Source organism: Stegostoma tigrinum, chromosome 16, assembly GCF_030684315.1.
Source record: "Stegostoma tigrinum isolate sSteTig4 chromosome 16, sSteTig4.hap1, whole genome shotgun sequence".
In the NCBI taxonomy this organism is placed as follows: Eukaryota; Metazoa; Chordata; class Chondrichthyes; order Orectolobiformes; family Stegostomatidae; genus Stegostoma; species Stegostoma tigrinum.
This window is the reverse complement of record NC_081369.1, coordinates 54,022,733-54,094,821: the sequence shown is the minus strand read 5'-3', so window position 1 is coordinate 54,094,821 and position 72,089 is coordinate 54,022,733. Positions and strand designations below refer to the sequence as shown.

At 39.9% G+C, this 72,089-nt stretch overlaps 2 protein-coding genes across 4 annotated transcripts in view; one reads left to right on the top strand and one right to left on the bottom strand.

Annotated features, from left to right (window-relative positions):
- The window catches only part of wwox (WW domain containing oxidoreductase), a 1,033,547-nt gene extending 1,005,226 nt beyond the window's left edge, over nt 1–28,321 (bottom strand). For all 3 annotated transcript variants that reach the window (XM_048546270.2, XM_048546271.2, XM_048546272.2), the window contains exons 1-4: nt 28,167–28,321; nt 23,206–23,270; nt 19,294–19,351; nt 18,376–18,554 (exon numbers count right to left, since the gene is read on the bottom strand). In XM_048546270.2, the coding sequence (XP_048402227.1) occupies nt 18,376–18,554; nt 19,294–19,351; nt 23,206–23,270; nt 28,167–28,273 (409 nt within the window). In that variant the 5' untranslated portion in view covers nt 28,274–28,321. The remainder of the gene's footprint in view (nt 1–18,375; nt 18,555–19,293; nt 19,352–23,205; nt 23,271–28,166) is intronic.
- A 9,795-nt stretch (nt 28,322–38,116) lies between these two features.
- LOC125459622 (dynein light chain roadblock-type 2) lies at nt 38,117–57,937 on the top strand. The gene is made up of 4 exons (XM_048546223.2): nt 38,117–38,250; nt 46,617–46,692; nt 52,099–52,266; nt 57,810–57,937. The coding sequence occupies exons 1-4, from the start codon at nt 38,248–38,250 to the stop codon at nt 57,851–57,853; spliced, it is 291 nt and encodes a 96-aa protein (XP_048402180.1). The 5' UTR covers nt 38,117–38,247; the 3' UTR covers nt 57,854–57,937.
- Nucleotides 57,938–72,089: the final 14,152 nt, after the last annotated feature.

The following is a 72,089-nucleotide window of genomic DNA, read 5'->3' as shown; positions in this document are numbered from 1 at the left end:
ACTAAAGTAGTGAATGAGAAATGTATTCAGATTCTAGAAATGCCCAGAAGACATTAAAGTCTGTCATAAGAGGCAATTAGCTAAAGTTGAAGCCCATGGAACTGAAGTCAATTTATTAGCCTGGTTTAAAAAAAACTGCCTAACAAGGCCGAAGACAAGGAGTACAGATAATGAGATGTTCTACTGGTAGAATGTGACTGGTGGTGTGCCACAAGAATCTGCGTTGAAACCTCAACTGTTCAGTATTTTATCACCGTATTTATGTTAGCCAATTGTATTGAGGGGTATGGAGCAAAAGGCAGCCGTGAATTGGTTTTTGGTTAATCATGGTATACAGGCATCATACAGGCAACTCAAATCATAGGAGTAGTTTCCAAGTTTGACAATGACACAAAAAATGGATTCAGCTGTAATCAGTGTAAATTGAAGCATAAAGTACATGGAGAGATAATAGATTGTGAAGGAACAGCCACATTTAGCTCAATGCAGACAAGTGAAAGATCATTCACTTTGGATGCAAAAAAGGAGAACAAGGCACTTTCAAAGCAAAACTAAAGCAGCAATTGAAGTCTAAATAAATAAATAATCCCAATTTCATGCGTAGTTGCAGGAAATAATCTAAAAGGCTCATGGAACGTTGACCTTGGTATGTAAGGCACTAGAATACAAAGTGGGTGCCCATACAAAATTCTGGTTCCATCACACTATAGACCATTATCAGTACTTCTACGCAGCACATATTAAGAACGATACATTGGCCTTGGAGGAAATGCAGCACTTCAAAAGTACTCATGCCTGGAACCTAAGGGTTAAATTACGAGACACCATGAGTTAAATTCAGGTGATGTTCCTTGACATTCAGAAGGTAACAGTTAGGGTAGATACTGAGAAACCATTTTCGCTACACAAGTAGCCTAGGACTTGGGACATTGTTTAGCAGTGAAATTTAAAAAAAACTTCTACACAGAAGGTAGAAGTTTAGCAATCTACTGTTAGTACCAAACTCTTAATGGATCAATTATTAATTGTCAAACTAAGATTGACGGATTTTTGTTAGCCAATTGTATTGAGGGGTATGGAGCAAAAGGCAGCCGTGAATTGGTTTTTGGTTAATCATGGTACACAGGCATCATACAGGCAAGACCAACATTATTGTTCATCTTTAGCAATCCTTGCAGAAGTGGGGGGCAAGATGCTTTCTTGAAGTGTTGCAGTTCTTACTGTATTAATACAACAATAGTGCTACCTGGCAAGGAGTTCCAGGATCTTAACCTGAAGAACTGGCAATACATTCCCTAGGAAGAAAGATATTCAATTCAGAAGCAAAGTTGCAGGTTCAGCTATGAATGTGACGAATGGAAGATCAAAGTTTGAAAAGCAATTCATTTCTGTTTTGGCTTTTCCCATATTATACAAGTTCACCACACGCCAGCTGATCAATCCCATAAATCAACTCATTTTTTTGTCACATTTGGCAGGAGGTTTTAGAGCCAGATGTCACCAACACCCAACCCTGCCCCACCTACAACTGACCCTTCCCATTTTTCTGGGCTGTGGACTGACACTGATGAATGCTGCTTTCCTGCACCTGTGCTTACATTAACAATCTTAAAGAGCCACATTTTTCAAAATTCATTCATGAGATATGGGCTTCACTGGCTAGGCCAGCATTTATTGCCAATCCCTAATTGACCAGACAGCAATCAAGAGTCAACCACTTGCTGTGGGTCTGGCGCCACACGTAGGCCAGATCAGGTGAGGATGGTACTTTCCTTCCTTAAAAAGAGCATGAGTGAACCAGATGGGTTTTGCTGACAATTGGCAATGGTTTCATGGTTATCATGAGACTCCTAATTCCAGGTTTTTGTTGAAATCAAACTGTACCATCTGTCACGTGGGATTCGACCCTAAGTTCCTTAAAACGTCTAGCGATAACACCACTAGGCCCTAAGCCTAAATGTTCTGTTCTTGTGACAACAGTGCCATGGTATCAAAAAATACAATTGTTTTCACTTCTGGGTTCAAATCAGCTGCAGCAAATGATTCCCTTCCCATAATTTGTAAAGGTCTAATTGAAATGTCAGGAATAGAATACCAACAAAATATACTCCATAATTTGCAAATGCAACAAAATGTGAGACAGGAGGGCATTTTAACTTCAAAACATATTACTAATCTCAGCAGATTAGTATAATTCATGCATTTTCACAGAACTTAGATCACACAACATTGTTTTACAAGTTACATTTCAAGCAGATTTTACAGGAGTTGGATATGTTTCCATATAATTACTTCCTTGAAATGAAATCCAGAGTTCAAATATTGCATCTTCACCAGAATGGAACTCAACATCATGGTACTTTTTTTTTTAGAAAAAGGTTTTGTTATCCAAGTTGCAAGTGCAGCAGACAATAAACAGAGAACACCATAAAGCCAGATATTGATCAAAAACTTGTGTTTAAATCGAAAAAACAAGGAACATCCTTAATTGGATTTATACAACCACAATAACTATTCACAAGACCACAAACTGCTATCTTAAAACCGAGCCCAGTGAATGAAAAACGATAAAAAGAGATTTGCACACAAGCCTAGCAAAGAACCTTTACAATATCACAAATTGAACAATATTGTGTTATACTGATACAATATCAAGTTTATACAATAACTAGAAAAATCAATCCACAACTGAAATTTTAAAAACTTCAAACAATTCCAAATGGTCCATTATGATCTCTTTCAATACATAATTTGAGAACTGTTAACACTAAGAGAATGAACGCTGCCATTAAGACAATTCTTTTGAAAACTATAGGAGTCCACACGATTTTTATACATACAAAGATGCTCTTTTTTTAAAATACAAGACATACATAACTTAAGAATTAAAAATCTCAAAAATGCTCACAATCATCAAATCAAGCATCATACATGTATATTTGTTAAACGGGTGTTATCAGAAGGAATAGCTGAGATGGCACGTATTGTGATGAGCCAGAAAAATACCATGTTTGCTTATGTACTGCATATACATAACTTAAATTTCAATCAGCCCTTAATAATTACAAAACCTACATTTACATAATGCTCCTTAGCAAAAAGGCAGCGATCTCAGTGCATTTCATCAGGAGAAAAATGGACAGAGCAAAAAAAAGGAAAACAGGAAAAATTGGAGAGGCAAGAATTAGGATCAAAGGCACAGTTGGAGGGATAAGAGTTTTCAGGCATTTTGTAACTTTTGAAGGAAGAAACACAAGGGGGAGTTGAATCAAAGCACATTTCCATCCCTGGGCCATTATGGCACATCCCATGTAGTCAGTGCAGTATCAGTGGGGATGATCTGTGACCAGGTCATCTGTGCTCTTGGCTCCAGGTAATGTGTGGTCTGAAAAACTGGAGAGAAAACAAAAAGAGATTTTGTAATCTCACAAAAAGTTTCTTTATTCTTTCATTGTTGGTATTTTATGGAATGCACATGACAATTCTAGATTCTAAATTAATAGCTATCTTGAAATAAAGCTCTACTTTCCTGTAACGAAATCAATTTTGATTCCAAGTAGGGTTTTGCAAAGAACAAGACTGCCCTCTAATGGAAAGAAACATTCAGTGCTGTCAAGACAATATCTAAACGGCAGCATGAAACTTATCCACATTGTTTCCTACTGGAAATATTGAAAGCTTTACCTACATTAGAAAAATAAATCATTAATTGTTTCAAAGCTAAGTCCTAAACATGTGGGATTTCCCCCACTACCATCTTCAAATGGTTTAACTTATGAAGAGCATAATCTCATTCAAGAGGTGAGCACATTATTCAGAACTTCCTAAAACACAAATATTGTTTTCCTAATTGCTCAGAGAATATCTCAAGATAATCTTGCACGGTTAAACAAGATGAAAACATTCCCTCACCAAGGAAAGCTCAAAAATCCATATTTTGTGTTTCATTGTAAGGACATAGGTAACTTTGCATAAGATGTTCTTTGCTTTTGGTTATTATTTTTTTAAAAATGAGCTTTAATAGTATGTGTGTTATCACAGCCTCTACATCTTTGCATCCTATTTATTACATACTACCAGGATTTCACAGCTGCCATTGTCAGCTGCCTCAGTGACCACATCATGAGGTCATGAGTATAGCCCATTAATGATTAGTGTACAGGTTTTCAGCTCCATTTACAAATATGTTTGAAAATGAAGTGGAGATGCCGGTGCTGGACTGGGGTGGACCAAGTCAGAAATCACTGTGCCAGATTAAAGTCCATCAGGTTTATTTGAAAACACAAGCTTGCAAAGCACTGCTCTTCATCAGATGACAGGTGAATTTTCGACAAGTCTCTAATAAGAAAACACCCAACTAACTCTCTTAACAACAGCAAAATGCTATAGCACCAATGTTTTGGGAGATTCCAAAGACTTAAAATGGCCATTCATATCAACACTGAGGCTTGCAGACTGTTTTGCTTGTGGACACCTCAATTCATTCATACCAAGTACAGAAGGGGCCAATCAGGATGGTGATGTAACAATCACTGCTGTATGAAACAAATGTATCTTCAACAAGTAGAAAAAAACAGGAGATAACACATTGCTGCTTAGGCACCAAACTCCACTGTCACCTATTATCCCCCTGTCAATAAGCTTCCATTGAAAGCACCTCCCAACCAACACCTCTGCCACCAGGAACGTAAAAAACATGCACACAAGATCATCACAAGAAATTCACCAACTAGTTCACTTTTATCAGTCAAACAACATCGTGGAATTCCTCACCGAAAAACATGCACCAATGGTACAAGTCATAAAGCAGTTCCAGAAGAAACCCAAATCCATCACCCCTCCACATAGCCATCTCCATTTTTTTGAAGGTTATTATAAATTCAGTTTAATCAGCATTATCTGCAACATTCCCGGAACAAAAGCATACATCAGCCAAAACATAAAACGAGTGTGTGTTTTACAGCAGATCATGGGAAGGATTGGAAAATGTACATAGGATAAACTCATATGACTCAAAACTGAACTCTTCCAGGTACTGTGTATAATTCAACTTGGAATTTATGTCAGCAAATCATCTTACCAAAATCACCTCAAGCAAAAGAGCCATTGCCTCACTAATTAACACAGAAACTAAGGCATCTCAGAAACTGCGTTCATCTACAGTTATTCCACAAGTGACAGACCCAATCCTCAACCAGAAATTTATTCAGCTTCTCTTGGAAGGAGGTAACAATGGGCATCATGATCTCGGAATATCTGTTTCAATCAGGTCAGCAAAACTGCTTACAACTCAGTGTTGCAAAACAAAATTCAAACTTTTAATGCATGGTCATTAAAACGGGGCCACGTCAGGATAAGCACACCAATCATTTAGGACTGAGGTGAGGAGAAATTACCTCAAAGGGCTATGGATGTTTCATTGTTGACTACATTTAAGACTGGGGCAGACAGATAGGTAGATTTTTGGTTTCCTAGGGAATCAATGGATACCAGGAATGAAGTGCAAGATCAGAAAGGTGTAACATGTTCAAGGGGCCATTTTGTCTATTCATGTTCCTGTGTTCTTATATTTTGAATAATACAGCAGAAAGGTTTCACAGATGAAATACTGTGATGTACAAACATCGGGAGGACAATGATTCCAAACAGTCATCCTTTCCAGAGTTATCTTAAACAGATGAAAGCAATTCCTTTGGCAAATCCAGAAAAGCCAATCTTCAGGAAATGAACTATGGAAGTTCATTTCAGCATAGCCCTTCTACCCAAGAAGTGAACAGAGAGAGTAAAGAAAATTAGCAAACATTTTGCAGTCTAAGCTGCCTACGGAGGCTGCAGTAATCAGGATGCATTAATGGAATGGTGTACGGTGCTGGGCTTATAGCATCGTTAAACATTTTCAACTAAGGTTACTTTGAAATAGGAAAAATAATAATTCTGGTGACTTCCCAATGAGACTTCCAACCTACCTGCATTTTGTAATAGTCATTGCAAAGATAATCAAAATAAATTTCAATGCTTTTACTGTACATCATAGCATTGTGTGGAATAGCATTCCACTTCTATAACATGATCTGACTTTCCCATCCTTGTCACCTCAAAACTAGACTATTCTAATGCAATTCTGGCTGATCTTCCACATTTAATGCTATTAACTTATGATCTACCAAAAAATGCCCCACCTTAACTCACATCAAGTTCTTATCCTGGCTTTCAAATTCCTTCTTGACATTGCCTCTCCCTGTTTCTAATCTTCTCTGGCTCAACAATCCTTCAGGTATGTGCCATTCTCATTCTGATCTTTGTGCATCCTAAATTTCAATCGCTCATCCACTGGGTCTGACTGTCTAGGCCCCATGGTTTAGTACACACTTCTCCCTATTACTCTCCACTACATTTTCTTGACTGTAAAACACTTAAAAATGTACTTATTTGGTCAAGCTTTCAATCATCCAATCTTTTTTCTTTAATGGCTCGGTCCATGCTTTTCTTTGTAACGTCTCTATGAAGCATTTTGAGATATTTCATTATATTAGAGATTCTACATTATATACTTAATGGTAAGGTCCTGGGGAGTGTTGCTGAACAAAGAGGCCTTGGAGTGCGGTGTCAAAGGTAGATAAGAAGTGAAGGTGATGTTTGGTGTGCTTTCCTTTATTGGCCAATATAATGAGTATAGGAGATGGGTCTCCCTGCTACAGGATGGATGGATGCGAAACTTGAAAGTGTTCAGAAAAGATTTAGAAGGATGTTGCCACCACTGCAGGGTTTGACCCGAGGAAGAGATTGAATAGGCTGGGGCTGTGTTCCCTTGTGTCAGAGACTGAGGAGTGACCTTATAGAGACTTATAAAATCATATGGGGTATGGATAGGATAAATAGACAAGGCCTTTTCCTTGGGTTTTTTTTTGGGGCGGGGGGGCTCCAAAACCAGATTTAATGTGAGAAGGGAGAGATTTAAAAGGGACCTAAAGCTCAATTTCTTCATGCAGAGGATAGCGCATGGATGGAATGAGCTGCCAGATGAAGCGGTGGACGCTGGTACAATTACAACATGTAAAAGACATCTGGATGGGTATATGAATAGGAAGGGTTTCAAGGGATCTGGGCCAAATGCTGGCAAATGGCACAAAATTAATTTAGGATATCTGGTCAGCATGGACTAGTTGGACTAAAGGGTCTGTTTCCACACTGTACATCTCTATATCGCTATAAATTGCTCGTGTAACTCAGTGACCTTCAAACTGTTAAATATTTAAGAAACCAGACATTTGATTTAAACCATTTGTTACCAAATTAACACAGAATCTTGAAATTCGTATAAGGGTAACAGAAAGAAAGAATTCTTTCATAATAGCAGCAGGATACAAGATACATTTTAGAATTCAAAAGAGGTAGATTTTGCAATACCAGTTTAAAAATACATGTTGAAATGCAAATCGCAAATTTATAAAAACTTTAGAATGTATATGCTTCTCTGCAAATTTAAAATTACTAACTACTATATATCTTAAATATACTAAATATATAAGAGCATCACAGTAACAAACAAAATAGTAGCTCTTGCGACAGTGCGAGCTCCAAATTTCTTTAGTAATGAAGGATTTTCATGAGTTTCTTGGTGTTACCTCAAAGACTAGTATGTTGGAGTTGTAATTGATACCTAATATTTTTAATGTCAGTGTATAAATACTCCCCTAGATTTCTAAGGGAATATAAAGCCAACCTTGTGCTTTTGACATACCTAATTTAGCCTCTCCACATCATCACGTATACATTGATCTTGCCGATACTCACCACCATATTACTGAATACCTGCAAAATTGACTTAAATTGCAAGTTGACAGGTAAATATACTTGTAGACTGCACAATATCTCCAGATTCAAAAAGTACTTAGCCACTTTCTACAAATGCATTTTCTGCTTGTTGAATGATTGCGATTCTCCTACTAACAATGTTGATCAAAGTACAATAGACCTTTAAACTGTTGAACATAGGGAAGAAAAGCACATTTTTTTTAGGAGTTCCGCAACCAGGCCTGGTCTGGTATCTTAAGCAATCAATTGATAATTAATCTCAACACGGTAACAATGTCGGTGCAGGAATTCTGTCTAGCTTCTAGATTTTCCTCACTACAATCACTCTGCATCAGAACTATCCAAAACTGTGGAATTAAACAATACGTAGTGCTTTACCAAGAGAATAAGTGTGAAGCTGGATGAACACAGCAGGCCAAGCAGCATCTCAGAGGAACAAAAGCTGACGTTTCGGGCCTAGACCCTTCATCAGAGAGGGGGATGGGGTGAGGGTTCTGGAATAAATAGGGAGAGAGGGGGAGGCAGACCGAAGATGGAGAGAAAAGAAGATAGGTGGAGAGGAGAGTATAGGTGGGGAGGTAGGGAGGGATAGGTCAGTCCAGGGAAGACAGACAGGTCAAGAGAGGTGGGATGAGGTTAGTAGGTAGGAGATGGAGATGCGGCTTGGGGTGGGGAGGAATGGACGGGCGAGAGGAAGAACAAGTTAGGGAGGCAGAGACAGGCTGGGCTGGTTGTGTGATGCAGTGGGGGGAGGGGGAAGAGCTGGGCTGGTTGTGTGGTGCAGTGGGGGGAGGGGACGAACTGGACTGGTTGTGTGGTGCAGTGGGGGGAGGGGGGATTTTGAAGCTGGTGAAGTCCACATTGATACCATTGGGCTGCAGGGTTCCCAAGCAGAATATGAGTTGCTGTTCCTGCAACCTTCGGGTGGCATCATTGTGGCTCCTGCAGTGCCACAATGACGCCACCTGAAGGTTGCAAGAACAGCAACTCATATTCCTCTTGGGAACCCTGCAGCCCAATGGTATCAATGTGGACTTCACCAGGTTCAAAATCCCCAGTTCCCCACCGCATCCCAAAACCAGCCCAGTTCGTCCCCTCCCCCCCATTGCACCACACAACCAGCCCAGCTCTTTCCCTCCCCCCACTGCATCCCCAAACCATCCCAGCCTGTCTCTGCCTCCCTAACCTGTTCTTCCTCTCACCCATCCCTTCCTCCCACCCCAAGCCGCACCTCCATTTCCTACCTACTAACCTCATCCCACCTCCTTGACCTGTCCGTCTTCCCTGGACTGACCTATCCCCTCCCTACCTCCCCACCTATACTCTCCTCTCCACCTATCTTCTTTTCTCTCCACCTTCGGTCCACCTCCCAATCTCTCCCTATTTAGTCCAGAACCCTCACCCCATCCCCCTCTCTGATGAAAGGTCTAGGCCCGAAAGGTCAGCTTTTGTGCTCCTGAGATGCTGCTGGGCCTGCTGTGTTCATCCTGCCTCACATTTTATTATCTTGGATTCTCCAGCATCTGCAGTTCCCATTATCACGTAGTGCTTTACCACTAAGTTTTGAAAAAATAAATCAATGTTCAAATCGTAACTAAAACCAAGAATACAACTTTGCCTATTATCAACCATTAAAGTGCTTCAACAATGGAAGTTTCATTTGCATAGTGACTACTTAGAGGAGTTAAATAGTGTTATGGATTCAGCAGACTTACAAGTTGATCACTATTTGTTGACAGATCATTATGACATAACCTTTTGGTATTTCACTCAACCTCTCCAGACTGCAGGAGCAAAGACACTCTAGACTAATCTTTGTATCAGAGATAATGGGATAACGGGTCTCGGCCCACAACGTCAGCTTTTGTGCTCCTGAGATGCTGCTGGGCCTGCTGTGTTCATCCAGCCTCACATTTTATTATCTTAGACTAATTTTTAATGGCTTTTGCAAACCTGGAGAAAATATTGTACTTTGGCCTTTAATGAAAACAGTTATGATTCTGTGCACTTTTCTGCAAGCCAACTGCAACAAAACTATCAGCACTGGGACACTTACATTAAAACACATTTGGATAGCAGCAGTTTGAAAGAATGAATGCCCATGCTTGTGACCTCTACATTTATTCAACACATGGGAGCCATTTGAATTCTTGCTAATTCATGCATTTCCAAGTTCAACTTTTTCACTAAAAAAAAGGAGGGCCTGAAATTTACATGCAAATACAGCAGTCTTACTTCAGTTTTGTTTTCTTTGCTTTATTAGTTTTATCCCCTTATCTCCTTAAGGCAGCAACTCTTGCTGAGATGGAGTTTCAAATGCACTGTACATGCTTTCTTATACTTAACCTAGGTGTCTGTTCTACCTCTGGCAACAAATCTATGCCATTATTTTACACTGCTTTCAACTGTGTTGTTAACAGACAACCACACACATTCACTTTGCAGCAACAGTCAACAACGTTTAAATGTGTTATAACTAAACAGAAAAATACTTAAGATAATCAGCAGGTCTGGAAACATCACTACAGGGAGAAGCAGTTAACATTCCAGGTTCTGAAGAAGGTTATTGATGGAAACAGTAACACACTCTCTCCTACAGATGCTGTCACACCCACTGGGCACTTTCAGCATTTTCTGTTTTGATTTCAAATTTCCAATATCTGTCACATTTTGTGCTCAGGTGTGCCATGCTGGCACATTATTTCTATTCCTTGTGGTATTGATGCAAAATGCACAACCCCAGTCAGAGGCAGGTTAATGCAGTACATTAAATTGAGGCTGCTTATTCGCATGGCTTAATTCCACACCAGATTCTACTCCACCAGGCCAAAATTGTGCTTCATTGATACAACAGAAAATGTAAACTAGTGAAATGCAAAGTAGTGAACTCAAAGACTGTAGGGGCTTTAAAACAAAAATTTAATACTGTAGTACAATGTAAGTGCTGCTCCAATTGTTATCTGCAAAGTGAAAAAAAAGGACATCATATTTTCTAAGATAATAAAATGTGAGGCTGGATGAACACAGCAGGCCAAGCAGCATCTCAGGAGCACAAAAGCTGACGTTTCGGGCCTAGACCCTTCATCAGCTCTCTGATGAAGGGTCTAGGCCCGAAACGTCAGCTTTTGTGCTCCTGAGATGCTGCTTGGCCTGCTGTGTTCATCCAGCCTCACATTTTATTATCTTGGAATCTCCAGCATCTGCAGTTCCCATTATCTCTGATACATCATATTTTCTGTTGGTCCTGGTGACTCATTAAGATCTATCATTATTTTGCTTTAGCTACCTAGCTTAACTTTTCACCATCTCATACACCTTGACTTGGAAGTTGAGATTTACATATGCTTTAATATAATTTATTTTAAAGTTTAAATTTTAGCCAGTGGCATAAGGGTTTTGGTCTGGGTGCCTAAAGGAGTTTAATGATTAACATGTAAGTAACAATTGAGATTTAGTTTTTAAAAAAGTGTGAATGCTCCTGGTGTACAATTGGGGTGTGTATTCACTGGAGAGTTTATCAACAAATAAAGGTAACAGTGTAATGCACTCAGCTTTCAGTTTAGATGGTCAGGGACTTTTTCCCCTTTTGATTAGGGAAAGGCCTATAGCTTAGAATAAAATATTTGAGCTTCAGTTTGGGCAGTTTTGCACAAACTGAATGTATGAAACAGTTGCTTCTGAAAAAGGGAGGTACTTTAGGGCTATAACAAAAGAGGTTATCACAGTGTAAGAGATTTATTTTAAAACTTCTAGACCAGATTTTTTGATTAAAACTCTGAAGGGATTATTTGAGGCTAAGAAAGTCTAAACACAGTTGTATGAAGAGACAATTCTCTGGTGTATGTGAACAGTAATGAGATGCTGTTAAGATGAACAGGATTGTAAGATTATTTTTCTGTTTTGAAATCTTTAAACATTTAATAAGAAAGAAGTTTTGTTTATTTTTACTTATCTTGATTTCCTTTACATAGTGGTACACTGGTTAGCACTGCTGCCTCACAGCCCAGGTTTGCTTCCAGCCTTCGGTGACTGTTTGTGTGAAGTGTATATTTTCTCTCCACATCTGCTTCGGTTTCTACCAGGTGCTTCGGTTTCCTCCCGCAGTCCAACAATGTGCAGGTTAAGTGGATTGGCCATGCTAAGTTATCGCAGTGTCGAGGGATATGCAGGCTGCATTGTGGCAAATGCAGGTTGGGTAAGAGATAACGTGGGTCGCAGTGGGATGCTCTTGGAGAATGGGTGCAGATAGGACTGGTCGAATGGCCTCTATCTGCACTGTGGTGATTCTATGATTCTGTAAAAAGACTAGCTCTACTTTTAAAGTCAAGTCTGTACATTTGTGTTTCAGTGAAAGACCATCATGTTGAAAGTCAAAAGCAAAATATGGTTTAAGAAAGATAATGGGAACTGCAGATGCTGGAGAATTCCAAGATAATAAAATGTGAGGCTGGATGAACACAGCAGGCCAAGCAGCATCTCAGGAGCACAAAAGCTGACGTTTCGGGCCTAGACCCTTCATCAGACAGGGGGATGGGGAGAGGGTTCTGGAATAAATAGGGAGAGAGGGGGAGGTGGACCAAAGATGGAGAGAAAAGAAGATAGGTGGAGAGGAGAGTATAGGTGGGGAGGGGATAGGTCAGTCCAGGGAAGACAGACAGGTCAAGGAGGTGGGATGAGGTTAGCAGGTAGGAAATGGAGGTGCGGTGGGAGGAAGAGATGGGTGAGAGGTTAGGGAGGCAGAGACAGGCTGGACTGGTTCCTGCAGTGCCACAATGGTGCCACCCGAAGGTTGCAGGAACAGCAACTCATATTCCGCTTGGGAACCCTGCAGCCCAATGGTATCAACGTGGACTTCACCAGCTTCAAAATCTCCCCTTCCCCCACCGCATCCCAAAACCAGCCCAGTTCGTCCCCTCCCCCTACTGCATCACACGAACAGCCCAGCCTGTCTCTGCTTCCCTAACCTGTTCTTCCTCTCACCCATCCCTTCCTCCCACCTCAAGCTACATCTCCATTTCCTACCTACTAACCTCATTCCACCTCCTTGACCTGTCTGTCTTCCCTGGACTGACCTATCCCCTCCCCACCTATACTCTCCTCTCCACCTTATCTTCTTTTCTCTCCATCTTCGGTCCGCCTCCCAATCTCTCCCTATTTATTCCAGAACACTCTCCCCAACCCCCTCTCTGATGAAGGGTCTAGGCCCGAAACATCAGCTTTTGTGCTCCTGAGATGCTGCTTGGCCTGCTGTGTTCATCCAGCTTCACACTTTGTTGTATGGTTTATGAAGCCAGGTTTCAGCGGTGGATCTCACTTCTCCAGTAATATCAGGTGTGATCATAACCTTCATAAAATTCCCCCTCAACTTTCTTTGCTGCAAGGAGAACACTACTAAACTAACATTGTAGCTAAAATCTGCCATGTCTGGAACCATTCTGGAACATTTCTTCCACATTCTCTCAAAGACAATCACACCCTTCCAAAAGGAGAGAAAAGGGAACAAGGGACAGACAGAAAAGTGGAGTTAACACCACAATCACAATCATGATCTTACTGAATGGTACTGAATAATTAAGGGATGAAATCGCCTATTCTCACCCCTATATGTTAAGAACTCATGAACACTTGCATGGTGACCAGTATTGGGCACAATAAATATGACCTAATCAGAACTTCATAAACTTCAGCATAATTTCCCCAGTGTTCCCTAAACCTCGATTTATGAAACCCACAATCCTGCATGATGTCCTGCACACGCACTCCAGTTCTTTCCATCTGGACACACACATTAGAACTGTGCCATTTTGTCTATACTGCATCTCCTGACTCTTTCTACCAAAGTGCATCACTTCACACTTCTTTGTATGAAATTATATCTGCCATTTATCTGTTCATTATTAGCCTACTCATATCCTGTCAAAGTTGCTTATGGTCCTCACTATTCTCATTCGAGCTTAGGGACATGATTTGAGAATTCAGGCCAGAAAGTTCAGGACAGATGTTTGGAAGCACTTCCAGCTACAGACAGATGTTTGGAAATTTCTTCCACAAAAAGCAGTGGATGCAGGATCAGTTGATTCTAAATCAGAGGGGTAAATTTTTATTTAGCAAAGGTATTGAGGGATATGGGCCAAAAGCAGGCATATGGAGTTAGGCTACAGATCAAGCATGACCTCATTGACTGGTGGACCAGGATCAAGGAGCTGAATGGCCTATTCCTGTTCCTATGTTTGCCACACCTCCAAATTTGGCATCACTGCTTTTGAAATTTTACCATATTCCAATATCCAAGTCATTCCCATAAATAAAAAAAAAAGCCATAGCAGTTGTGGATACCATTGCCTCCAATGCTCAAGTCTGAAAATCAAATCACTTACTTTGGCACTTCTTAGGTGTTTCTTTCCTGAAGCCAATTTTATTAGTTTAAGTTGACACTAACTCTCCTATTCAATAAGCCTCCATTTTTTTTTCAAAACTAACCTGTCCCTGAGGGAGGATTTCTAAAAGTCGGTGTCAAAAAGACAAAGGTGAGGGCACTCTACCTAAATGCACACAGTATCAGCAGCAAGGCAGATGATCTAAAAGGCACAATTGACACACATGGGCTAGATAATTGCTGCTACAGAAACATGGCTATATGGTAACCAGGACTGGGAACTGAATATTCGCCATCTAGAAAGGGCAGTCAAAGAAGATGGAGTTGCACTGATAATAAGGGTTTGGGTCAGTAAGTAAGGAAGGGTGGGTCCCAGATTGGAAGAAAAATGTGTAATCTATTTGGTGAAGCCAGGAAAGGGCAAGGAGCAGCAGGCATTTTTTAGAGTTATTTATATGCAGCCAAATAATATGCAGCATGGTATTAATCAGAGAGAAGCATGTAGGATGGACAACACAATAATCAAGGGTGATTTCAAACTGCATATTAACTAGATAAACCAACTGAACATCCTCACTGTGGAGGACAGCTTTCTGGAGTGTATTGTAGTATTCAAGTGGCTAAGTTGAGGAGATGGCTGGAGGACAGGCTATTTTAGATCTGCCATTATGCAATGCTGCAAGATTATTACACTACTTAATCTTAACATAGTGAAACATTTAGGAATGGATAACCACAACATGATAAAATTTTACGCTACATATAAAGGTGAGATAGTTCAATCTAAAGCATGGGTATTAAATTTGAATAAGGAAAGTTATGAAGGCGTGGAGGCACAAGTTGGATGAGATGGATTGTAAAGATACATTAAAATGAACGACTGTACATAGGCAAAGGATAATATTTAAAGAATATTACATGGCTTACAGGAACTATATGTTTCTTCAAGATGCAGAAAAGACCAGTCAACCCTGGTTGACAAAGGAATTTTAGGATTGTACCAGTCTAAAATAAAAGGCCTGTAAAGTTATCAGAAATCTGAGGGTTGGGAGGTATTCAAATATAGCAAAGGACTAAGAAATAGATAAGGAAAGGAAGACTTTAATACAAATGTAATCACTGAAACCACAAAAGACTGTAAAAGCTTCTATGGACACATAAAAAGCAAAAGGTTGGCTAAGACAAATGTGGATCCATTACAGACACAGTCAGAAGAATTTATAACAGGGAACAGAGAAATGACAGAAGCTCAAACGATTAGTTTTGTGTCAATTTTTACAAAGGCAGGTACAAGATATCTCCCAGTCATAGAGATCCAAGTGACTTGGGAGAAGAAGGAGTTAAAGAAAATTAGTATTAGTAAGACAACCATAGTGGATAGGTTAATATGATTCAAAGTTGATAATTCCCCAGGATCTGACAGTCTACATCCTAGAGTATTAAAGGAGGTGGCTATATAAATACAGTCATTGCATTGTTTGTATAGATTCTGTGGAAAACTGTATGGATTCTGGAATGATCCCTGCAAGTCAGAAACAAACAAAAGTCACTCCTCCATTTTAGAAGGGAGCAAGACACATACCAGTGAACTAGAGACCTGTTGGCTTTCATCAGCAGTAAGGAAAAAGCAGGAATTAATTATAACAGCTGGGATAAACAGAGATAATGGGAACTGCAGATGCTGGAGAATCCAAGATAATAAAATGTGAGGCTGGATGAACACAGCAGGCCCAGCAGCATCTCAGGAGCACAAAAGCTGACGTTTCAGGCCTAGACCCTTCATCAGAAGGGTCTTGGCCCGAAACATCAGCTTTTGTGCTCCTGAGATGCTGCTGGGCCTGCTGTGTTCATCCAGCCTCACATTTTATTATCTGGGATAAACAGACACCAGTTTTAATGATCTCACTGGTAATAATTAGCATGGATTTGCAAATGAGAAATCTTGTTTAACATAAAAACAGATTTCAGGGCATTACTAACAAAATTGATAAGGGGGGAGTCAATTGACAAAAGCTAGTTGGTCTTTCACAAAGCTTTTGATAAGATCCCCAGAGAAGGTGTGTTAGAAAAACAAAGCACACAAGATAGGACGTAATGTACTAGTACAGATTAATGATTGACTAACAGGCAGAAAAGAGAGAGATTAAGTAGGTAATTCTCAAATTGGCAGGCTATAACCGGATACTGCAAGAATCAGCACTTGCAGCCCCAACCTGGACGTGGGACCAAATGCAATATTTCCAAATTTGGAGATGATACATCACTAAGAGGGAATGTGTGTTGTGAGGAAAATGTAAAGAAGCTTTAAAAGGATTTGGATAGACTTAGCCAGGAGGCAAGAGCATAGATGATGGAATACAATTTGGAAAAACGTAGGTATGTCCACTTTGGTAGGAAGAACAGATATACAGAGTACTCCTTAAATAATACATGGTTAAAAAATGTAGACATGCGAAGGGACCGATAGGTCCTTGTCAATAAGTCACTAAAAGGCCAATATGTACACGCAGCAAGGTAATAGGAAGGCTAATGGAATGTTAGCCTTTACTGCAAAGGATTTGAACACAAGATTTGCTTCATTTGTATAGAAGCTGAATTAAAGCCACATTTGAAGTAGCATACACAGATTTGGTCTCCTTACATCAAGGAGGATATACGACAGAATAAAAACCAAAAGAACTGCGGATGCTGTAAACCAGGAACAAAAGCAAAGTTGCTGGAAAAACTCAGCAGGTCTGGCAGCATCTGTGAAAGAGAAAACAGAGTTACCGTTTTGGGTCCAGTGCCCTTCCTCAGAACATGGACATACGACAGGTTCACCAGTCTTTTTCCCAGGATGGCAGCCCAATTTACTTGTACACTGTACTTGATTGTGTAGTGCGTACCCAGGGGTAAGATTTTACCAATGAGCAAGACACCTGTTCCCCTTCCCTCTCTCATCAGCCTTCTGCAGTCATCATTCCCTCCAGGGCAGCCGAGTCCACTCTTCCTTCATTCCCAATACGTCCCTGCATCCTGACGGCACCTCCTGCTGTATTTGTGGAAGGTGTTGAAACCTGTCCGTTTAGTTCTTTTCTCCTCACCCTCCAAGGCCCCAACACACCTTCCAGGTGAAGCAACACTTTACCTGCACGTCCAAAAAAGAGGGCCAAGGAAGTTCATTCTTTAAATATAGTCAAAGTACAAATACATGCTGACTCCGCTTAATTAACTGAAACTGTCCAAGAATCTTGATTATTTTATCCAATAATGCTTTTTAAAACATTTCCCACACTTATGATGTTACATGGTCCAGCCACTAATCATCAGGCCTATCTCTGCACCATTTTCTCCTCACTTTTGCCACTGTCCAATTAATTGGCATCCTGTCTGCTTCTAGAACAGATTAGAAAGTTGTGGCAAGTCTTTCCACCATCTCCCAGATTCTCTCAGTCGTCTGGGATGCAAACCATCCAGATCAAGAAACTTACAAACTCAAAGCAGAGCTAGCGCCTCCATATTTTCCATGAATTTTCACCCCCATCCATCAACCTTACCGCCTCCACTTCATAACAGTCTGCAGGTACTCTCTTCTTCAGTCAACACTGATCGAAGAACATATCGAATAAACTAACATTGTCCTGCACCTCTAGCCATATAATCACCCTCTTTGTCCCTGATCGGAGAACAGTTATATCTGTGATCTGATTGAAACAGTTAACTTGGCGACATAATTATAGAATGAAATGTTCAAATGAGCTCAAGGGAACAATACAAGGATGTCAACAAGATAGATCAAAAAGGCTGTGAAAGGCAAAGAGGATTTTGTTGGCTCCACATTGCTATTCTGCTCAATGGAAGCATCTTTGGTGCACTATGAAGAATTGGTACTGCACATAGAAAGTAGAAATCAGGAACTATCATTAGTACAAGAGTAGTGCGAGAACTATTGGATAGTGTTCACTCATGTGCCATACATACTCTTTCAATAAAGATCTGACCCTTTGGTATTGCAACTATATGCATGTGTAGACTGTTGTTTCAAATAACAAAATAAATTAGCAGAAAGCCATCCAGCACCAACTAAGCCACTACTCAGATTCAAGGCAAAGGAAATATTAAGGGAGGCAAGCTATTTCATAATTTCCAACTACAAAACATTTTCTATTTATCAAGAAAGTAAGAGTGAAATTAGTGCTACTTACCAATCCCTGAGTTGGCTCCAGTGACAATGACAACTTTGCCACTTAGGTCTCGACCGTGTAGAATTTCCATTGCAGCACTGTTCCCATCATATCTCTGCCGAATATTTGGTTTTTCAGATGCTTCTTCAACAGTAAATGCTAAGCGTGGATCCAGGTACGTGGTCCTTTTATTTATATGACTAAGAGAAGAGATGTTGTAGCAACTTTTATGATTGATGTAAAGGAGAGATCTGAACATAATCAAATGGGGACACAAAATAGGCAAAATAACAATTCTACCCTGCTGCTTTTACCCATTCACTTTCTATTCATACACATCAAATTACCAAATTAAAACTGATTTGGGGTATTACCTTTACCACAAGTAGAATTTTCTCTTAGCCAGAAACAGCTCTAAACCAAATCTGCTTTCTCTGTAAAAATTACTGGTTTAGACTGTGAATTTGTTGCACAAGGTGATTCTCAATGCTGCATTCACTCTTTTCAGACAGGGTACCTATAAAAACTAATTAAAGGAATTTCCCCATCACCAGATCCATTCTCATTAGGAAAGATAAAGATAAATTGTTGAATAAATTGTTGGATAATGTCCAAGGTTCTCGATACTGAGGAAGACAAAATTAAAAGTTAAAAGTGAAAAAAAAAGTGTGTGGAATGTTCAATTCTTCGTCACACCATTTCAGTAGGGGCATGTGGGTGAGGAACCCAGTATGACAAAACTAGGCTTAGTTTTGGTTCCTTAACTCAGCCACAGCATTAGCATCCTGTTTCCCCATTTTCTGGGCAAACAAAGAGAGAGAGATCACGTACCAAATCTGTCAAAAAGAAGAATTCTCAAAAATATCTATTACAATCCCATTCTCCCCACTATCACATCATCCTGAGCCGAAGGGTAGGGTTAAACATTTATATACTTACTCAACAAAGTACACTTGACCATTATCATCTGTTTCTCGTTCCCAACCATATGGCAAATCTGTATCACAAAGAGTACAAATTTTATGCTAACTTAAACAACATTAAATTAATATCCTCTACTGTAACTCCACTGAGGCACTGTGAGCACATGGGATTTTTTTTAAATTCATTCATGAAATGAGAGTAATGCTTGCAAGGTATTTGTGACTCAGTTTGGAGAAGTGACTGGGTTATTTTCTTTACAGAAGATCACAAGGGTATTTATCACAGGCATTTGAAATCACAAAAGATGTAGAAGTGCAGGAGAGAGAATTTGTTCTGACCAGGTAAAAAATTAAAAACTCATGGATGCAGACTTAATGTGACTAGCAAAAGAATCCAAAGAAAATGAAGGGAAAAACTTCCTTTTTGTGTAGTAGGATCTGGAATGTACTGCATATAAGTATAGTACAGACATATTAAATTATAGTTCAAAAAGAGAATTTGATAAGCACCTGAAGAAAAAGAATTTGCAGTGTTACTTGAAAAGGGGAGGGAATGGGACTGATTAAACTGCTCTTGCAGAGTAGTCATGGACTTTATGGGTCAACTGGCCTCCCCGAATGCAGGGAACATTCTGATTTGTAGTGCATTTATATAATTTGTGATCTATAATTTAAGTATAACATTTTCAGACACTCAAACACTAAGTTCAAAGTTTATTGTACTGAGTATGCAACACTCACAGGCTAGGTCATATTTTGCAGCAACTACAACACACTAGAAAAAGCTTAGTCCCCATAAATGTCGGGCTCAGAACAGAGAAAGCTTCCACTTTGCAGCATAGTTATAGTATTTAGCCATCTGACTAGTTTCTTAAACTTAGAGGTGGGAGGAAAACAACCTTTGTACGCTTTTGAAAAATCTAAGTTGGTATAATTAGTTTATAAATCTCCCATAGCATTATTTAACATTTATAATCTGCGGCACAAATGTCATGTTTAAATGTGAAAACTGAACTGTATCCAATGTGGCCCATCATTTGAAGCCATTACTCAAGGAATCCTTTTCAGAGAGTGCTCTCAGTAGTAAAAACTTGAAGTTAATTGGAAGACAATTCAGGCTGAAGTCTTTCTTTATTGCCAGAGAAGTAAATCCTGGCCCATGCTCATGAGAAGTGACCAAGTTAACAACAGGGAGAGAGAATACCGGGCAACTGTCTACTTCTCATACCTGTTGCTGTCTGAAAAGGAAACAGACCCACTTCAGAAATATAAAAAGACTGGCAATGCATGAAATAGTACATGTATTCTGAAACACCTGTAAAGAACTGATCTTTGTGTTTTTTATACTTTATATATCTCAAAGTTACAAACATTTCAGTTCTCGACATGCATTTTCAATTATTTGGCAATATCACAATACATTAGTTCCCCTTACTCATATGAACGTGAACCATTTCCTAATAAACGAACAATAGTCTGTTTGTTCTTAGAGCAGAATTTTTTTCCAGTCCTGTATAAAAACCATGCCTCCTCATTGTGATTTTGATGCTACAAAGGAGCACAGAATGAAAAGAATAATACAATTCAAGCTATTTGCCAAAATATGTAAGAAGTGGCAACTTCAGTTCCTAACACAAACCTTGATAGTTTTTTGAGCTTTTGGAAGTAATCACTTTTCTTTTGCAACAAAAAACAACAGTAGGTGATCAAAACAACGTCACCGAAACCAAACACTGCTGAAAATCACAACGGGTCAGGCAGCATCCACAGAGAAACAGCAAGCTAACACTTTCAGCCTAGATGACTCTTCATCATTGTTTCATATTATTTGGGAAACAAACAGGAACTTTCAGCAAGCATCCATGTGCAGCAAAATGCCAATATCCATACATTTTCCCAAAAGGTGTGATGTTCCTTTGCAACCTTTCAGAAAGTGTGTAAAATTAAAACACATAGGATTAGGAGTAGTGTATTGAGATGGACAGAAAACTAGTTGGTAGGTAGCAAACAAAACAGGAGGAACAAGTCAGTCTTTTTCCTAATGGGAGGCAGTCACTAGTGGGGTATGAGGGGGATCAGGGCTAGGTCCCCAGCGATTCACTACATATATTAGCGATTTGGATGAGGGAACTAAATTCTTGAGTAGATTTGCAACTTGGGGTGTGGATGCTGTGGTTGGTTCACTAGCTGAGCTGGTTTGTTAGTTCGCAGACATTTCATTACCCTGCTGGGTAACATCATTAGTGCAGTCTGCGATTAAGCGCTGTGTGTTTCTCCGCCTGGTATTTAAATGCTGGGGTCCGTTGGAGTTGGTTACCTCATTTCTGGTATTTCTTCGCAGTGGTGTATATATAGAGTCCAAACACAAAACACTACAGCGCTTCATCGGTGGCGGCACTAAATGTTGCACAGCAGGGCAATGAAACTTCCGCGAAATAATAAACCAGCTTGCGAGTGAACCAACCACAGAAGGAACTAAAATTCCTAAATTTGCCCATTACAAAGCTAGGAGGGAGGGTGAGCTGTAAGGAGGATGGAGCAATGCTTCAGTGAGATTTGGACAAGCTGAGTGTAGGCAAATGCAGAATAATGTGCATAAATGTGAGGTTATCCACTACAGTAGTAAAAACAGGAAGGTAGATTAATTATCTGAATGCAAATTCCTCTGAATGCAATTTGCAGCCAATGAAATCTGGGTGTCCTCACACACCAGTTGCTGAAGGTAGGTGGGCAGGTGCAGCAGGTGATAAAGGCTGCAAATAATATGTTGACATTCATAGCAAGATGATTCACGAACAGGAGTGGGGATGTTTTGCTGCAATTATACAGGGCCTTGGTGAGCCCACACCTGGAATATTGTGCGCTGTTTTGTATCCTTCTCTGAGAAAGGATGTTATTGTTACACAGCAAACGTAAGAACTAGGATCAGGAGATGGTAATTCAGTCCCTCAAGCACATTTAACCAAGTCTCAAATTCTCAGTAAGCATAACTTTTTCATTTTGTATGCAATAATTCAATTCAAATCAATTTCCTCCAACAGCTGCTCATACAGAATTATCATGATTTTCAATCTTAAGATCTTGGCCAAACCTAATGAAATATACATCTAATCAAAAAACTTAAATGCCACAGATCAGCAGTGAAAAATCCTGCAACTCACTGTACACGAAACTGTCTGCATAGGAAATGGCATCCAGCCCTTTGACTTGATCCAACGCCATTCAATGAGATAATGGGTGATCTGTGGCCTAACTACATATACCTGCCTCTGAAATAGCAAGAACTGCTGATGCTGGAGTCAGAGATAACAAAGTATGCAGCTGGAGGAACACAGCAGGCCAGGCAGCATAGGGGCAGCAAAGCTGACATTTTAGATTGGTCAGCTTTCTTGCTCTTCTGATGCTGCCTGGCCTACTGTGTTCCTCCAGCACAACATTTTGTTACACCTGCCTCTGACCTAGATTCCTTAACAGCTTAACTTAATTCTAAATGTGAAATAGATAAATTGTTATTAACAACTGATCTAACATCAACTGCCGTTTGTGAAAGAGAGCTCCAAATCCCTACCTCTGTGATGCAGAAGTGCTTCTTAACATCTTTCCTAACACTCTGACCCTAATTTTACGCCCCCTAGTTCTAGAATTTCCAACAGAAATCATTTACTTTTATCTACACTATTTTGTTGCTCATATCTTGAAGACTTTAATCAGATCCCTCCATATCTAAATTCTACAGAAAACAAGCCTACTTTGCATGATCTTGCCTCATGACTTAAAACCTGCTGTCTTGAACTTCTTTAATATCAGTCATTACCATCTTGCCCATGTCTTGGGTTTCACAACCCATGAATGTGTAAAAAGAAAATTTGTGCTAAAAGAATCATATAGATTGTTTTAATATTTTAACTTTGTGATTTATAATACGCACCTCCAGCTACACGTTTCTTTTTCCCGGTTTTGGGATGGTCCCATTGGGTCTTCAGCTCAATATGACTGTTGAGTAAAAAGAAAATTGTAAAACTCGTGGCTTAAAATTCTTTGGTGATTTACCTGCAGATCAAAACATAACATTTGTAAACAACCATGAAACAGAAAGACAAACCAACGTAAGGAGCATAACAGAATGAATTCAGTGAAAGCAAAATTGTAAACTATAAAAATGCTACAATGATACTTCAATACAAAAAATTATTTTATTGTATGTTATTTTATACAACTTCATAACCCAAAATTCGATCCTCCGCATCCACACTCGGCGCAAGTGGCTGCCAGTCGACAGCTGAAATACAGAGGCTACTCGTTCTTGCTCTAATGCAACCTTCATTTCCGTACATTACAATGATCCAACTAAACTGGAGGTGGGAGGCACAGATTGAGGTCGGAGGGACTGGAGAAGGGAAACTATGCTGTGTTAATTTGTCATTTTAAAACTTAGCTCAGTTTGACCCTTGGCCACAACACAATCTGATTTTAAATAAATATTAAACGGAATGAGCCACACATGATACTGACACTGGCTGAAAAACCTAGTATCAGAATAATGGGTTACACACTTACAAGTTAGACATTTCTTAACCTAAAAAGGATTTTAAATAACTTCTTCACCCTAGAGGGCTATATGCATGGGTGAATTAATTAAAGTATGAGACTTAAACAGTGGCCTAGGAAGAGTATCCCATGGAAGTAGCACTTACTGGCCGACAATGTTAAAGTGCAGTACAATAATTTGCTATTTTGGAGGACAATACAGCCAACAATAAATGGCTAAAGAAAGAAACAAATAGGGAAACAAATTAATTTTCAAATCAACCTATGATTGTGATATTGTAAGTCGATTTGCTGCACAATGAATCAGTGGATCGTAAGTGACAAAATGGTGAAGACACGGTTTTCTGCAAGAAAGTTAACCAAGTATGGAGGTGGAGACATGAGATTAGTTATCAGCAACAGATGGTGTTATCAAAAATACAACTTCTTTTAAAATTTACTTTGCTAATAATAATGAGAATCATAAATAACAAGTACTTTCCTATGACAAGACTGTGAACCATACTGAAAATCATTTGTTGCATATGAATATCTGAGCCATATTTGCTGGTCTGCTAAACTTGAGCTCTATACTGGAGGTTAAGCATCGCTTCAAAGTTTCATTGGATTTGCAACTCCAACAGACAGATTTTTAATCTACACAGTCTTGCACATAAACAGATTGGGCAAGGAGAGCACTGTAGGAGGTGGAATATTAATGAAATAAAACACAGTAGCTTCGTTGCAGGGCATTTTTGTCAAGACATGAAATCTTTCTACTCTAGCTTCAAACAGAGTCAAAGTTATCCAGCACACAGACAGACCCTTCAGTCCAAGTCAGCCTAAACTCTAGTCCCATTTACTAGGATTTGGCCCATATCCCTGTAAACCTTCCTATTCATGTACCTATCCAGATGCCTTTTGAATGGTGTAATTGTACCAGCCTCCACCACTTCCTCTGGCAAATCATTCCATACATACATCTCGCCAAGTGAAAAAGTTGTCCCTAAGGTCCCTTTCAAGTTTTCCTCCTCTCACCTTAACTGATGCTCTCTAGTTTTGGACTCCCCTACCTTGGGAAAAAGACCTTGGATATTCACCCTATCCATACATCTCGTGATTTAATAAGCTTCTGTATAACATCCGACGCTCCAGGGAAATTAGCCCCAGCCTATTCAGCCTCTCCTTGCAACTTCCAATTCCTGGAAACATCCTTGTAAATTTTTCAAGTCTGTCAATCTTGTGATGATTTCACAAATCCGAATACTAAGGGTAGGAAGAACTGGAGTATTTATAAATAGAAAAACAAGTTTAGAAATAATTATTGGATTTATATCCTGTCAGGTATTTCAGTCCGTTTGAATGACAGCTAATTTTAAAAGCATTCAGAGTATACTGAGGGAACTATTCTTCATTCCAGGAAAAGAGAGTCAATATGATCACAGAATTTTAAAACACCTTTGAACAAACATGAAAATGAAAAACAAGTACGTTACCAAAAGCTCTCATTCACCAAGTAATAAATAACACTCAGTATTTCGATTTTAATTAAAAAAGAACTCATTTGAGCTTCGTGTCTTGACTTCACATATGCATTGATTTAATACAACCAGTTCCTCAGAGTGCACAGTGAAAATCAGTGCCTGGCAAAAGCTCTTTTTGCTAAATTCCATTTTAGAAGCAGTTAGCTCTGGTCGGAGAGCCAAGTGTTTTGGAAACAGACACTTGTTTTGTTTTATCCAAGCAAACATGACAGCAGTCAAAAGTTGAACTACAGCAAGGCAAAGGTAAACCATACTACCTTTGAAAAGGGCAAGGTAAAAATACAAGAGCCTGCTTCTTTTGTTCTTTCCAGTTGAGTTCCTCTCTCCTCCCAAAAGGCAAATGATAGGCACAGAGATACAATTCCACATAGTAGTATGATTTCTGCTGTGGCTATCAGAAATGGCAGCTTTTTGCTCAGCAGTAACAAGAAAGCCCAGGCAATCTGCCGTTACAATTATTAAAAATTCAAAAGCCACACCTCGACTTTCACATACATCTGCACTTCAAAGTCAAATATTCCCATTATGGTGGCAAAGGTAAAAGCTGCTAGATCACAAATTCACATTCAGCCTTAAGAAATTGGATAGAAAGAAGGAAAACTTCTTCCAGGAGATGGATTCCAGGGAGTAGAGAAAAACAGTTAAAATAAAAGCTTAGAAGGGATTGCAAGTTATTGCTTGGACCCAACAGAACAAAAATAATTCAATTCAAGTACTATTTATCTTTCATTGATTTATAGATTTGCTTTCAAGCAATGAAATCGATGTTTGTTTACCTTAAAAACTCTACTCATGGGAAATAGAACAGGCAATGATTAAAAAGTTATTTATGCTTTTTGAGAAGTGATTCTACAAAATCATATTAATAAGATGGCCTCAACCCTAACTTTTTCTTATTTTAAAAGGCAAGTGCTCGGCATTGCATTCCGGTTGTAATTTAATTGGTCAAACTACCAGTGGTGAAGCAAAATGCACTTCATTTATGCACTATAGTTAAAATATAATGAAAGAAAATGAATTGGAATAAGTTTTAACTCTTTGAAAAATTTTAGAGAATAACAGATTATTTAACGACTGAACATTAACTGTTTCAATATAGTAGCATTTCTGGTAAAGGCAAATTCAGTGAGATAGATTGTCTCATGGGCAGCACGGTGGCTCAATGGTTAGAACTGCTGCCTCACAGTGCCAGGAATCCAGGTTCAATTCCACCTTCGTGCAACTCTGTGTGGAGTTTGTACATTCTTACTGCGTCTGCTTGAGTTTCTTCTGGGTACTCCGGTTTCCTCCCACAATCCAAAGATATGCAGGCTAGGTGGATGGGCATGCTAAATTGCCCCGTAGTGATCAGGGACGTTTAGATTAGGAGGGTGAAAGGAGGATAGGTCTGGAAGGGATGCTCTGAGGGTCGATGTGGGCTCATTGGGCCAAAGGGCCTGTTTCCACACTGTAGGAACTCTACGATCTATAAAAAGTGACAACTACTGTACAACCTGACACCCACTGTCCTTACGAATGTTGCATGAGAAATTCTACAGAATTGTTATAGAGCAGGTGGCAGCCAATGGTCCATCACGTCTGCACTTCCAGCTCTCCGAATGAGTATTAAGACTTCCTCCCATTACAACAGTAATAGTAATAATCATAAACCTTCATCCACTGAACCTGCTTCCACCATACTTCCAGGCAGTGCACTCCAGACCCTAACTACACGCAACTGTCAGGCATTCCCTTCTCACAAGGCCAACTTCTTGAAATTTGTGGGAATTCATTAAATTAAAAATTAAATTCAATGAAGTTACAAAACTTTAAACTTTTTTTCTTAAGTATAAGAATCAAGAGAAAGTACTTAGTAAATAGGCAAGGTATTTTCCCAGGGGAGGTGGGGTGTGACAGTTTAAGGTGCAAGGGGAAAGGGGAAGATCTAAAAGGGACCTAAGGGGCAACATTTTCACGCAGAGGGTGGCGCAGGTATTGAATGAGCTGCCACAGGAAGTGGTGGAGGCTCGCTCGATTACAGCATTTAAAAGGCATTTGAATGAGTATATGAATAGGAAGAGTTTAGCAAGCTATGGGCCAAATGGGACAAGATTTGTAGAGGATATGTGGTCAGCAAGGACGAGTTGGACCCAAGACTCTGCCCCTGTGTGGTATATCTCTGCGACTCTTAGACATGAATAAGTTTCAGCAATTTTTAGCTTTGCAGCAGGAGACAGATGCCTTTCTAACAATTTACAAGGGGCCTTTTTTCTCTCCTACCCCCCTTCGTTCCCTTTTTCTCTCTCTACTCTCCACCCCTCCACTTCCTAACCTTACCCCCCACCCAATCATTCCTTCCAGACACCTCCTATCCACCCAACACTCCCCCTCACCACACTGCTTATTCCGCACCCGTCCTCTCTCCCAGCCTTCCACCAACTTCCCACCACCTTTGCCCTCGTCACCCCTCACACCCCCAGCCCTCCATCACTTCTCCTCCCACACCTTTTCTTCTCAGCTCACTCTTTTCTCTCACGCCCTCCCCATCCACCTCCCATCCCTCCTCTTGATCCCCCTCGACTCAGCCCTCACCCTTACTCCTCTCAACCCCTCCTCCTCACGGCACTCACCCTTCCGTTTCCTCTCAGCCCCTGCTCCCATTTCTACCCTTTTCTCTCCGACTCACCTTTCCTCCTCAGTCCTCCCCCTCCTGCACGCCCACATCCTCCCCTTACCCCTCCACCCACCTCACTCCTCTCAGTCCTGACCCTTCATCTCCCACTCCTCAATTCCCTACTACTCCCCTTTATTTTGTTACTGGACTTCGTGATTTCCTTACTTGGCGTAGTAAATCCAGCCGTCTTTTGTGGTCCTCTCCTCCCAGCCAGGAGGCAGTTCATCCTCACTGTCGGTGTCGTCCAGCCCCGCATACTTCAAAGCGGCCATCGTCCTAGCAGGTTCACACCGCAACTGCCAGACTGTTTACCTACCTCACTTCCGCCTCCCCCACCGGAAACAACCGCCATTGCGCATGCTCGCCCGTCACCCTGGCATGCTGGGAGTTGTAGTTTCCTCCACCGGTGTCTAAGATCGGTCTACTCTCAGAAGCCAAATGGTGCAGTTGCTAAAAATCCGACATAAACAGAAAAGTCTGGTGAAATGTTTAACTGAAGAAGCATTTCCTTCAATGCTCATTTTTTTTAACCATAGATTGGGATAAAAGTAAAATACTGCGGTGCTGAAAACCTAACGTTGGTACGAGAGCTGGGAGCTGTAGGAGGCAATTCAGCTCCTCGAGTCTACACCACAATTCATCATGGTGATCTCATATCAGCCTCAACCTCACTTTCCTGCCTGCTCCCCATAACCCTTCAAACCATTACTAATTGAAAATCTGCCTAATTACTTCCTAAACTTACTCAAATGTCTCAACATCTACCATACTCTGGAATACTGAATTCCAAGAATCATCACCTTTGGGAAAAGAAATTCTTCCTTATCTCTGTTTTAAATCTGCTCCACCTTATCCTAAAACTATGATCTGTCATTCAATATCACCCCACAAGAGGAAACATCCCTACTTTGTAAATCTCCTTGAGCATCATATATCTCAATGAGATCTCTTATTCTTCTAAGCTTAACATGTTCAATCTCTCTTCATAGAATCCCTACAGTGTGGCAACAGGCTCCTTGGCCCAACAAGTCCACACTGAACCTCAGAGCATCCCACCCAGACCCATTCCCCAATGACCCACCTAAGCTACACATGCCTGAACACTGGGCAATTTAGCATAGCCAATCCACCCAACCCGCACATCTTTGGAATGAGGGAGGAAACCGGAGCACCCGGAGGAAACGCACGCCAACACAGGGAAAATGTGCAAACTCCACACAGACATCCGAGGCTAGAATCGAATCTTGATTCTGCGAGGCAGTAATGCTAACTGCTGTGACACCCCCTTTTCATAAAATTAACTCCTAATCTCTGGAATATTCTGAGTGAGCAGGAAATGCTGGAGATGGTGTGTATCACTTGCCTAGAATGAAAAGGCAGTAAAAAAATCAGTGATACTTGAAAATGAATGCACCTAAAAACAGAAATTTCTGGAGGAACACAGCAACTCTCGCAGCACCTGTGGACAGAAAACAAAGTTGAGGCCAATAACCTTTCGTCAGAAGTAGTCATACTAGAACACTGTTCTGATGCATACAAGACAAGTTGGATTGTTAAGTTTTACTAATTTTTCCATTTGGGTGGGAAACTAAAAGGTGTTAACCTTTCAGGCCAATGATCTTTCAGTTAATCTTATAAACTTACGATTTATTCACAGATTTCATGGCAATTTCCAAAGGGCCTGACAGCCAATGAAGTATTTTACACACCATTGCTGTTGTACAAAAGGCAATTAGCTATCCTGCAATCAGCAATGTCACAAAACCCAAATCAGTTATTTTTGTATTGATCGAAGAATGAACATTGGCCGGAATATCAGGTATAATTCATCTACCCTTCTTCCAAAAAAAATCTTAGAGATGGTAAGATAACATTCCAAAACATTGACTTGAAAATTACAGAAAACACTATCAAATTCAACTTGTCCCCATAAATCATATACCACTTTGAAATACCTCAGTACAATTATAATAGTCGTTTGATAGAACATAAGTATTGCTGAACAAAAATGTTGTCAAGGCTGGTTATATTGGACTGATCAGGACCATTCACAAGAATAACAATTCAAGGGGAAAACCATCATTTAAACTGTATGAGAGTAGGGTGCTGATTAATTGGCTATTGGATTCTGATTTGTGCATTCATTTCCACGGAGAATGGACCCATTAAAGATGATTGACAGTCCTTCTGGTGATAAGTAAGACTATTACCATCAGATCTTTTGTATGTGTACCATGTCTCATCCCCTCTGCTTATTGTGCTCAACGTGGCAGTGGTCTGGAAGAGACCATTGCCCATCTGCTTGTGGAAAGTGTTTCTCATTGATCTGAAGAGAAATGTATTTTTTCCCCCAAGTATTCATCCCAAGCAGGTCTGTCATGCACACTGACTGCAATTGCAGCTGAATGGCCATCAACTCAGTGAAAGGTAGTCTTTGGCCTGCCGGAAACATGTTGGTCTTCCAGTTTAAAGTATCTTGGAGATTGGCACATTCAAAAGTCTAGTACTCCCACTGAGGGATGCTCTAAAGCTTAAACAGTCACTATTGAGACCAAGATAATAAAATGTGAGGCTGGATGAACACAGCAGGCCAAGCAGCATCTCAGGAGCACAAAAGCTGACGTTTCGGGCCTAGACCCTTCATCAGAGACTCTGATGAAGGGTCTTGGCCCGAAACGTCAGCTTTTGTGCTCCTGAGATGCTGCTTGGCCTGCTGTGTTCATCCAGCCTCACATTTTATTATCTTGGAATTCTCCAGCATCTGCAGTTCCCATTATCTCTGATACTATTGAGACCAGCTCTGATGAAGAGTCATCTAGACTCAAAACGTTACCTTGCTCTGTCTCCATAGATGCTGCCTGACCCGCTGTGATTTCCAGCAATTTTTGCTTTCAGCTGTAGACAATACTGTGGAAAATGTGACAGTTAATGATGACTAATAGTTAACTACCAGGTTTTGTTTAAATTTTAAATCAGGTAGATCAACTCGGATGTACCAATGACATTGCAGTAATAAATAAACCAGAGAATAGCTGTCACCACTTTAGTTGCACTGAAATAGGTACAGTATATGTATATGCTCTTTCTGTCTGTTGAGAACAAGACCCTCTGTATTAGTATATGTAGCATCCAGTCTATGCAAGTGTGGTTACTGGAAGCCCAGCTGACAATCCTAAATTCATTATTAGTATAATTCAAAGCGTACTCAGCATTATGTTGTAAATGTTTTCCAATTACAGAATCACATGTAATGTTGGACACTGTGCTGCACATTTTGGAAGTACAGGCTGTTTGGGGATGATCACTGTCTCACTGCTGCAAACTGCCAAAGAGATTTGCTGTTCGGTACAAGCCACCAGTTTTCCAGAACTACAACATACATACCTAGTATCCAACTCACTGAAATTCATTCCACATTTCTCATTTGTGTGATAAGCAGAATGTCTTTTAGTATTGCGAAAATCTACCTTCACTATTTAATATAAATGTTGGGATTCCTACAGTTCTGTATGTTGTAGATTAGCTTTATTGGCAAACCAACAAATTGGGTTTCTAACAGTCATACCAAACTTGAAATATTAAATCTGTTTCTCTCTCTACAGATGCTGCCAGATCTGCAGGGTTTCTCCTGCAATCGCTGTGTTCGTTTCAAATTTCCAACATCTGCATCATGTTTTTTTCATACAAATGTAGTTTATGAATTTCAGTTCTGTACCGTACATTTAGAAAATAGGTCTGCAGACTACCAAACAAAGTTCAGAAAAAGGGTCTAGGCCCGAAACGTCAGCCTTGCTGCTCCTCTGATGCTGCTTGCCCTGCTGTGTTCATCCAGCTCTACACCTTGTTATCTCAGATTCTCCAGCATCTGCAGTTCCTAGTATCTCTAATGCCCATAATCATTCATTTCAGAGGCTTAATTCACCCAGTGACCCAGAAACAAACATTTCAAAGCATTTTACAGTAGAATTATCAAACAAAATTTGAATCTAAGTAACATATGATTTCAGAACAGATGAGCAAGAGTCTGGTTAAATAGGTCAATTTTAAGGAATATCTTAAAGGAGAAAATAAAAAGAGAGGCGTAGCAATTTGCAGTAGAATTTAGGCCTCAGCAGCTGAATGCATGGTTGTCAGTGGTGAAGTAGTTAAAATCAAGAAACGTCAAAAATCCAAAATTGCAGCTGCACAGAAATTGTGGAGGATTGAAGGGCCAGAACAAATTAGAGACGGAAATGGGTGAGGCTGTGTGGCAATTTGAAAAGAAGGATGAGAATTTTAAAACTGGAATATGGTTCAACAAGGAGCCGATGTGGGTCAGCAAACATGGCGTGATATCTAAAAGGAAGTTAGCGAAAACAGACTTTTGGATGACTTCAGGTTTACAATATTTGGAACGTGGCAGGTTAGGAACGTGATGGAATAGTCAGGATTGGAGATAACAAAGCCATAGATGATGGTTTCAGCAGAAGACGAGCTGTGGCAAGCAGAAAGCATGAGGGGGAAAACCAAATATCAAATACAGTGACTTCAGTCTTTCCATTATTTAGTCCGAAGAAGATTTCTGGTCATCCACTACTGGAAATCAGACAAGCAGTCTGGCAAATTTCAGTAGAGAGATTAAGAGAGGTGGCAGTAAAGTAAAGTTCATCCCTTTACAAGTGGAAAGTAACACTGTGTTTTGGAATGATGTTGCCAAGGGCAATATTCAATTGAGATATAAGATCAACGAAGCAGGCAACGGGTGGTACGGTGGCTCAGTGGTTAGCACTGCAGCCTCACAGCGCCAGGGACCTGAGTTCAATTCCAGCCTTGGGTGACTGTCTGTGTGGAGTTTGCACATTCTCCGCATGTCTGCGTGGGTTTCCTCCGGGTGCTCCGGTTTCCTGCCACAGTCCAAAGATGTGTAGGCTAGGTGGATCAGCCATGCTAAATTGCCCATAGTGTTCAGGGGTGTGTGGGTTATAGAGGGATGGTTTTGCATGGGATGCTCCAAGAGACGGTGTGGACTTGTTGGGCCAAAAGGCTTGTTTCCACACTGTAGGCAATGTAATCTAAAAAAAACCTGATACACAGAACAATCAAAATATTATTGGCACTGTCCCTTTGCCTCAGAAGATGGAGGTGAGGTCATTGAATATTTTAAGGTGCAGACAGATAGATTCTTGTCAAGCAAAGATATAAAAGGTTATCTGGAGTATGTGGCAATGTGGAAATCAGAGCACAAACAGGTCAGACATGATCTTAATGTGTGGCAGGGCAGGCTTGAAGAGCGAAATGGCCTCTTTGTGCTCGTAATTTATACATATGTAACCAAGATGCTACTACTGCCCCCAACGGTTGTTCCTACAAATCTGTTTTGTTTTGTAAAATTCTAAGATAGTCTATTTTGTCTTTTAAGACCGATTTTCAAACAAAGTGCTGATAACAGTTTCCTGTGCCGAGCACATAGTTATAATGTAGACTGCCCTCAGGACCCATGAAGCCAAAAGTAAACAACAGCAGCTTTTCCCATGAACGAAAGTCAAAAATATGGCTTTAATAAGCCCCTAGAGAACAATATCTGAACAACAGGCAGCAACAATTTACCTGGAAGAACAGAAGTGCTCCAGCATAATGATAGAGGAGAGAAAACTTTGCAATAGAGCAATGAGAAAAGCTACAAATTAGATATAAATGCACTGTGCTATGTCTAATCTTCAGGAAAAGGGATATTGGGTTCCATGTGTATTCTCTATCCCTAGCAATACAGCTCAGATTCAATGGGGATATTCAGTACAGTGAGATCTAACTAAAGCACAGCCACCAGTAATGGGCAAAGGCACGGAAAGTATAGGCTAACTCAATAGAAGTTTGGTAAGATAATGAAGCCCTGACAGGATTTAAGTGCAAGAGTGACAAGTGGACAATGACAATGAGGAACCAGATAATTATCAGAGAGAATAGTTGTGATAGCCAACTGGGACTTGATGTGGGGTAAGATAAAATATGGCCGCTGAATGTTAAGCTGAAATTTATGGAGGGTTTTCTACAAAGGCAGAGAATCAGCAGTAAGGTGATGAGTGGCAAGAGCATTGAAGCAGTAGCAGTCATTAAATTGGTGAGTGAAACTGAAAATTTATTGTGTAAAATGAACATAATAAAGGGTAAAACCATAAAATGTAGGAGCAGAGGTATGACCGTGATATCGGAGCAGAGTTAGGCCATTAAGCCAATAGTCTGCTCTGTCATTTGATCGTGGCTGATACATTTCTCCCTGTAATCCTTGACCCTTTTATCAATCAGGAACCCATCTATCTGTCTTAATGACGCTAAATGACTTGACCTCCACAGCCCTCAGCAGCAGTGACTTCCACAGAATAACCACACTCTGGCTGAAGAGATTCCTCTTCATTTCATTTTTAAAGAGGCATTCCCTCTTTCTAAGGCTGAGCCCTCAGGCCCTGTCTCTCCTACAAGTGGAAATATTCTGTGAGTTTCAATCAAATCCCTCCTCATCTTTTAAACTCCATCGAGTACAGACCCAGAGTCCTCAACTGCTCTTCATACAACAAGCCCTTATTCCTCAGGATCATTCTCATGAACCTCGCATACATCCCCTCTAACGTCAGTATATCCTTCCTTAGATCCAGGGCTCAAAACTGCTCAGAATATTCCAAAGGCAACTTGATAAGTGTCTTATACAGCCTCAGCATTATATCCCTGCTCTTGCATTCTAGCCCTCTTGAAATAAATGGTAACATTGCATTTACATTTCTAACTGCTAACTGAACCTGCATGTTAACCTGAAGAGAATCCTGAACTAGGACTCCCAAATCCCTTTATGCTTCAGATTTCTGAAGCTTTAGAAAATACTCTTTGCCTTTATTCCTCTTACCAAAGTTATAAACTCACATTTTCCCTTGTTCTCCGAGACTGTCCATGTCCTTCTGCAGGTTCCCTGCTTCCTCAACACCACCGGTCCCTCCACCTATCTTTGTCTCATTTACAAACTGAGCAAAATGCTTCGGTTCCTTCCTTTAGATCATTAACGTATAACATGAATAGTTCTGGTCCCAACACACACTACTGTCGAACTCCACTTGTCACTGGCTGCTATTCTGAAAAAGACCCCTTTATTCCTACTCTCTGTCTTCTGCCAGTCAGCCACTATCCATGCCAATACCTTGCCTCTAACACCATGGCTCTGTGTTATTTAGTAGCCTCTTGTGCATAAACTCGTCAAAGGCCTTCTGGAAATCCAAATAGATCATGTTCACTGGCTCTACTTTGACTAACCTGCCCATTACCTCTTCAAAGAATTCTAACAGATTTGTCAGGCAGGACCTCCCCTTGATGAAGCTGCGCTGACACAACACAATTTTGTCATGCACTTTCAAGTACTCCACAATCTCATCCTTGAAGTGGCCACAGTCAGAATAACCAGATTTTAGTTTCTTGCCTTCTGCCTCCCTCCCTTTATAAACAGGTGTGATACATTAGCTATTTTCCGATCCTCTTGGACTATCCCTAACTCCAGCGATTCCTGAGAGATCACCACATGCCTCCACATTCTCCTCAGATGTCTCCTTCAGAACTCTAGAGTGTAGCCCATTTGGTCTGAATGATTTATCCACCTTCAGACCTTGAAACTTCCACAGCACCTTCTCCTTAGTGAGAGCTACTTCACTCACCACTGTTCCCCAGCTCTCTTGAAGTTGTGGTACACTGTTGTTGTCTTCCACTGTGAAGACTGATGCAAAGTACCCATTTAGTTCCTCCACTTAAATTGCTTATTACTATTTCTCCAACCTGATATTCCAGTGGTCCAAAATCATTCTTCCCTCTCACAATTTACATATGTCAAAAAAGCTTTTGCAATCTTCTTTAATATTACTAGCTAGCTCACTCTCATATTTCATCTTCTCCCGCCTCATTGCTTTTAATTATCCTCTGCTGATTTTTAAAGGTTTCCCACTAATTTTCAACAGATTGTATGCTTTTTCTTTTGCTTTCATGCTGTCCCTGACTTTCCTTGTCAGCCATGGTTGCCTCACCCTCCCATTAGTGTTTTTTCTTCCTTGGGATGAATTTCTGCTGAGCCTTCTGAATTGCCCTCAGAAACTCCTGCCATTGTAGCTCCACCATCTTCCCTGCTGGGCTCCCCTTCCAATTACCCTGGCCAGCTCCTCCCTCATGTCTTTGTAGTCATCTTTTCTCAGCTGTAATACCATTACAACTGATTTCAGCTTCTCCCTCTTAAAGTGCAGGGTGAATTCTATCATATTATGGTCACTGCCCCCTTGGAGTTCCTTCACCTTAAATTTCCTAATCAAGTCTGCCTCATTACACATCACCAAATGCAGTATTGCCTGTTCCCTAGTGGAACTCTAGGAAGAAAGAACCATCTCATAGATATTCCATGAATTCCTTTACTTGAGATCTGCTACTGACCTGGTTTTTCCAGCTCACCTGGATTTTGAGGTCCCCAATGATTGTTGTAATTAATGCCTTTTTTTAATCTCCTGATTTATTTTCATTCCCACATCCTGACTACTGCTCAGCTTGTACATCGCTCCCATCAGACTTTTTCCCTTTGCGGTTTCTCAATTCTCCCACACAGATTAGATGCCTTCTGACTATCAATTTAATTTCATTTATTACTAATAAGGCAACCCCAACCCCTCAGCTCATCTGCTAATCCTTCTGATCTGTATCCTTGGATATTTAATTCCCAGTCCTGATCCTATTGCAGCCATGTCTCTATGATACCCAGAATATTGTATCCAGCAATTTGAAACTATGCTAAAAGCTCATTTACCTTGTTTCACATACTGTGTATATCTAAGTACAACACTCACAGTGGTGTTTCTGAAGAAGGGTCCCAACCCAAAACGTCAGCTTTCCTGCTCCTCTGATGCTGCCTGGCCCACTGTGCTCCTCCAGCTCCACACTGTGTTACCCTCAGTGCTGTGTTGACTGCCGTCCTTCTCATAGTTGTCCCCTTATCTGCTGTGCCCGAGATTAGATTCCTGACCCCTTCTATACTATAGCTCTGATGAAGGGTCTAGGCCCGAAATGTCAGCTTTTGTGCTCCTGAGATGCTGCTTGGCCTGCTGTGTTCATCCAGCCTCACACTTTGTTATTTTGGATTCTCCAGCATCTGCAGTTCCCATTATCCCTTATATACTCACTAAGCTTTTATTCTTCATGTACCTATTCAAGCTTTTGTAATCCGTTTCTATGTTCCTGCAAACTTACTCTCACATTTTCCTCTCTCAATCAATCTTGTTGGCCACCTTTGCTGAAATCTAAATTGCTCCCAATCCTCAGAGGGATTTTTGGCCAATTTGTATCCCCCTTCTTTGGATCTAACACTTTCCCTAAATTCCCTTGTTAGCTACAGACAGGCCACCTTCCCCATTTTATTTTTAACCGTAAGCTGCCAAATGCTAGAATAAAAGTCACCTCTTTCCTCCAGCAGTCACCCCAATCCATCCATGTAGGATGATTTACAACAGATAAATTGATTAGGATTTCAATTAATTTTAATCATGAGTAAAGCATATCCCTGAAAGGGTAGTGAGTGAATCTGTGGAATTTGTGGTGCCAAATGTCATGAATCTCAGGACATTAAGTGAATTTAGAATCATAGACCTGTGCTTCTGCAAGAGATTGAAAACACTGGGAGTTGAGCTGAGTGTGGGAATTTAGTAATATAAATCTTGATCTTTTGCATTCTTAGAACTAAAACTGCAGTTAAGATGCAAGGAGGAGATGACAGATTATTAATTAGCATTGAGTTGACGCATTACAGAGATTGTGCAGGAAAGTGCAATTGAGGCTGAGGTAAGATATGATCGAGTGAATGACAAATTCTTGCTCTTAGTTTTTGAGAAGGGTCAGTGGTCAGGTATGTTAAGTGTTTTCTCTCTCTCTCCACAGATGCTGTCAGACCTGTTGAGTTTTGCCAACAACTTTCTGTTTTGCCCCTAGTTCTTAAATTGTGATTCAGATCTCGATACTACAGTCCAGGCTGAGTTTTGTCAGTCACCCTCCTTTGATGGGTTCACTGAGACTTCTCAAGAAACACCAAAAGCTGGATAACAGGCTGATTGCAGCTTTGGCCCTCAACCCACAGCATTACCCTGACCCCCTGTGGTCGGAGAGGGGGTAAGTATATCCGGGTCAAGAAGGATTTCCTGCCTGCCTAGCAACCGGTCGTTGCCGAGCTGTGGTCGTTGGTGGCTGGGGCCTTCAGGAGGAGACGATGGTAAAGAAAAACACGTACACAATAAAACGAGGCAAAACGGAACCGAACCGATAAGAACGATTATTCTCGGGTTGTTTAAAGAAGCGGTCGTGGGGCGGGCGGCGAGTGAAATAGATTATTCACTGAATGTCCATGGCCCGGGGGAGGGGGGAATGGATGTGGTTTATTGTTGCTTTTACTTTATTACTGCGTTCTTGCAACCCCAGCTTGTTCAGCTCACTCCATCTAATTCATACTTTTGTTCCGACGTTCCGTTCTGTTTAAATGATGACATCTCATTGCGATACTTTTGAAAAGTTTCCCTCGGGCCTGTGGCTGATTTGATTTTAACTTTGACGTCGTATGGTTGCAAAGCCGAATTACCCCTGCTGTCCCGTTCATTAAAAATAAAGTGGCTGGGGCCCTCTGGAAATGCTCCGTCCACATTGGTTCATAAAGATTGCCTGTATCTTGCAGTGTGTGGTAACTTGCCAGTGTGGTATTTTGTTGCCATTAAAATTTTATAGTTATGGCGGCGACGTGAATTATTGGCAGGATGTTTGGTTTCCAAGTTGCTGGGTAACCCCTAGTAGTCTGATCATAGATTTTAGCCTTCTAAATGTGTTGTGAGCCATGTTAGGGTCGATGCAGACTTGCCACTGCTGATGAGAGCAATCTGAGGTGTTGATCCTAAGTGTTTTGGTGACAGCGATCACAATTCTGTTATGTTTACTTCAGTGATGGAAAAGGATAGGTGTATACCACTGGGCAAGCTGGGGGAAAGGCAATTACGATGAGATTAGGCAAGATTTAGGGAGCATAGGATGGGGAAGGAAACTGCAGGGGATGGGCACATTAGAAATGTGGAGCTTATTCAAGGAAAAGTCCTGTGTGTCCGAGATAGGTATGTACCTGTCAGGCAGGGAGGAAGCTGTAGAGTGCGGGAGATGTGGTTTATGAAGGTGGAATCTCTGGTCAAGAGGAAGAAGAAGGCTTATGTCTGGATGAGATGTGAAGGCTCAGTTAGGGCACTTGAGGGCTACGAGGTAGCCAGCAAAGACTTAAAGAGAGAGCTCAGAAGAGCCAGGAGGAGACTTGAGAAGTTGTTGGCAGATAGGATCAGGGTCAACCCCAAGGCTTTCTATAGGTATTTAAGGAATAAAAGAATGACGAAAGTAAGATTAGGCCCAATCAAGGATAGTAGTGGTAAGTTGTGTGTGGAGTCAGATGAGATGGGGGAAGCGCTAAATGAATATTTTTCAACAGTATTCACTCTAGAAAATGACAACATTGTCATGGAGAATATTGAGATACAGGCTACTAGACTAGGTGGGATTGAGGTTCACAAGGAAGAGGTATTAGAAATCCTACAGGGGGTGAAGATAGATAGGTCCCCTGGGCCGGATGGGATTTAGCCTCGGATCCTCTGGGAAGCCAGGGAGGAGATTGCCGAGCCTTTGGAATTGATCTTTAACTCGTCATTGTCTACAGGAGTAGTGCCAGATGACTGGAGGATAGCAAATGTGGTTCCCCTGTTCAAGAAGGGGAGTAGAGACAACCCTGGTAATTGTAGACCAGTGAGCCTTACCTCAGTTGTTGGTAAAGTGTTGGAAAAGGTTATAAGGGATAGGATTTATGATCATCTAGAAAAGAATAAATTGATTAGGGATAGTCAGCACGGTTTTGTGAAGGGAATGTCGTGCCTCACAAACCTTATTGAGTTATTTGAGAAGGTGACCAAACAGGTAGATGAGAGTAAACCGGTTGATGTGGTGTATATGGATTTCAGCAAGGCATTCGATAAGGTTCCCCACAGTAGGCTATTGTACAAAATGCGGAGGAACGGAATTGTGGGAGATATAGCAGTTTGGATCGAAAATTGGCTTGCTGAAAGAAGACAGAGGGTGGTCGTTGATGGGAAATGTTCATCGTGGAGACCAGTTATTAGTGGTGTACCGCAAGGGTCGGTGTTGGGTCCACTGCTGTTTGTCATTTTTATAAATGACCTGGATGAGAGTGTAGAAGGATGGGTTAGGAAATTTGCAGACGACACTAAGGTCGGTGGAGTTGTGGATAGTGACGAAGGATGCTGTAGGTTGCAGAGAGACATAGATAAGCTGCAGAGCTGGGGTGAGAGTTGGCAAATGGAGTTTAATGCAGACAAGTGTGAGGTGATGCTCTTTGGTAGGAGTAACCGGAAGGCAAAGTACTGGGCTAATGGTAAGATTCTTAGTAGTGTAGATGAGCAGAGAGATCTCGGTGTCTATGTACACAGATCCTTGAAAGTTGCCACCCAGGTCGACAGGGCTGTTGCCTGGTATGGAGGGAAGGTCTTACGAGGAAAGGTGAGGGACTTGAGGCTGTTTTCGCTCGAGAGAAGAAGGTTGAGAGGTGACTTAATTGAAACATATAAAATAATCAGAGGGTTAGATAGGGTGGATAGGGAGAGCCTTTTTCCAAGGATGGTGACGGCGAGCACGAGGGGGCATAGCTTTAAATTGAGGGGTGAAAGATATAGAACAGATGTCAGAGGTAGTTTCTTTACTCAGAGTAGTAAGGGAATGGAACGCTTTGCCTGCAACAGTAATAGATTTGCCAACTTTAGGTATATTTAAGTCATCATTGGATAAGCATATGGACGTACATGGATTAGTGTATGTTAGATGGGCTTGAGATCGGTATGGCAGGTCAGCACAACATCGAGGGCCGAAGGGCCTGTACTGTGCTGTAATGTTCTATGTTCTATGTTGCATTGTATTGAGGTTGGTTGGCTCGCCGAGCTGGTTTCTTGTTCCGCAGACGTTTCGTTACCATGCTTGGTAATGTCCTCAGTGCAGCCTCTGATGAAGCGTTGGTGTGTTTTCCCACCTGGTTTTTAACTCTGGGGTCCATTCCAGAGTTAAAAACCATGCGGCAAAGCTCACTGATGCTTCATCAGAGGCTGCACTGAAGATGTTACCAAGCATGGTAACGAAACGTCTGCGGAACAAGAAACCAGCTTGGCGAGCCAACTGACCTCAAAACACACAACCCGAACTACAGATTTACTCCAAAACCTTAGAGTTGCATTGTATACTGACAAACATGAATTTTCCCCAACGGTGTTCTGACATTGAGATGCTAAGTAATTCTACTGAAAAATAATAAAATCACTTAGCATAAGTAGGAGCAAGGGTAGTCTATTTCGATCCTGATCCGGACTGATCATTGTCTGCTTTTTTTCCCTCCTATATACCTTGATTCTAGTGAGCTCCAAGGATCTGTTTATGTCTTGCAAATGATCTAACTAAGCATTTACAGCTCCCTGGAGTAGAAAATTCCAAAGATTAACCAACTCTTTAGCCTGACAGCATGTTTCTTTTTGAACTGGTTTCCTTTGGTTAGACATCGTCTCAGCATCCTGTCCAGCATGCTCAGAGTCTATTTCAAGGACATCACCTCTCATTCCTTCTAAACTTCAGAGCACATGTTAAATAATCTAGTAATCTCTATAATTTTAGCTTTATTATTTCATGGGATGGAAGTGTTGATGGCAAGACCTGCATTGGTTACTCATTTCTACTTCACACTTCCTTGAACTGTGTGACTTGCTTGACCATTTCAGAGGGCATTTAAGTCAGTGTTACTGTGGGTCTGGAGTCACAGGATGGCAGATGTCCTTATCTAAAAGATTTTAATGAATCAGATCAGGTTTTATAGCAACAATGGTGTCACAATCGTCATTACTGAGACTTAGATTTATTAATTGATTATAAGTTATATTAGGTGCCATGGTGGGTTTTGAACCCTCAATGGTCCCAGAAAATTAATCTGTGCCACTTGATGATGAGTCCAGTGACATTACCACTATGCAATTCAATTAATAAGTCTGGAACTAAACGTTTGTGTAATAATGACCATGAGACCGTTGTTGATTGTCATTAAAACCCATATGCTTCACCTATGATCATTAGGGAAGGGAGATCTGCCATTTTTACCTGGTTTAGCTGATATCTGACACGTGATCCACAGCGATGTAGTTGACTCTTAATTGCTCTCCTAAAATGACCTAGAGTCACTCAGTATATCTAACTGCTCCAAATTCTGATCAGAAGGACTGAAACTGAATGGACCACCCAACATTAACTGAGGCACTGGAAGCAACATGACAGCCATGTCAACCCTGCAAATTCCTCCTTACTAATGTCAGGAGCTTGTGCTAAAATTGGGAAAGCTGACTCATGGACTAGTTGAGCAACAGCCAAACGCTATCTGTAAAAAATAGTTCTGTGAAAGCGACTATATCCCACATAATTCCATCATCATCCTTTAATAGGTTCTGTGCAATTCTCAGGGCAGATCCACCAGAGGTTACAGAATGGTGGTATATGGAGAGGACGGAGTTCTCAACATTGACTGTGGATCCCGCAATGTCTCATAGCATCAGGCCAAACAGGGTCAAGGAAATGTTGTCCTGATTATCACCTTCTGACCATCTCAGTCCACCAGCTGATGACTCAGTACTCTGCCATGTTGCACGCCACTTAAATATACTGAGGGTTGAAAGGGCACAGAAGGAATGTGGATGGGGGTGGCCGGAGATTTCACTGTTCATCACCAAGTATGGCTTGGTAGCACCACTTTAACTTAATGGCCAAGTCCTAATAGACAGCTGATAGACTTGTCCTACAGCAGATGGAAGAACCAACAAGATGAAAAATTGCACTTGATCTCATCTTGACTTCCTCCTGAAGTCCTGAGCATCACAAATGTTAGCCTTGAGGCAATTTAACACATTAAGTGATATAAAGAAACAGCTGGAGATACTGAGTATTGTAAAAGCCACATTTCCTGACAACATTTTGTAGTAGTAGTAGAACCAGCCATGCCTAGACTCAAGCTGTTCCAGGACGGCTACAATACTCTCATCAACACAGCAATGTGAAAAATTATCCATGAAAATTTGGCCAATTGCTGCCCCATCGGTCTACTCTCAATCATCAGCAAAGACATACTAGCAACAGTGCTATCAAATGCCACTTACTTACTCAACCATACCCTGCTCACTGCTCAATTTGGGTTCCTTCAGGCCCATTTGGCTCCTGGCCTCATTACAAAGGTCCAGGCATGTTCAAAAGTGTTGAACTTAGGGGAATTGAGAGTGACTGCCCTTTACATCAAGATAGCATTTCCTGGAATGTGACATTAAGTGATGGGAGTTTCATGAAAACTCTCCATTAGTTGGATTCATATTTTGTTGCAGCTCACTTGTTTCAACCATAGGACATCATTGATAGAGTTACTATGGGTAATGTCCTTCTTAATGTCCTTCTTAATCTCCATCCTCAGATGCATAATTAAACATGCTGATCTTTTCCAGCAACTTCTGTCTTTGAATCTTCAGATGCATTTTGGTCAATAAATAATCTACTAGAGGAGGACAAGGGCCCTTCATAAACATACTGATCCTTAAGGTTTTAGAGGAGATTTGAACTTCTAATGGCACAGCCCAGCATATCAATGAAAGAGACAATGATGAAGATTTGAAAACTATCTTTAGCCAGAGGGGCTGAATGGGTTATCCATCTTGACCTCTTTCTCAGTTGTTCAGCATCCCACATGCCAATTCAGTTCACAACATGTGGTATCAAGAAATGACTCGGCACACCAAATCCAGCAAAGCCTGAGGCCCTGACAACCTCCTGCCTATAATGCTAAAGGACTACATTAATGCAAGTACTATAGCCAAATTTGTAGCTGACACTAAAATAGGTGGTGAAATAAGTTGCACTAAAGAAATAAGAAATTTATAAATTGATATGGATAGGTTGGGTGAGTGGCCTAAAATTTGGCAAGTGAAGTTTGATAAGTGAGGTTGTCCATTCGTGTCAGAGAAATTAATTGGCAATGTACTATCTAAATGGAGAGAAACTTCAAAGTGTTTCAGTACACTGGGATCTGGGTGTCCTCATGCATGAATCACAGAAAACCAGTATGCAGGCGCCACAGGTAGTAAGGAAGGCAAATAGATTTTGGGCATTTGTTGCAAAAGGAATAGCAGGGAAATGTTGCTGCAACTGTACAAGGCAGCAGTGAGACTGCACTTGAGGTATTATTTTTGATCTCCTTACTTGAGGTAAGATACAGCTGCATTAGTGGCAGTTCAGTGGAATTTTGCTAGATTGATTTCATAAATGTGGGGTTTGCCTTTTGAAGAGAGATTGAGCAGTTCATTTTTGTTAATTCATAAAGTGGAGTTCAGACCGAGATCAGATTAGCCATGATTGGATTAAATGGCGGAGCAGGCTTGAGGATCTGAATTGCCAACTCCTGCTCCTGGTTCCTTTTGCTCCAGCGCTAACTACATCAGTGCACGTTCCAGTACATCTACAACACTGATGTGTACCTAACAAAAGACGAATTTTCCCCAGGCATGCCCTGTCCATAAATAGAAAGGCAAATCAAATCTGGTCAATATTGCCTCATCAGCCGACTGTTATCAGCAAAGCACTGGACGGTGTTGCCAATAATTCTGCCAACTGCCATTTACTCACTATTTACTGCCTGGACGTCAATACAGGCTTGTTCCAAACATAGATGGCAAAACTGAATTTGAATGATTCTTTTTCTGAGGTACCCCTTGGGATTGAGGCTGACCTTTCTCTCCCTCAGTGGAATACAGTATGAGTCCCAACCTGGATCTCAGAACTAAACAGTGAATTATTCATTGACAGTGTAGAACTTTCTTTGAAAAAGAGAAAATTGTTGTTCACTGTCCTTGTAGGAGACCTGTCTATGACTTCTCACTTGGGCATGGTGACGATGTCAAAGGGAATTGAATTTTTGTCTGAAAATGTTTTACCTGCATATTCCCTCCTGCATTGTTTACAGTTGCTCAGAACACATGCTGACCCAGCTGTAACTTTTCATTTTTCTGTACTCCCACTGGATGGATGATGCCTTTATCAATACCTACTTTTTGTTTCGCTGAGAACTTCAAGGAAATTATAAGGCTCTTAATTTCACTACCATCCTGGTTCTTTGTAAGCCACCCTGGTCACTGGAGAACATTGTTAGAAAACCTTGCTACCATCATAGCCTAAATCTGCCAGTCCATCCTGGTCATACAGGGCTGCAGCACCACACAGTGTAATGGATAGCCATCATCCTCATTTTTGTCTTTGTAGAGCAAAGACATCTATTATTTGAATTATTTCATCGACAGCCATGCTCATCCATCACCTCTGAAGCTACATTGCATGCATCTGTACACTCTGATCGGAGAATAATGCACGTGAAACTGAAATGTTTTTCGCGTGGTTGCTGGTTAACTCCTTTAAATATTTGGTCACGTTCTGTACTTTTTTCCCTATTTTTAGCACAGTGTGCATTTTTATTTTTTTGGGGTGACAGTAGCCTAGTGGTGCAATTGCTAGACACCAATAATGTTCTGGTGTCCCATATTTGAATCTTGTCATGGTAGATGGTGGAATCTGAATTTAATAAAATCTGAAATTAAGTGTCTAATGATGACATGAAACCATAGTTGATTGTCAGGAAAAACCCATCGGGTTCACTAATGTACTTTAGGAAAGGGAAAATCTGGCATCCTAGTCTGGCCTCCATGTGACTCCAGACCCACAGCAATGTGGTTGACTTAACTGTGATTTCGGCAATAAATAGTGACCTAGAAGCAATGCTCACATCTCTTGAATAAATTTTTTAAAAAGCTTCCTAATATATCCAGCTAGCTACTAGCTTAGTGTAGCTTGTAAGTGCCTTGTCACTGTTGTTTCCAACCTAAGCAATGCCAGTGGATTCAGAGTTTCAAGAAGAAAATCAATTGAGAAAATTATTTAAACAAATATTTGATTCCAAGACTACTAAGCGGTGTTAGAGGCACAAGATGTTAAGTTTAAACCATGAATCACTTGTACACTGTAAATGAGAATATGTATAGAACTGTTGTGTGATCTATAGTTTTGTTACATTGATAATTTGTGACATTGATGTATCTAGGCTGCTGGTTAGAATGTGTGTTTCTATTTTCTCATATGCTGACTGGTACAATACTGAAAAAGAATATCAAAACGCATTAGAAGAATTGTGATGTGAGATTTTATATTCCACCAAATGTTATCTCATTTTTAACTAAAACAGAAATTGCTGAAGACACTCAGCTGGTCTGGCAGCATCGGTGGAGAGAAGGCAGAGTTACCGTTTCAAGTCTCGTGACCCTTTTTCAGAATAGAAGGGTTACTGAGTTCAAAGCACAAACTGTTTTCTCAGCATATATGCTGTCAGACCTGCTGAGTTTCTCCAGAAATTTCTGCTTTTCCAGATTACCAGCATCTACAGGTTTTGTTTTATTTTGCTGTTTTGTATTAATCATCTTTTCTTAATTACAGAGTGAGGTAGAGGAAACTCTGAAAAGGATTCAATCTCACAAAGGTGTGATTGGAACTATAGTTGTGAACTCAGAAGGTATGTGGCTCTTTGTGCCTTAGTTTTCTAAGTTACTGGATACATCCACACTGAAAACAATAACTCTAAGTCTCTAATCTTGAATCTTGTCTCTTAAGATGATGTAGGCAAGAGACCTTTTAACCAGTCACAACTGTCTGGTAGAGCTATCCAAATAACCCCTCTCCCCTGCTAAGTTCCCATTACCGTAATATATATTTTCCCTTCAAGTATTTATCAAGTTGCCTTATGAATTTTGCTATTGAACCTTTGTCATTGCTGTTTGAAGCAGAGCAACTTGGATCACAGGGTTTTTTTTCTTAAATTACTTTAAATCTGTCTTCTAGTTACTGATTTTTCTCACACTGGGAACAGTGTCTTCTGATTTATGTTAGCAAATTTAGTCATGATTTTGAACATTTATCAAATCTCCTCTGAATCATTTCTGCTCTAAGTTAAACAAGCCCAACCTCGCCACACTGTCATATAACCAAAGCCCTTTAACCCTGATACCATGTAAATAAATCCCTCCAACATCCTCCCCAAAACCCTGATTTTCTTCTTAGGTTCAGAATCGAATCTGATGTAGATACTGGAAATGGATTCATATATTGGCTTCTAGAATTCAAAATAATATGCTACCATAATAAAAGTTCATTCTGTATTCTTTGATTTTGGAAGTAAGACAGTTGTTATTTTCAGCTTATTACAGCAAGAGTTCTGTCTGTTTTTACCATGAAGAGGTATGAGAAGAGGGTGTGGAAAGTGCAATAGAGAAGAGCAGCCAGTCATTGCGAACAACAGAGCAGACTGATGGACTGTACTCCTACACTTTTTTCTTGTATCCTTATTAGTCATTAGGGTGAAAGAATTCCATATTAATGCTTGACTTCAGCAGTGTCCCTAATTTTCTAATCTGTGACAATGGCATAACGCACTACTGCTTTACCTTGAAACTGGATTTGAATCCAAATGACATAATGAAAACATCATCTCTTTCCTTGTTAAAGGAAATTAATTCAAGATTGAACACATTGCACGAAAGAAGTCACAAATTCAGCTGGTATGCAAAACTGCACAAGTACGTGAAGAGCTCCATGGTGCGTCTAATCCATACCTGTCCACTCTTTCTCTGCCAGCTGCATCAGTCCCACACAAAATGAATCCCATCAGCAAGTTAACTGCTCAAAAAATGCTGAAAACAACGAAAAAGCTAACTTACAAATACAGGTCTGGCATAGTTAGTTATAATGTGTCGGTTATTCCTCTAAATGGAACTTGGTTCAATTTGGAAGATAACAAAGCGTGAAGCTGGATGAACACAGCAGGCCAAGCAGCATCTCAGGAGCACAAAAGCTGATGTTTCGGGCCTAGACCCTTCGTCAGAGAGGGGGATGGGGAGGGGGATGAAGGGTTTAGGCCCGAAACGTCAGCTTTTGTGCTCCTGAGATGCTGCTTGGCCTGCTGTGTCCATCCAGCTTCACACTTTGTTATCTTGGGAACTGCAGATGCTGGAGAATCCATTATATCTGATCTCAATTTGGAAGATGCTGTTTTTATAACAGGCAAAACAGTATTGCCTTCAGGGAAACTTCAATTCATAAATTAGTACAATAATAAAGGAAAATGCACACTCTATCCCTCTTCTGTGGATAAACATATAGAAACAGGAGTCCTCCGACCAATATGAGGTTCTTCCCTTGCACCAGGGTCTGCAACGTGTTTGTTTGAATCAAATAGTGAGCCTAAGTTTTTTTGATAAAGAAGGTTAAGTTAGGCTCAAAGAAGTATAATCGTTGGAGCATGGCAACTAGTAATCCTGACACTTTTTTCTTCGTGTAATTCATAAATGCACAATCTGCACATAAGGGGGAGCTGAAAGTCTTTATCTACCACTATTGAGTGCTTTCTTTTCGTTTTCCCTCTGCCTTGATATTTTCAAGAATGCGTTGAGTTTGAGTGGAGATTATTAAGTAATTCTGCCTTAGCTGCATCAATAGCACATAGTTGGTTACTCTGAGTTCTTTCCAACCATGTGAGCACTACTGCATGTACTTCTGTGCATATCATTGCTGCAGTTGGAGACAGATTAAGAGCAAATATTTGATCCTTGTAGTTAATGCACCAACATACATCTCTATGATGTGTGCAGGCCCAAGAGAACTGATGAGATGAGACAGTGGGAGGAAATCTAATTGTCCTCCTAATTCTGTAGCATTCAGCAGATTTTGGAACATTGTATGTTAATAGCAAAAGCAGAAATTGTGGAGAAACTCAGCAGGCCTGGCGGCATCTGTGGGGAGAAAGCAAAATGAATGTTTTGAGTCCAGTGACTCTTCTTCGTAACCAAGATAATAAGTTGAACTCTCAATAAGATTAGATTTACTAGTCTTTAACCTGAATTTCTCTATTGCATCTATATTGTGATGACATTGATGGCTGTAATCTCGTGCCTTCTCTCCCCATCGCTGTTGTGCTATCTGACTTGTACTTAACAGTTCAAGATGAGCAATGAAACTATGACATACCAATTGCATTACAGTGCGGTCTCTGGTGAGCGCAACAGGTTATGATTGAAGAAAACAAGATGAGTGAAAAATCAGAACCCAGAATAATTACGTTTATGCACTGAAAGGTGATCTTTGGCATGTGTATACCAATTTCTGCTCCAACAAAGAATCCTGTTGGGAATGTCTCTGTGTATGTCATCCCATTTCCATGCATCAGGAATAATGGAATGTAAGCATGCTAGCACTGTTTAATACTTGAGGACCTTTTGGATAAGTTACCCTTCCTATATTCATATTTGCCGTCTCAGAGGGGAAAGGTCCTCTTGAAGAGGCGCTAAGAAGCAGGAGGGTACAAGTCTTTTGGTGGCGAGAGTCACAGAAAATTGGTCAGAAGTGAAAACACAGGCTGTGAATATGTTGAGATTGAGTTATTGACCTTTGTTTGGGTATGAATGTATGTTTATATGGAGAGAAAGGTTCAATTCTTGGACAGGATCAATGTTTTAGTATTGAAACTTCAATATCTTGCATTTAGAGAGCTTGCAATTTTTAATTTTAACGTAAGTGGTGCAGTGTCAGATACCTGGAGGGGCATAAATTATTCATGCAGCAGATGGCTAGTTTGCAGGGAATGGTTTTATGCTGAAATTTTAAAAAATGGCATTTACGTTTTAATAGTAATCTAAAATTTGGGATAATATTCTAAATGGCCTACTTCTTAATGTATAGTGTGATCACATGCTACATTAATTGGTGCTTTAATAGCTGGTATCCCATGTGCACCCAGCGATTTGCTGAATAAATGGGAACCAGTGCAATCAAATTTAGTGATGGTTATACCATTAAATTGTCCATGATCTGAATATAGTATTTCCTATGAGATTGCACATGGAATGATGAAGGCAGCATTTTATTAAGCCAGAGAATTTATTGAGCTTTTTTTTAATACTTGCCTGCAAAAGGCCTTGCAATAGCAGCTGCATTTTGTTTCTTTGTGTCATCCGAAAACTCTCCAGCTAAGAGAAGCAGGAAAGCAGTTAATAAGATCAGGATGGAAGTTCTACAAATTTACAGTTGGTCACCTTGCTTCTCGGAGTGATCAAAGTAACTTAGTACCAGTGTCTATCCCAAGCAAAGGTTGTGGTTTAACATCAGCTTTTGATAATATTTTCATGGGGTGAGGGTATCACTGGCAAGCCTGGCATTTATTGCCAATCTCTTGTTGAACTTAAGATGGTGGTGAGGAGCCACCTTCTTGAACCATTGTAGTCCATGTGGTGTAGGTATATCCACAGAGCTGTTTAGGAAAGGAGTTCCAGGATTTTCATCTAGCAACAATGAAGGAATGCAATATGGCTCCAAATAAGAATGGTGAGAGTTTTGGAAGGGAACCTATAGGTGTTAGTGTTGCTGTGTGCCTGCTGACTTTGAAAAGTGCTGTGAAGAAGCCTTTCCTTTCTCCTTTCAATTTCTGGTTGACCTCTTCTGCATTTCAGACTTTTTTCTGGTCTACTTTTATTGTGTGCATTCTTTAAAACCAGCTCAGAGAGATTTTAACAATTGCCTGTCAGCAGCCACAAAAAATAATTTGAGCAAAGCATCTAGACTTACTCTCTGATGAAGGGTCTAGGCCCGAAACGTCAGCTTTTGTGCTCCTGAGATGCTGCTTGGCCTGCTGTGTTCATCCAGCCTCACATTTTATTATCTTGGAATCTCCAGCATCTGCAGTTCCCATTATCTCTAGACTTACTTACTCTTTTTTTTGGTTCCTAGTTGAAGTGCCTTGGGCAACTGTTCAATGTGCAGTGTATGATATTTGTATGAGCTCATATCTTCTACTTCATTGCATTTACGTAAATGTTTCTTAAAATTAATTAATGTGGGCATAACAGACAAGACTAACATTTATTGCCCATTTTTAATTATGCTTGATGTAGAGGTGCTGGTGTTGGACTGGGGTGGACAAAGTCAGAAGTCACACGACACCAGGCTATAGTCCAACAGGTTTATTTGAAATCATGAGCTTTTGGTGTGCTGCTCCTTCATCAGGTGAAGTGATAACGGAGCAGTGCTCTGAAAGCTTGTGATTTCAAATAAATCTGTTGTACCACAACCTGGTGTTGTGTGATTTCTCACTTTACGCTTTGAGGATCTTGGTGAGCCAAACTATTGAGCCACTTCTTTTTGTAATCACTACTTATTGTACAATTTCTTAGATCTTTTTGGAGGGCTGTTATAAATCAGTCAAATCTCTGTGGGTCAGGAGTCTTTTATAGGCTAGACCAGGAAGGATGGCAGATTTTCCTTCTAGTCTCCACAGCTGATGCTAACTTTTACTTCAGTTGAATTTAAATTCTGCAGTTGCTCTGATGGGATTTGAACTGATTCCTCTAGATCATTAGACCGCTGGCTTATTAGTCCAGTAACCACTGTGCTAGTGTGCCCCCATGAATTGTACAAGGCTTCTCTTTTTATTGTGACAGTGGCTTGGCCAATGGCTTCGGTTTGTTGGCATTGGTGTGGTGGAAGAAATACTATAAAAGATGAAGCCGCGTTTTTGTCCATGCATAAAGAGAGTTGGAATTAATGTTGCTTTCCATCATAGTTGTGTTATGGGAAAATCAATAAATTATTGAGATTTATAAGGTTCCATAAATGAAATTGTCTGGTCAAGGGAACAGAACTGGGTAAGATTGACAGTTTCAGGAAGGAGCTGGATGTGCAAGTACTTATGGCACTAACTCCTTACAGGTGCCTTTTATGATTGCAAATTTCTACATTTAAGTTTAACTCTACTTTTGTAATACTGTTACATTTGACAACTTTTTAAAAAATGGTATTTTATTTTGATTCAAGTGAAATACAGAAGCAATTTAGAAAGCTACATAATTGTTTCTCGTATGTTTTTCATCTGCAGGAATTCCAATAAGGACAACCCTGGATAACTCCACCACTGTTCAATATGCAGGCCTGTTTCATCAACTTGCCATGAAGGCCAGAAGCACTGTTCGAGATATTGATCCACAGAATGATTTGACTTTCTTAAGGGTCCGATCAAAAAAACATGAGATAATGGTTGCTCCAGGTAAAGCTGTTTGATTTAGGGTGAAATTGGTTATTTTCTTGATGAGTGGCAATCCACCTTAATTAAGAGCACTGTATCTCTGGGTAAAATTGCTATGGGGGCAACTTTGAACGAGGTTTGAGCAGGAATTTCCTTCCCACTTCCAGGTGAGTTTGCAGATAAGTGAGGAACCCTCATGGAACTGTGTGATCAATAATTAAAACACACAAACTGATGAATAACTCTGCACTGAACTCAGTTGATAACAGTTGCATGGATGGATGTGAAAGGGTGTTTGCGTGACTACTTTTTGACTTCCGGTTTTTGTAGTAATATTGCACATTGCTTCCCTGTGATAAAATCTGCACATCCAATAAGCTGTGCAATTAACTGCATACAAAACCATTTCTTACCACTCTGCTTCCATTGCCCCACTCAAAATTTTTTGTTACATTATTTGTAATGTTCCAAAGCCTAAGGATTTTATTTTTAATTATAGATAGCCACAAAGATAATAGCGAACTATAATGTGAGTCCATACTGATTCTCCATCCTCTATGTGTCTTATTTTTACAGAATGTATGTTCTAGTTGATGGCAAAAAGCTTTATTTCATTAACCCAACTTGATTCAAAATTGGTGAATTAGAGCCGGATAACATTTTCGCTTCATGATCTAATATCAGAGTGATATAAAAGTATTTTCAAAACAGCAGGCAGAATTCAGTTTGGCCTTAAATAAAAAAGGGGTAGTGTTAGACTACCATTTGAAATGTCTGGAGTGAGCAGAGGAAGCAGCTTATTCATGCAATTCCTTGATGGTTTTATTAAGCAATTTTGGCATGGATATGGAGTAGTTTCATCTGGAATGGCAGGTTCTCTGTATAGACCAACAGCAGGAAAGAGACAAAATTAAGATACAGTGCTGAAGAAACTCAGTGGGTCTAGCAGCATCTGTAGAGGCAGAAGCATTGTTCATAATTCAAGTCCAAACACTCCTCTTCAGGTCATTCATCTGCAGATGTTAACTATATTTCTGTCTCCACAGATTCTACCAGACCTGTTGAGTTTCTCCAACTCCTACTGTTTTTAATTCAGATCACCAGCATCTGCAGTATTTTGTTTTTATAAGAGACAAAATTAGTTTAAAATAAGGGATTTAAAAATCCTCACCAAAGCAGTGTGTATTATACGTATTTCCATAAATATATCACATCTCACTGTGTAATAACATTATATTTCCTTTTGTAATTATTTGGACCTTAATGCAATTTCTTGCTCAGAGGCAAGATGCTTCTTAGAGTGAACTATTAAATTTGATTGCCAGTTATAATGTTCCTCATTATATCTAATACTTCTAACAATTTTTCTGTAAATATAATGTGTGCTATGTGACTAACTTCAGAATATTCATTTAAGCCAAGAAAATCAGACTTGCTCATTACTTCAGCACTGCACTCATAGGTTATTGGATCTTGATTACTAATGAATTAAATTGTGCATTACAGTTTTCTAGTTAGTGTGCTGCAGACAAGTGGCCATTTATCAAATTATCAGCATTGAGATTTTTTTAAAACTCTGCTATTGAAGAAACTAACCAATTTCAGTTTCTCCAACAAATTGGTGCAAGTGTGCTTTGGGGAAAGTAATCTGTGTTCTATAATGCTTAACGGTGGCCACCATTAGTGGAAGAGTTGTAGGAAACAGTTGGTGAAATCTGGTGTCTACTCACCTAGAGTTAAATAGGGAAAAACACAAGTTGTCATCAGTGATTCTCTGCTTCTGTACTAGAGAGTACGTCCAATTATGGGCTAAACACAAATTGATGTAATGGTGTGAACTTGAGCTGATTAGCTACTTATGAATTAAAATTGACAGTCTTCGAGCTTGTCTGAGGAGGCAATATTTATTGCAGATAGAATACATTTTATTCATTCAGTGGATGTGGGTGTCACTGACCAGGCCAGAATTAGTGTTAGTTTTCTTGAGAAGGTGGCACCTTCTTGAATTACTGTAGTCCATATTTTAAATGAAATAAATATGCACAACAGTTAAAATCCAGGTGTCCCATTTTATCAATCTTTTCACACCATTTCAATTTTTAATTTTTTTTTCATATTTTGTTCACATTTGTGACTTTTTCCGTTTCTTTTCATGAGCTGCCATTGCTTAAAGAGAACGCCTATGAAGGCAAATAGAAATGTATTTTGCACAGTTGGCTTCAGTATCGTATGCTGAATGGATAATGGGGGTCCAAAAGTGGAGAACAAAAATGAATCATCAGAAACCCATCCATAATTTCACCAGATGGGAACTTTAGTCCACTGCAGCGAATGTAGAGGGAGAGGGTGTAGTTCAAAATGTTCATGAAATTGTGTTTGAGCAGACTATGCTTTAGTAAAGGGTGAATTAGCTGGTGATATGTTAGAGGAGGACTTTTAGCCATGATCCATGTCCTGTTCAGACTTGTCTGTGGCAGCAGCATTGATAGTTCATGCACGATGGTTATTTTGTCAGGCAGCAGTAACATGTTTAACATCACCCAAAACCCAAGAAGGCTGCATTCACCAGGTCAGCAATGCCAAGGTCCAAGGGGGTGAGTTTGTCAAACTTGAGATCTTCACAGTAAAAGAAGAGACTTTCTAAATTTCTTGGAATTGCCAATTTCCCCATAGTGTTGGGGAACTCCTTTACCATTGAAGGCACCCAATAATACAGCTGTTACGTACAAATCCAGGAAGGATTTGTTTTATTAAACATGATACCCGTTTGTGATGTTTGACCGTGGATTCTGAATTCAGTGCTGAATCTACGGCTAACGAGACTCAGCATGACCAGGAGTGAAGCTCAGGAAAAAAATATAGTCATTGTTAATGCTGAGATCAACTTTTAGAGGTAGTGTAACTGTTAATAATTCCCCAGTACCCTTCAGTTCAGACCCATCCACCACATTCCGTTCCACAGCCTCTATGGTGATTACTGGATAAAGAACAACGATACGTATTTCACACAGACCCAAGGGGTCCAGGAAAAGGAGATGCACTGTGATTTGTCGCAGTGAAGCATTTTCACTGATTATTTGCTGAACTCATTGTAGGAACCCTGTGGGTAGAGATGGTGTCTTTTCATCTTCCCTACTACCCCGGTGCACAATCTTGCCTTTCTCCAGCTGGACCCCTTTCTCCCTCCTCTGGCTGACTGATTGTATTAACTAACTCTGCACTTTGGACAATACGCCTCTTCAGGAAAAGCTCAGCAGGTCTGGCAGCATCTGTGGAGAGAAATCAGAGTAAATGTTTCAGGTCACTTGACTCGAAATGTTAATCTGCCGTTCTTTAGTTTTTTACACCTTCTTTTGGTTCTGTTTCAACAACTGTGTCTGCTGACATCTCCCTCTACAGCTTATGCGTCCAAAGCCAGCTACCTATTGTGGAATGGAAGAAATTTATATTAGGGAAGTGAGTTCATGTGGCATTTAACAGGAACTTGCATGCTGTGTGTGCACCCTCGTCATTTTTACATGTTCAAACTACTTTTAAACTTGCAGCTCAAAATAAACACCTTTACTCCTTCCAATGTCTGCTTTGACATCAGACTATCAAAAGATACCTAGGAGCTGTCTGGGAGTTTCTTTGAAACTAGCTAACCTCCTTTGGTGAAACAACTCATGGACAACTCTCGTAAACTGAATGGCATTTTACTCTACACAGATGTAGAAAATCAATATTGGTTTGTGCTTGATTGTTGGTTTGACAGACTACTTAGGTGCTTTGGAGACAGGGTATAATTCACTAATTGCAATTTCACACCACTAAACTGTGAAAGGTCTTTACGAGTACTTAACAAGGCCTGTCAGCAAAGGCAATTGAATTTTACAACCAGTTTAGTTTGAATTCTGACCACCCCACTCATAGACAACGCTCTTCACTATTCATTGTAACAGTGATCTTTTAAAAAAAAATTGTAAGTCTATGTTTCCGAATAACTACAAACCTTACCAGATCAGGTCCAGTCTTTGTTTTCTGATATTGCTAAATGCAACTGGAGTGCAAGCATTCAAGGCCTGAGCCATTCTTTGCTTTCATGATGTCCCCGGCTTCTTGTTCTTCAGAAATCCCGATGTGATGCCACCAACACCAACAACATTAAAATTCTGATAACAACCTGTTCTATTTTTGCATTGCTTTTATTTTTCTTTCATGTCAATAATTTCCATTATAGAATAACTATTTACTTTGGATACCTTTTTGAAAACAATTTTTACAACTTTCATTTTTATTCAAGTAAACCATTTCATTCTTTAACTTAATAATTTTTTTTTGTTTTCTTCAAATGATACATACCTCTCAAGAATCCTGAATTAGTGTGCATGTTTTATCTTCCTGTCCATTTTCAGGGAGTGTGGCTACATCTTGTCTGCCATGTATGATCTGATAATTACAAGTACTTTAAGGAAGACTGTTCAGCTCTCCGGTAAATAATTCATACACACATGTTTCTTTCTGTTTTTTAATCACGGGATTAGCTAGAGTTTACTTGGCAGTTTCCTTTGCCATCATTGGCGGCAGCTATCACTGATTGCAAAATTTGACCGTTTTTAATGAAAAAGACAGCTCGTGCATTTCATTCCAATTGCAGCCAGTTTCTCATTAAGTTTATGAAAGAACTCTCAATAGCATCCATCATTTATTAAAGCACTATCAATTGTACAAGAGATCTTATTCATCATAACAGTGGTCTGCCACTGGATTCACAATAAATTGTAACTGTGTGCGTGAATGTGTTTGTTATCTCAAGTAAATCTGCTGTGAAATTGCTCAGGAATGTTCAGAATTTAAATGACTTTGAGTGTGTTAACTTATAAAGTAACATCATTCATGTATCTACCCAAGATCTCCCTTCTGCAATTCCATGCAAGATTTCTCTCTCTTCCTTATTCAAAAAACATGTCTTTACATTATAAAAAGATTAATATGGATGCTGGAGATGGAATGCAAAGCTAAATGGGGTTTGCATAGAATCGGACTAAGAGCAGCTTTTAACAGTCAGCTGACCTTTTTCCTGGTACCTGACTGACAAAATAGAGTTTGAGTTTGCCATGCAGAATTGTGTACCTAATTTGCTTTTGCTGTAAAGAGAGCATGTCGTGTATTGGTTACAGATACGTAATTGATAATTCGATAATTCAATAACTCACTGTTCTTATTACCCAATGACATTCACGCAAGGTGGTTCGTAATTATGCAGTAACATAACCTACAGTTGGTTAAGCGAAAATATGTGGTTCAAATTAATAGTAAATGTGTCATGTGATGAATTTCATGACAATCTCTATAGTTTTGCAGCTACAAATCGAATGGTTCTCAAAATACATCTTTCAAACAAAGAAAATTTCTGATTTGATGTGACAAGTAATCAGATGAGATGTTGGAGTCTAATTTTTCTTTCTCTTCAATGTTCAAACATGAAACTTGAGCATGTGGAAAATATTTGACAATGTAAATTGTATAGTTGGAAGAAGGCTTTTTAATTCTGAACAGTCTTGTTCTTTTTGTTTCCTTTACAGATAAAGAGTACCTTCTAATTGTCATCCAAAATCCAAGTGAATGAATTCAGTGCACATATCAGAAAGACATCAAGAGAAATATTCAGCTAAAAACTACCAGAAAAAGTTAAATAAATTAATCTGTAACAGTTTGAGTCATGATTATTTTTCAGTTATTTTTGATGAATTTCAATTTTTTTTTCTAAAATGCTTTCAAAAGAAATAGCTCTGTTACACCTCATCTTTTTATTAACCTTTCTTTGTGCTTTTATTATTTCTGCAGTGAATTTAATCATTGATCTAGCCCTCTTATCAGTGGCATGCAACATTCCTCCTGCGATTCTCAGTTCTGAATTTGTAAAAGTTTAGGATTTTTTTTGGAAGTAATTTTAATCTCAGAATATATGCGTAAATTGGAATTGAGAAGACATTTTACAGTTTGAACTTGTGATGCTTATTTGAAGTCATCAAAATCTCCATTATTAAAGTCGAACTGAAACAGTTAAACACATGGCAACAGATACCTTTTGTAATTATCATGTAATTTGAAAATTGTAACTTGTTCTCAATTCAGTTAAAGAAAGGCAGAAACAAGTAGTAGTTGAAAACTCTCTGCCGATGTTGATGTGAAATCACATTTTGGGAGCTGTTTTTAAAAAAAATGCAAATGCATTCTAGTTCTTTATTCTACCCCTTCCCAATCGGTGGAGAAGTGTGGTGTGCCATGAGGATCTGTTCTGGGTCCTCCTCTATTTGTGATGTTTGTAAATGATTCAGATGTAGGAGTGGAAGGGTAGATTAATAAATTCACGGACGATATGAAGGTGGGTCAAGTTGTGAATAGTTCAGAGGGCTGTTCTAGGTTACAAAGGGACATTAATTGGATGCAGAGCTGGGCTGAGAAGTGAGAGATGAAGTTTAACCCTGAAAAGTGTGAGCTGATTCATTTTGGAAGGACAAATTTGAAAGCAGAATGCAGGGTTAAGGCAAAAATTCTTGGCAGTGTGAAGAAGCAGAGAGATCTTGTGGTTCATGTCCACAGTTCCCTGAAAGCTGCCACCCAGGTGGATAGTGTTATTAAGAAGGCGTATGGTAAGTTAGCTTTCATTCATAGAGGGATTGAGTTCAAGAGCCGTGAAGTTATGCTCCAGCTATACAAAAGCCTGGTTCGGCCACATCCGGAGTATTGTGACCAATTCTGGTCGCCTCATTAGAGGAAAGATGTGGAAACGTTGGAAAAGGCGCAGAGGAGATTTACCAGGATGTTGCTTGGAATGGAGGGAAAGTCTAACAAGGAAAGATTGAGGGCACTAGGGCTTTTCTCTTTAGAACGGCAAAGGATGAGAGGTGACTTGATAGAGGTGTACAAAATGATCAGAGGTATAAATAGAGTGGACAGCCAGAGACTTTATCGTGGGGTGGAGGGAGCTGTTACGAGGGGACATAGTTTTAAAGTGAGTGCATGTAGATATAAGGGAGACGTCAGAGGTAGGTTCTTTATTCGGAGAGTGGCTGGGGTGTGAAATGTATTGCCAGAGAGGGTAGTGGAGTCAGCCTCATTAGGGGCATTTAAGTGGCTGTTAGATAGGCGTGTGGATAATAGTATGAGATAGGGCTGGAGGTTAGATAGACCTTAGCTTTCGGGTAAAAGTTTGGCACAACAACGTAGGCCGAAGGGCCTGTTCTGTGCTGTACTGTTCTGTGTTTTATGTACTTGAAAAACTTTGATGGGACATGCAGTTAACTGTGATGACGCTGTCCTTCAGTCAGAGGAAAGAAGGCCTTAATTAATGTGAAGAATATCTGCTTATCTACAGCCTTATCTACGACACAGGCAAACAAGAAGTTTTATCCGAACATTCTCTTTGTGATATTTCTATTATTCTCACACTTCTGTTGGAATAGTGATCAGCTGCTTGACAATATTAATGCCATGGCCAATCCTTACCACTTCATTTCTGCTGGGAATTTGAATCAAATTCTGCCTCATGGTTGACTTGCCATGAATTAGTTTCCACTGGACAACCTTCCAACATTATATTACAACAGTGATCCGGGATTCTCATGCTTTCCACAACTGCCTGTACTCAGATATCAGTCGTCAATTTAGGTCTACAAAATCATGACGTGTATAGATAAAGTGGATAGCAAGAAACTTTTTCCCGGAGTGGGGAACTCAATTACTAGGGATTATGAGTCCATAGTGAGAGGAGGAAAATTTATGGGAAATATGCGTGGAAAGTTCTTTACGTAGAGGGTGGTGGCTGCCTGGAACGCGTTGCCAACGGAGGTAGTAGACGCAGATACAATAGTGTCTTTTAGAATGTATCTGGACAGGTACATGGATGGATGTGAGTGTGACCAACTAGATCAACATCTGTTACCCTACAGTAGGTGTTTTTTAACTGGAGAGTGTTCAGAAGAGATTTACCAGCATGTTACTGGGTATTGAAGGTTTGAGTTATAAGGGAAGGCTGGATAGGCTGGGACTTCCTTCACTGGAGCATCGACAGTTGAGAGCTGACCTGCTTGAAGTTTATAAAATAATGAGACATATTGATAGCATTGATGGAGGTTATCTTTTCCCTAATATGGGGAATTTCAAGGTGTTGGGGCAAATTTTTAAGGTGAGAGGAGAAAGATTTTAAAAGACAAGGCAGATTTTTTACACAGAGGGTGGTTCACTTATAGAATGAACTTACTGATGAAGTGGTTGATGCGGATACAGTTACAATGTTTAAAAGACATTTGGATGGATATATGAACAGGACAGGTTTGGGGGGGCGGGGATATGGGCCATGAGCAGGCAGGTGGGACTAGTTCAGATTGAAGTTATGTTCGGCATAGACTGGTTGGACCGCAGGGTCTGTTTCCATGATGTATGATTCTATATGGGCATCACTGTCAAGCCAGCAATTTTTGCCCATTCCTAGTTACCCTTGAGAAGGTGGTGGTGAGCTGCCTTTTTGAATTGCTGCAGTCCTGTTGTGGATGGATACAGCAACAGTGAAGGAAGTGTGGTATATTTTTAAGTCAGGGTGGTGAGTGCCATGGAGGGGACCTTGAAGGTGGTGTTCCCATGTATCTGTTGCCCTTGTCCTTCTAGATGCAAGTGGTTATGGATGCTTTGTCTAGGATTGTGATGGAATACTCCCTCCTTACTTGGATACGTGCAGCTTCAGCAACACTCAAGAAGCTTGACGCCATCAGGACAAATTAGCTCACTTGATGGACACCACATCCACAATCGTTCACTCCACAACCGATGCTCAGTAGCTGCAGAGTTTACTAACTGCAAGATGCACTGAAGAAGGCAGCCCCTTCCAAACACACAACCACTTCCATCCAGAAGGGCAAGGGCAGCGCATACATCGGAGCACCACCACCTGCAAGTTCATCTCTAAGCCACTAACCATCCTGACTTGGAAGTATATTGTGTTCCTTCACTGACAAAATGCTGGAATTCCCTTCCTAAGTCCATTGAGGGCAGCGTGCTACATGTGGACTGCAGTTGTTCAACAAGGCAACTTGTCACCACCTTCTTAAGTTCACCCAGCAACGGGCAATAAAAATAATTGCTGGCCAGCCAGATATGCTCAGGCCCCACGAGTGAACAAAAAAGATTTTTACCGAGTTGCGACTGTGCATCTCGTAGATGGTGCACACTGCTGCTATCGAGTCACTCCCATCTTAGTATAGCACTTAGCCGTTGGGATAACAAAGTTGTAGAGCTGGATGAACACAGAGGCCAAGCAGCATCAGAGAAGCAGGAAGGCTGACATTTTGGGCCTAGACCTTTCTCTAGCATCTGCAATTCCTACCATCTCTGAAGCCATTGGACTCTTCTTTGTCGTCTTTTCCTGGCCCTGTGTTCACAACCTTTACAAGTTTCCTAATTTTTACAATATCATTGCAACCTAAACTACATTGTCTGAAGTTAGAAGCATTTGGTTGTTACTCCTAATGCAAGCTTATTACATTTATATCACTGAAGAAGAGATAATATCAAAGCTTTTCATCTTGCATTAATCATATCAAAAACAAGAATATATAATTCAAGTGATAACAATTTATGCTATAGGAGAAAAGGAAGCAGATTGCTTGGCACTGTCTGAGACATTTACCTGGAGAAAGAAATGAGATGCTGTAGTCTCCACAAACTCATGAATAATTTTACAAAGGTGTTGGGCCTGAACATATTTCTTTTGTTTGGAGGGAACAGGTCTCTTGACTGATTGCCTTAAATTTGTTGCTTGTGAAACTATTGGCATACTCAGGATTCTTCATCACGTGCTGCCTGATCACAGAGTCACGGCTAACAATGGAACCACTAGTCACTTGGGCATGCAACCGATTTACCAGGTATTCCACCAGTGTACAAATTCATATTACTTAGTATTTATATACACGTTACTGGATTTCTCTCAATTAACACATTGAGGAAAGGGTGGTCATTAGCCTGCTTCATTTTAAAGGTAAATCTAAGCATGAGAAAGGCCCCATTAGGATGTGTAAGGAAATTTTTAGAGCTGCAGATTCAAATTCAATCTCTGTGTATCATCTATGTATCAGAAATATGGAAGAGTTGGGAAATCAGCAGTGATTCCATTGAAAGCATGTTTCATTTGGAACTGTTGAGAGCTTGGCCCGAAGGATTCCATTATGACAACATCTGTTTGGGCATGAAAGGTGGCATTAAACTGAACTCAACCATGTAATTTGATAAGTTTATAAGTTCACTGAATTCAGATAATGTCTAGGCCTGAAACGTCAGCCTTCCTGCTCCTGTGATGCTGCTTGGCCTGCTGTGTTCATCAGCTCTACACCTTGTTATCTCAGTATTTAATTGTGTTCTGTTATATTCTCTACTGTAATCCAGTTCTTGAAAATTGCAAATGATCCAAAAGAAAGCTAAAAACAGGTATGAGAAATAGACCAATAAGGAAAAGCTTCATTCCTTATCCAGTCTGCTTTACATTGCACTATGCACTGCTTGGTGACACAATACAAATTAAATATTGGAAAAAAAAGTAATAGAAGTTTGCAAACTCAACACAAGTTTAGCTTTACCTATTACTAGCCTGTTGATTTACCAAAAAACACTGTAGGAGAATGTCCCTTGTCTTTCTGTGTTGTTCCACTCCATGTCACTCAGAAACTGATCTGCCAAAACCAACGCTGAAAAGCATTTCGCTTGTTGGCAATTGAAACTTACACCCTGGTTTCAAACATCTACTCAGAGCTGCATGACAAGACATTGGCACAGATGTTTGTTCACAGAAGGTTTTCTGTTGAGCACCACTTCCTGTTTTAATGCTTCAACTAACAAGTATGAAACTATTTGCAGCAACCATTTTAAGCCAAGAAATTGAAAGATGGTGTACAGAACCTATGAAGTAAGTTTTCTTTCACCCCAAAAAGCCACCTAATTCTCTTACGATTTTTCTCTGATTGTATGTTATTTATATTTCAAATCAAAAGCACCTGATTTTATTTAACAGTTAACAAAATATTATTCTATCATACTTTGAAGCCTTTTCACATGTTCTTCAAAGAATTAAATTGATCATTTAACCAAATAATTGCAAAATAAGTACCATAAGCATTTCTTCCAATTGTTAAAATTAAAATGGATGATATATAATTTCTTACAATAATAAGTACTTAAGGTTTGAAATATAGAGCAGTAAAAGTAAGGAAGTACTTCACTGAAATGATTCACCTTCCTCAAAGGTTTAATTAATCTGATTATGCCTTCTCAATGGGCAGGATGCCATATAGGAGCGCACAGTTAGGAAGTTTTACCAAGAAATGTATTTTTTGGCAGAGATTTATGGTTGATTCACATGACTGAAAGTTAAAGAAAACAGCCATTCACCCAAACAGTGTGACACTTTTTTCAGAATGTTTTGATGCAGATTTATTGATGACACAGCAAATGAACTGAATCACATGGTATGGCACGAAACTATAGAAATCAATATATTCTAAGGTTCAATTCCTGATCTGAGCTGAGATGGTCAAGGCAGCAGCTGTGCTGTAACAAGACAATGGGGAAGAACGTTGCCGGAAAACATAGTTTTGCAATTATTAGAACATAAACAATACAGCACAGAACAGGCCCTTCGGCCCTCGGCAGGATGGATGTGGCTGTAATCGTACGATTGTGCAGTACAGATCGGAGTCTGTTTGCTCTTTTTAAGAACAGTCTGATTAATCCCACTTCACAGGTTCTTTGCCCATATCCATGCACTTTCCTCAAATATTTATTCAATTCCCTTTGAAAGTTACTATTGAATCTGCATTCACCAGCCTGCAATGAAAAACGATTTTCAACATATTAATATCATTCTTTTTAGAGTTTGAATTTCAAACTAATGGCATATTTTTATTAGTCTATTTATGTGACTTCCTCAATCATTAACTAAGTCAGTCTTTCCAGAACCATAATTTCAAACCAACATGTGCCTCCTGGATTGTTATGGACGTTTGTTAATTTTGTGAGGTTTTATGGTAAGAGAGAGAAAGTATTGAAATACATTAATTTATTTTTGGGTTCAGAATAATCAAGGATATTTTCAGTTTAGGAAATGCCAGAGACTTGAAAGTTTTTGTTTTGGACAGTTTATAGAAGACTTGACGGGAATGTATGCAGGAGTAGTTCTGGGGGAAGGATGATTTTCCAAATCAGTTGAAGAATAAGTTACCTGAATGAAAGTGTAGTTTTAAAATTTCACCTTAGCTTACTCTCCTCCAAGGAGAACAACATCACCTTTTCCAGTCTGGTCAGTTAACTGTAAGCTCTCATCTCTTGAGATGTTTGTCGTAAATCTTCTGTAACTTTTAGAAATGTTCACATGCAATATAAAGTGTATTTGCCCAGAATTAAACACAATGCTTCATGTGCAGCAAGTTGGTGCTTCCTATGGGTTTAGCATAACTTCCAGGATTTTGTTCATAACAAGCTATTTCTCAAATTGTTGGACTTATTACAGTACCTTAAGAAACCTCATTCTGTGAATAGCTCCGCTATCTTTAAATTTTATGACCATTCCCTGAAGCAGCCCCAAGGGCTACCTCTATCCAGTCAAAATTATTAGCCTCCCAGAAGGAAAAACTAGTTTAGATCAACGATGACACATTTTCTCAATGAAAAATCACTTGAGAGGCATATTTATTCTTTCCTTTTTATTATTTTTACTGCCCACAAAACTTCAAGAATTATATGAGTGATCATTTAAATGGAGATTTTCAAATATCGAAATGTATATTGGCTCTTGAGGTTAAACTTGTGAACAAAGGTTTTTTTTAATATTGTACATTACAAAATTAGTAAAATGAAATTACTTCATGTTCGCAGTTATGGGCTTTACTATTTCTAAAAATTTTATGATTAATAATTAGGTGGGATTGAAGCAAGGCATTTTGTAATTTGAGCTGTGGTGACTGGCCAACTGGATACATGTGACCAAGCCATGGTGAGAGAAAAGCTAATAGCTGACTGCTGGTGGGGTATGTGGACGTAGAGTTGTCAGATTGAGAGGTTTCACCCCTCCCCCAGGGCATAAGACTCCCCCTGATCACTCAACCCCAGATTAAGTTCCATCAGTATAGCCTACACCTCCAATCCAGATTGTTTCCCAAAGACTTCCTTCCCCCGATTGAAATTGCACTAGAATTTGTCCTCCCTGATCTCTTAGCAGCATCCCCCCAACTCTGCACTCTGGCCCTGAACAATGCCTTTACCAGGCGATCAGTCTGTCCCTCCAAACACTCTCTTCACACAACACCCCACTGCTTTCTACCTTGCTTTAATTTTTCATTTTCTCGGACCCGCCATCAAACTTGATCTCTTTTCTCCTCTGCTATCTCCTTTCCCCAATCTCTTCTCTGAGCTCTTACCGAATTGTTAAGGCGCAGAGGGAGGCCATTCAGCTCATCATGCCTGCACTAGCTCTTCAAAAGGCACCACTGTCTAAATCTCCTGGTTTTTTTGCCGGTGAGATGTTCCAATAATTTCATTGCATTCAAATCTGTACTCATATTGGATCAGGCAGAGGATTCATTCAGGATGTATATACGCAATCATTGCAACAATGTTTGCCCCAGTGATTTGTAAGATTACCCTGGTCAAGAAACATTTGTTGAAATTTTAGGTAGGTGCTCATCAATTATTTATCATACAAGCTGCACAGATCGCTTACCGAAAGCAAAAATAAATATAATTGCAATACCTGTTCCCCCACTGCCAGCATTTCACCCTGGGTTTTTGCCTCTTCCAGGAAATTGTGTAGATATATAGAATTGGGGAGATAGAAGCTGAACTATGGACGTAAGTGTATAAGACATGCAAGATGAAATGGAGAATATGTGATCGATGGTGGTGAGTTCATTAACTAGACATAGTGTGCTGGAGTATGGGTAATCATAGGACTCAAACTAGTTGAGAGCTGAGAGATGTGAGGCAAGGCAAGATGGGGGGAGAATAAGCTGGAGATGTGAATTGCAGGTTAGGGTGTGGATGAAGAATGATAGGGCTGTGGAGCTAGAAAGACAGTGGGGTAAAGATGAGGTAGGGGCTTTGGGTGGTGAGGTTATGGCTAAAGTTAGGTGCCGGTGTCAGGGAAGTGGGATTAGGGAAGGTAAAACATGGGAGGGCTTGGTGAGTTTGAAGGTGAGTGTGTGTTAAGAGTACGGGTGAGTTGGGGTTGTGTGAGAAAGTGGGGATAGGGATGAGGTGAATAGAAATAGACTCTTTGAGGGAGGTGGAGGTAGGAGTGAGGTAAATGTTAGAGGTGACGGTCAGTGAGGAGGTGGAGAAGAGATGGATGGTGATAGTAGGAAGTATATGCGCATGTGTTGGTGAGGAGTATTGGAGGTGGGCTGTGATGGTATAGGATGAAGGGGGGTGATTGTTTAGCCACTCCAGAAAACTGCAACTTAGTGAATGACGAAGAGATAATACATGATGCATTCAGATGGGTCTGGATGATGTAAACTCAATGGAGCAGTTAGTCCTCTTCAGTAAGTTTTTGCATTCATGTGGAGATGATCATTTCCAAAAATTGTCACTAACCTTGAGTTGAGGGCTAACACCTGTACTGTGAGATGCCACAAAGGGTGAACAAAAGATTGAGGAATACTAAATGTGTTCTTTAGAATTCTGTTAACTGCAGAAAGAACAGGTGACACTGTGAGGGCAAAGTGATTCCACGGTCCCAATGTCCTGTGAAAGTCCAAATTTCAGCAGGAAATGGCACAAAAGAAGCGCTTTGGTGCTCTCATCATGTAATGTAATCACTCATGTGTAGAAGCTTAAGGGAGGATATAATTAAAGTATTTAAGATGATTAAAGGATTTGAAAGAGTATATCGAGAGGAATTGTCTCCAGTCACCAGGACGACACCTTGAAATTAGGATTGGAATGTTCAGGTGGAGATATTAGGATTCACTTCTTCAAACAAGGACTGAGAGATGTCTGAAGATCTCTTTGTTCAAAAAGCAATTGTGGCTGATGGACAATTGGAAATTTCAAAAACGAGATCGATAAATTTCCGTTAGTTAAGGTAACTAAGGAATATGGAATTGAGGAGGGCAGAAAGCATTAAACGCAGATCAGCTGTGACCTGAATAAATGGCACAACAGGGCTGACTGGTCTGCTGTTCCTATATTTCTAGGTGCGTGTCAGAAAATTACAGGCAGGGGTCTGATTTCCAAGTAATACATGATTCAGGGAGTGATCCCTTATGAGCATTGCTTTCTACACAGTCATATGTGAGGTAGGAGAAATAATGTGTATTTAGAGCTTGCGTGAAAAATGAGAGGCGAAGAAAATTTTATTGCCAATTAACAATGTTTTGTTTTGTTACCATATTTTAAGTTATACTTATTATTGAATGATGAAAAAGATAAATTGGATTCATTCAATGAAAGACCCTCAAGTGTGTTTCTTTTAGTTCTCTTTGGGTGTTATCATTGAAAATGTGCAGCATGAATCAAGGGTTAAGCTGTCCATCAAGTTTGCAAGCCAATACATATCACAGTAAAATCTTAGGACCAATTAATGGTTACTCATTTTTGTTTGCAAGGTTATACAGAGGGAATATTGAAAATATACTCAACTTAATTATAACAGTAACAATCTTCATTCATAAACCAAATAAGCAACTTGAAATGTCAACGTGTTTTCTAGCAAAATCTTGATTTTGCAATGTGATGGTGGCATTACAATTTTCATAGTTACAGTATTAGGGTGAAGGGCAGATTGGACCCAATATTTTTCTTTGTTATGGCTTTGTAAGCTGAAAGCCTTTTACAGTTTTTAAAATAGGCACCTACTTCCGAATCAAATCTCCAAATATTATTTATCAAAAGTATCTTATGTTAACAGCAAAGCAGAATTAAAGGAATTCCAGCAATTTCTTGTGTGACACATCTCTTTTGAATTGGACAACTACACAAGTCAAGGGCTTTTAATTTTCAATTACCCATTAATTTTGAAGAATATAGCTGCCGGTTTAAAAAATGAAACGTTATCCAATGTACATTAGTTAGCCATCCCCACAGATTGAAACATGTAAATAATTGCCCAGGATTGCATTCAGAATAACAGAATGGCTATCAATGCTCAACGTTACTATCAAGTAAGTCAGACATAGCCCACGTTGGATATACATAGTTAATCACAATAACAAGAGAATTATTGTACAAGTATACAAATTAGGGGCAGAAGTAGGCCTTTTAGCCCTTCATGCTTGCTCTGCCATTCATTCACATTGGTTTGTCCGTTGCATATCCATTCGTGCTCCAAATTCCATATTCCCAACTATTCCTGATAACCTTTGATTCCCTTGTCTAACAGATGTCTTTCTAGCAACACCTGAAAAATATCTGATGACCCATTCTCCATTGCCTTCTGAGGCAGGGATTTCCAAAGCCATAAAACCATTGAGAGAAAATTTCCCTTCATGTCTGTCCTAAAAGGAAACTTATAATTTTAAAAGTGCCTTCTAGTTCTGGACTAATGCTTAAAAGGAAACCTCTGATCAACATCCTACCTGTCAAGACTATTCAGGAGCTTATATTCTTCAGTAAGGTAACTCTTCTAAGTCCAGTCTAACATGAGGTGATAAGATATACAAATGATCTTCAATACCATTCAGTGATGGTTATGTTAGCTCCCTTAACTCTAATATGGGACATCGATCATGTAGCACCGAAGAATTCAATGAGCCTTGATATTTACATATGTACATGACAATCACAGGTCTTTGCATGTATGGACTCAAGCAATGTGAATGTCCCGTAGCACATTTCTCTCATGCTGCAAAAGGACAGAGCTCAGTAAGATGGTGGCTGAAAGATTTACACCATTAGGTCACATGATATGGTACAGCGATGACATCACAAATATGTCCCTGAAAGTTATACCACACATCTTCTGTGAAGAATAACACAACATTCCTCTTTTACCTAAAGAAACGGAAAACATTGCATTGTTTCATATAGGCAGATAATGTCAATTCAGCTCTTATATAGGCATGTAAAATAGATTTAACATCATTAATAATTCAAATTTTGATATAACATTTCAGAGTTTGACAACTCATTTTGATTTGGTCATTGTGTACTCATCTGTATGCATTTTGCTTTGGCTGCTCCTGGCTGACAATTGCTACTGGTTGCTGCCATTCAGCATCATCACATAATCATCCTTGTCAGAGTTTCCTTCTTCACTTTCTGTGTGTGTGATTGGCATGATGTGCATTGGTCTAAGGAGGTGCCTGCTCCTTCAAGTTGGAGTATCATGAGTGGCAGTGACTTCATACAGCCTGGGTTGACTGTATATCCTAGAAACCTTTGCTGGTATTGAGCTATTTGTGACTGGATTTCTGACTCACACGCTCTATGTGGTGTACAGTTTGGGTCGTTTTCTACCCACTCGCTGTTGTTACATCTGTTTCATTTTTCTCTGTCTTTGAAGAGGAAAGTCCTGTGGCTATTTCATTCTCACCACAATGGGTGTGGTTTGAATTTCATAAATGGCTATGATGCCAAGATCATAATAGTGCATACTGGTGCTCTTGCCACCGCTCAATCTTTAGTCTCTACCAGGCAGAAGAAATCCAAGTTGAACTTACATATCGGCATCATGGCATGGTTGTGACAATGTGTAGAACTGATGATCCATTATATGCTGTCTTTTGGACGTTGTGCATGAAGCATCACTTGTTTGGTACATATCTTTTAGGAAGCATTATGGTAATATGTTGGCACCACTTCCTGTATCAATTCTGGCTTTCAAGATGCATTGCCATGCCTTATGGGGACATAAGATGTTGTTTTTACTGTTGACATAGTGTCTGAGGATAATGATCTAAAAGGCTTGGTCATCTTCCAAAAGCTGTTTTGCAGTTTGTTGACTGTTCGCTTTGTTGATATGTTGTTTACATTTGGATGACTTTCCATGCTGCCAGCTTGGTGCTATTGTACTGTCTTGTTGGTCACCTGAGTCTTGTTCTGGGCTCTGGTTTCACTTTTGAAACTTGTTCCACACACGGCAGACCAATGCCCTTTTGTGTCCAATGCTTTGCAGATGTGAAGAAACTCTGGATAACTTCTGGGTAGGTGTTATAAACTGTAACTATCAGATCTTGCTGGCATGGTGCACTTTGCTGATAGTCACAACAGCACTGCCTGCATGCAAAGCAAATATTTAATGTTGGTCTGCCACAATGCTTTCATGCAGGCTTCCATTTTTCAGCAAGACATCAATGGTTTGGCCTATTCTCTTGTCCAGAAATTTTTTCTGGCAGGCTTTGATTGGAGTAGAAGTGATTAGCAACTCAGCTTGTCTGAAAATTCTTCCCCAGAGAAATCTCGTTCATACCTTTTTCTGTGGCATCTAGACTCAAGGGTTTCTGTCTGTATGGCTTGGTTTGGTGAATTAGAGTCTGTTAATTCAGAAGTTGATCTGAATCTTGAACCAGTCTTAAAGTGCTCTCCAAATCTTCTCTAGGTCATTTTTTATTGTCTTGCTTGGATGCATTTGTTCTATGAATACCCCTCATTGCAATATCCAAAAACAGTTTGAAAGATCTCCTGTTGGGATCACTTATAGCTTGATCTACAAAGTAAAGCTTCATATGTTTCTTAAATGGCTGTAGTTTGGTGAAAATGTTGCTCCTTTGTCCAATCAATAAAAAGGTACATAAATTCAATTTCTGGTTGGCTTTTTGTCTTATTGAAGTTGAGTGCAGGGCTTGTTCTTTCCTTTGTTTTGATTTGCTGTTTTGGTTTTTTTTAAAATTTTTCATTTTTTTGCATCTATTTTACTTTTATTTTCCATGTTTGTGATCTCTTTAAGAAGTCTTGTGGCATATGAGTCTGTGTGCTTAAAGCCTGCAGTAACAGGTTTCAGCCACAAGATGGAGTGCGGTTCTGATCCCAGCTAATGTTCTGACTGGACAAGCCAGATGCCAGCTAAATTCTTTCACTTTTTGGTTTTAGGTTTCAATGATAATTTAGAAATTTATCACACAAAAAGAATGAAAATAAAGTAAAATAAACCAAACTATTGAATTCAAATGCACATTTAAAGATTTTGAAACATTAGGTAAAATACAATTCAATTAATCTTGACAACACTCCTCTACGTACTCACACCAATAAAGTTCCCCTCTCTATCACATCTTTAGGGTTCAATTTAACAGTTAGTTTAATTCACAGCTTGAGAATCTGTACTTCATCCTTGAGACTTTCTATAGCAGTGATTAGACTATCTTCATTTTGCATTACGCCTTTGGGATTTTAACTAAACACCTCTGGTCTGGAACTGTCCAACTAAACTCCATACACTGAGGTAGTTAATTTTTTAACAATTCAAGATCATCCCCTTTCCTCAACTGTCATATGCAACCAGCTTCAGCCAAAACTTCTACAAAATTGAAGCCAAAAGGGCTTTCTTTAAGCTATGACTTATTCCCCAAGCCAAAACTAAATTCTTGAAACTTCTATCTGAAACCTAATGTGCATCACTAATTATTTTGTTCACTCATAAAAACTCTCCCAATGAAAATAAAACCCATTACTCTCCAGGAAGTCTCCCTCATTGTATGTTGTGAAAGGAATTACATGGTTACAACAACGCTTCCAAGTTGTTGAATGGTGGAGTAGACCGGAGGGACAAAATTGCCTACTCTTGTTCTTATTTCTAATGATGTTTTGGTTGAATAATGAACATGGAAGAAGGTGTTCACGATCTGAAATTGTTAAACTCAGCACTGAGTCCTGAGGACGGT

Bases quoted from the DNA above. Each gene is read 5' to 3' on its own strand.
- LOC125459622 (XM_048546223.2), top strand. The intron at 46,693-52,098 runs GTATGTGGCTCT...TTTCATCTGCAG, and splicing joins TATAGTTGTGAACTCAGAAG to GAATTCCAATAAGGACAACC. The intron at 52,267-57,809 runs GTAAAGCTGTTT...TTTCCTTTACAG, and splicing joins TGAGATAATGGTTGCTCCAG to ATAAAGAGTACCTTCTAATT.